Below are 72,089 nucleotides of genomic sequence, written 5' to 3' on the forward strand. Positions count from 1 at the left end.
CACTCACAGAACTAAGATGAAAAATGTGCGAGCATTTATCGAAGAAATAAATGATGACATTTAACAATTCAAAACAGAAAAAAATTATTAAATTTTCAAAAATTTTAGAAAAATTGAAAATTACGAATGAAAATATAATGTTGAATGGCGTATGAACATTCAAACGAAAGTAGATTTTGTTCTCTCCCTCATGCGAGGTACGCTTTTTGTCCAAGAATTGGAATATTAGCAGAAAGTTGGAAAAGAAGAGCTTTCTTCAAATATTAAAAAAAAAAAATTGCTTCGACAAAAAATAGAACATATCAGTAATGTATTGGCCCGATTTTCCGTTTACGATATCGGAAACAATTGCAAAACTATTACATTCTTGCTTGTTCTGGAACAGGGCATGGAACATAGTGCCTTTTGCAACATTTCAAATTTTGAATGGACAACGGGTTTTATCAGAATGTTTCATTTTGGCGATTATTTCGATCGTTTGCAAAGTTGACTACACTATTTCTGCAAATTCCTCCTCTTCAGTTATCGTTCTGTTTTTTTGGCGGCCGGACGCGACTCGCGAGTGAAGTTCATTATTGGCACATTTGCAATTTAAGATTAAAATAATTGTAAAAAAGATGAGAAATATTGATTTTCAATAACTCCCAGTGAAAAATAATTGAAAAATAATGATTTCTTTTTTCACTTTCCGATGAGAATACACTCTTGTTGTTCTCTTGCTTATGAGTTGTGCTGTTAACATAATTTGTGTGTGTGTTTTGAATAGAGTTAATCTGTTCTTAGTTCGTGCTCAGAATGTTGCCGTTCCGTAGATTTTTCGTGCGTTCGGATTCCAATTTTAATCTTTAGATCGGAAACGCAAATTAATAAATTAACTTATGTCGTTAATGTCATCGGTTCGGTAAGTGTCGTTTGAATTTTTTTGTGGACCAATGTCAAGGAGAAGGAGTTAGAAAACTGTTGACAAATGTGCAGATTTATTTTGCTTTGTAAAACCGACCATTGATGTTCTTCTAATTGGACAGCAGAAACGAGTTCTGACAACACCGTCGATTCCAATTAGGTGAGTTACCCACACAAATATTTTATATTGAATTTTATTATTGTATTGAATTAAAAAAAGTCGTTCTGTCAATTTTAAAGTTGTTCAACTTTTAAATCTTGTACGCTTGACGATGTGTAGACTAGCCGTAATCGCGAGGGTCATATTAAAAAGAAAATTATAAAATCGATGATTTCAAAATCGATTACAAAAGATCGACTTTGCGAGTTTAGCTTTTGGATTTTTCGATTAATCAAACAAAAGTCGACTTACGTATCCCTAGTCAGTCGTAAGAGTGTATACAACCGCCGAACAGGGAGGACGTGCGCCGTGCGATAGATTTTGTCTGGTGTTCAGAAGAAAAAATAAAAAAACAAATAAGACAAATAGAGTAATTGTAAATTCAGTTCTGTGATACAAATTCAAAGTCAAACTTGATCCTGTTCTATTCGGTGGAGTGGTGTTGTTGTAAAACAAAAAAAAAAAACAAAATAGAAACAGAGCAAGAAAATATTAATCGTCCAACAAAAAATAAATAATAATATTCGTGAGATTCGTCGATATTTACCAAAGTGTTGGGCGTTCGTGTGTGTGACATTTTAAGCCAAATCCATTACAATTGTGCAATTACAGTTCTCCTGGCCAAGAAAACATCCAGAAGATATCCTGGCAAATCAAAAAATTATCTCAGTTTTTTAACAGCTCTACACCTTGAGATTTTTAACGCAATGTCGAATCCAGCGAAACACAAAAAATATAAATAACTTCACACAAAAGAAAAACAAGTCAAACAAAAGCACCAGAAGAACGCTAACAGACCACTCGATTTAAGCCAACTTGATTTAGCAACAGAAACAACAAAAACAGCTGACAACTAAAACGGCTTTGGAGTTGTAGCAGCACTGCGATAAGCTTAAATTAACAATTCATTTTAAGAAAACGAAAAAGGTGAGCGTTGTATTTATTATTGTTGTTTTTCTTAGCACAAACACTTGGACTTTCCTTGATTTTCTTCACTGAGAAAATCAATACTCTCTCGACGCTTTTCGTAAATGTCAAACGGGAAGAGTGGAAACATGTATCGGTATTTATCTGCTCCAAATGTCCTTAACAACCCCTAATTTTCCATGGACATGTAGAGGAATAGCGACGTTCAAATGTGCACGTACTGAGCTTAACAGCTGATTAAAAGCTGGCCGCTTCTGAAACGTTTGCTTCGCCTTCGTCAAATCAAGGATTTACAACTAATGTGGATAACATGAAGTGGTTAGTAACAAAATAAGCAAGAAATTCATTTAAAACAAAACACCAGGACAGAACGTAATGCAACTTAAATTTAAACCTTTCCCCATTCTCACCCACAAAATATGGGGAAATCTATAAATGTTTCACTTGGACTGGACTATAATTGTTACCAAGGAAAATGTCATGCTGAGCGGTTCACAATTGTGGCATAGTTATAAAATTTTGTAGGCATTAGTCTTCTGGTCGCACTTACATCTCTCCAATTTGATGGTTCCTATCATACTTCCTAACCAAACTTTTAAATACTCTTTTAATACTAAACCCGTCAACACTTGGGACTAAAAAATTCATGTGATTTCTTCGCTTGTATGGGAACTGGGTATCTGTTGTTTGAATAAAGTCGACCGCATACCCCTCACCCTGTTGAAAGTCGGTCGTCATTGTATTCAGCTAATTCAACACATGGATAATAAAGCAAAAGTAATGACGAATATTTTCTTTTTCGTTTCCTTGAACCATGTACATAAGTATGAATGTATGAAATGTACATTCCCCATGCTGTTGGTACGTAAATCGCACGAAATGCTGAGGCATCTAAAATTCATAATAGGTCTTGCAAGTTAAGAATCCTGATCATGTACACATTTCCAATAACAGATCAGATGGTTTTTGGAACAAGTGTCAAATTGATTCCTAATAACGATTGTTTGATTGCTTTCGAAACATCAGTAATATACTTTGGCATTCTTCATCTTCGAACTCTTTAATATGGGGCTCGTTCACTCTAACCAGAATTCACCGGTTCATATTACTATCAAATGCAAGCGCTAACCCCTATTAACAATTCAATTAAATTAAATTGATAATTGTTGTATTATTTGTTATCGGTGTGATGGGTTCACACTTAAGTGTTGGCATAAAAATCAATTATTGCCGCATAGAAAATCAGATTTAATTTTCTTCTTTTGATTAATTGGCAATGCGTCGTACGCGATAACGAAATGAAATACACGGACATACACACAACACAACACTTATGTTGGAAAACATAGCGAGAAAGCGAATGTGAAGTCAAGCACCCATTTATTTTCAAGTAAAAGGTGCTGAATTCCGTCGTAGACTCGAATCTGCATAGACAATTTTCTGGTATAGGGTTGGTTGGCTATCTATTGCAAGTTTCAAATACCAAATTTAAATCACATTATTAAATCGACTTAGAATTTTACGCTGATCACGAATTAGATGTACTCTTCGTATATTAGATGTACTCTTTTTTGCATGGTGGAGGGTATAAACACACATAAGGACGGCAAATAAAAAACAGAATAAAACAAAAGCATTGGCGATGTCGAGACAATTAATATTACAACAACAACAACAACCACAAGAACTAAATTTTTATGAGTTTTCAGTTTGACAAAAATGTTCATGTAACTACATAATTATAAACAATTTGCATTGTCGCATTGTAGAGCTGGGAACAGCAGACAATGAATACGCAGTCAGCCACCCTTTGCCCCAGCTACTCCACTTGTGTAGATAAACAAACAGGGCGAGAATAAAGAAAACTCATGCAGAGACAGAGTTGAGCTAATTGAAATCTTGCAGCGTTGTAGTCCCACACGATATCTTGGCATGGTGTCAATCTCCCATCCGACATTGGTGTAGTTCTCGGCATGGGTACATCACACTACTCCCTCATGTTGCTGTTGTTGGGGATATGATTAAATCGAAAGAACAGAAGATCACCCCCTGAGAATATGAAAAGTGATGGGGGTGTGAGTGTCACACACATGCCAAGTTAGTGCGTGGAAGGGCGCTCATTTTGAAAACTGTCACACGAAAAATCATCGAACGTCTTGACGGGGGGGATAAAAAGGAAACATTTCAATAGTTTAATTGAAGCAATGTGCGTTCAACACAGATTAAACGAAGAATGTGCAGAGAAAGGATTTCTTCTGAACTGTAACAATTCAAATACATTGCGAGACCTGCTCAATCCACATCATTCCGGAATGAAACAAATATTGCAATCTTTTTCTAATCAATTGACATGTGGAAGATTAATTACATACATGTCTACATGAGCGATTTGTAGTAATCGAACTGTTTGGTCTTGGATCTCGATTTCCACGATCAAAGCATAACTTAATGTCCAATTTCACTATTTGATTTCGTTTGAAATAGTATTAGTAATAAAGCTGTTGCAAATAAGGGGAATCTTGACAGTTCAAAGGCCATGTGAAAAACAATCCATCCACATTGTGTTTGGATAACGCTTTGGTGCAAAATGCATCCCATTTGGACTTGTCTCTTTTAATGGTTTGTCTCAAATATCCCCCCAGCCCATATTTGTAGGACTTCCGATTTGTGAAATTGTAAACTGCATGACCCATTTGTCATTGAGCCTAGTGTCTTAACCACAAATAACTTAGTCACTTCATGTTTGTTTGCTTTGTTGTTATCATTCGATGTAAAGTGGATGCCACCCACCCGCTAACCTACATACAAATATACACACTTGCATGGCAATTGTTGATACGTATTGCCAAACACTTGATGGGAGCGCAGCAAAGAGTATTAATGTTACAAGTTCACTTTAAATCGCGGTGACCCAAATTTCCAACGGCATAACATCCGAATCGAAGTGAGTTAGTGAGTATGAAGATATTTGGGAATATCTCATTTAAAGCAGTGTCAGACAACAAACTATGCACCATCTTGTTGTAAAAGAAGTAGAGATAGAGATCTACAATAACCAAACGACAACATGAACAAATTTTGGAACGCGCACTAGGCCATGGCTTGAACTGCTTCCCGGTAGCGGAAGTCCTAACTTAAAACGTAATTTGCTTTTGATCATATGTGACGCTCTGCTCAGCCACAATCAACGGCACAGAGAGTTGACAGTAGAATGAAAACAACAACATTTCGATAGATGAAAAGAATAAATGAATGTCGGATACAACATATCCAGTTATTCAAACATGGTTAGCGATTGCATTGAAGTGACGTCAAATATGTAAATACGCATTCAGGCTTGAACATCGTAAAACAACAGCAACGGCATTAATTCGAAATATTAATTATTTGGTGTAACCCGGAAATGGTCACTGTCTTCAAGCGCATTGTATGAAGGCGATTAAAAGCGATTACTTCTTTTCCAATAAAATGAGGTTTTTTTAAATATTTTCCAGTATTTAACTCAAGCTCGCATTGCAGGTGATTAACTTAAAGACAATCACAATTTTCAGTTTTCCAACTTCTATACAATTATGTGCGGAGTAGTCCAGTTTCTAGTATTAATAATAAACGATTGTTATGACAAATAAATAAAGGGCTCTTGAAAACTTTGATAATGTCATCGAAACGTCTTGCTAAACAAGTTTGCTTTTCTTTCATATAACCTCACCAAAAAGCCCATCAGAAATCAACCACAAGAAAATGTGGGACTTTATGTCCACAAAGATGTCCCACAAACAACCCATGCGATCACTTATGAAAATCTTTTCCGCATAGTTCCAGAAAACAGGCGCAGAGCAATCAAGCGAGAGTATGAAATTCACATAAAAATATGCAAATTTTGCCACCTAATCACGTTTCTAGACACGCACCATTCAATAAGGAAAACACAAGCTGAACTTTAGACGAAGCCGTTGAAACCAATAATAATATCAAATTAATTTACAAATAAAAGTGATAAACAATACAAAGTGGAAACACATCAGCGTGTTAATGAATGGGGTCGAATGTGTTTTTTTTTTGTAAGCGATCCGCTTACCGGCAAATACGGACTTGATCACGTTCTTGGTGTAAATCATGTCGTTAAGATGGATTGTAGTGCGGCTTCTACGGTCGGCATGTGGCACCTCTAGTTGTCATTGTTTGCATTTAAAGTCAGATAATTAAGTATTTTTTACAACCAAACTGGCAAGCGTTCAGTTTATGTTTAAATCAAAAACATTAACCACCCCTATCTTCTCAGCCATATGCCCACACAATGTAAACTCAAACTCGAAACGGTACTATATTTGGTACTATCACATTGGCGCTAAAATGTTGGCATGCTCATTACCCAAGGTAACGGGACTTGTTTTTTCGCACTGTTCATTAAAAGTTTAAAATGTTTATTAGTTTAACTCATATTTATTACTTATTGATGAATAATAATGTCTGATCTATATGCCAATTAAAATTTCGTTCGGATTGTCCCTGTACCGACCAGATATAATGTGGCGTAAAGAGCATACATTTGTTTGATATAAATCTATTTGTCCTTTTTTAATTCAAGTACCTTTCACTTGAGTTCGGCTCATTCACTTATACCTAGGCAGTTTGTGACACGGCAGCGTCCAAAGGCCGTCTAATCCTATTATTTACCTCCCTCTTTCGGGTCGAGTTCTTGGTTGATTAACATTTATTTTTAACTAAAACACGTTTTCCGGCCCAAAACGAAAAAGAATCGAACAAATAAGTTTAAAATAACAACAAACACTCAGGTGGAATTAAAATCTCTATATGTGTACATACACTGGTGGCCAAAACTAAAGCAACTGAAATTACAAGGAGAATGAATGGCCTGTAACTTTTTCAAAAATTAAGAAAATGAGAAAGGTTTTCTTGTTTTAAATTAGGTACTTTATTCACTTTTTAAAACCCAAAAACATAAAACCAAAATTCATTTTTATATAAAAAATAATGTTTGGTAAAGTCAATTAACCCGATTTTGGCTTGGACAAAACAAAAGCAACTCTGTTGTACATTCATATAACCGCTGCAATTTCAGTTGTTTTTACTGTGATATTTATCGCTTTTTGCTTCCTTCGACAATTTCGCTTGTCATAAATCCTTTTTGAGAAGTTTTTTACAACAGTATGTGTTTTTCTTTTCGTTTTTTAAGTACTGCCCAAAAAATTTTTAAAAATGGCTAGAAGCAAATACAGTACCTGAATAAAAAACTTCAGCCCGTACTGATCCACAAATTGTGAGAGAAATAAAAAACAACTATTTAAGAGTTTAACTGGATTGGTGAGAGAGCAATCATTGGATATAAGCTCGAGATCAGTGCGTAGACGAGTAGTGGCAGCTGGTCTGCATGCCCGTAAGACATCAAAAAAAAAACCATTTATATCTGAAAAAATCAAGAAGGCTTTCGGAGACGATAATATTAAGTGGAATCAAGCTCAATGGAAAAAACATTATTTCTGGGATTAGTCTACGTTTAATATTAAAGGCTCAGACGTGAAAAATTTTACGGTGAGAAGACCAAAAAATGAAGGACTCAAGCCGCAGTGTTGCAAAGGTACAGTGAAGCATGAGCGAGGGTCAAAAATGGCATGGCGCTGTTTTTCTTTCTATGGACTTGGGCCTATCCATAAAATAAAGGAAGTTGTGGATCGGTTTGTTTACAAAGATGTGTTGGACATCACGTTGCTCCCTTACGTTGAGTAAAATATTCGGCTGATTTGGGTGTTTCAGCATGACAATGATCCCAAACTTGTATCAAAACTTGTCAAATATTGGTTGCGGGAGTCAAAAATTCATGTTTTGTTATGGCCGGCACAATCACCTGACCTAAACTCCTTAGAAAACCTTTGGAGTATCGTAGATAGGAAGATCAAGAGAGATTCGGAAATAAATAAGCACAACATTTTCTATAGAATTCGGGGTGCCTGGGAAAGCACACCCAAGGATCAAATTGAGCGTGTTATAGATTCAATGCCTCGTAGGTGTGCAGCTGCTATCTAAAATAATGGTTATGCTATCGACTATTAGCCAAAATTTAATTATTTTAAAATAAAAAATCAAAAGTTGGTTTAGTTTTGACCAAGCAAAAATTGGGTCATTTTAGTTTTCCACATATTATTTTTCGTTCAAAATTATTTTTGTATTTTTATTTTTAGTTTCTTAAAAGTGAATTAAACCCCCTAATTAAAACCTGGAAAAATAATTACGATTTGTTTATTTTTGTAAAAGTTACAGGACATTTATTGTCTTTGCGATTTAAGTTGCTTTAGTTTTGGCCACCAGTGTATGTAGGTGGGCCTCTACACCATATGCAGAACTGGTAAATTTTAAGGTGCCTTCAGGGTGACGTGCAAATAGAAATCACATTTGCGATGGCGACCAAATAAATAACTATCCCATCTGAACGTAGTATGAATGATGAACAAAACGGTAGAGGAGAGAACCCAACAATGGTTATTATTGTTTCAATTTATTTGTGACGGATGTATATTTTCATTTATATCAATGTTGGCCTTTTTGGACATATTTTGGAAATCAATGTTTTCGAATTAATTAAATTCACACATTTTGTATAAAAATATAAATAAATGGAAGTAAAATAATGTAAACAAAGCCTTATCTAATATCACACATTTGATTCTCAAATGACGGTTCCAATTTATTGTATAACTTTGCAAATAATTCTCTATAATTCTCAAAGAATCCGCCTCATGTAATGGCTGCTCTATAATAGCACCATAAGATTGCTTCAAAATTTCGAAAAACATTCGGCTGTGCAAGTAATTGTTTTTTATTTTATCCATTGCCGTCGTCAAACCGTTCTTGGAAATGTTTTTATCTGCACCAGTCGGGAATACATTTGACTTGAGATTGCTTCTCCGCCGAGCAGCGAGAGCGTTTCATTAGTTTATCGCCGTCGGGTCCAACGGATATGACCTAATTTCGATTTGTGCTATTATCACGAGGAATGTTTTTGTTATTGCAGCCAATGCCAATATTAATGTTCTTCATGAAATGTTATTTATGGGGTATTGTATGTTAAAAGCATAAGTTACTGCACGTATGTTTGTACACCATCTTCGCTGTCAATTGTAGTGAGAAGCGTTGTACAGATTTCGATTTTGCTAGTAATTTAATCGCATACTTCTAACAATTTTCTTCCATAGATCCATTATTTCGTTCGCTATCCATAGACTTAGTTTCTTGTAACAAGTACCTTATTATTCCGCGATAACAACGACTTTTGAGTCAACGTGTGCTTTGTCGAAAAACTTCGCACCAATGAGTCGCTCAAGATATTGCTACGTACTTTGGTTATAGCCTATACTCTAATGGACGCTGTTTTCCCCCAAATTCGAATTGCACAAAATAATACAAAGTTACGTTTAGATTACGAGCCTTATAATGGTTTATTTTATAATTCCCACACATCTTTACCTTAAACAGTTCAACAACAACTTTATGTGCAAAAGGTGAAACACGAACACTTGCCTTTACTTAACTAGGAAATCTCTTTATGCAAAAACGTGGTCCATGGCTGCATTACATAAGACAATGTTGAAACTAATCCATAGGTGCTGCAATGGATCACTTAGTCCAGAATTATTTGCAGGGTAAACAACAATAATAATAAGTCATCACCTGGCTTCGAAGAGGAACAAAGAAGTTTTAGGTTGACTTAGTTCGATTTTGTGCCTATGATCATTTGCTCTTTTCCGAAGAAGACTTAAGCCAGTCAAAAAAGCGTTTTATGCATTCTCACCTTTAGAAATGTAAATTTAAGTCTGATACACATACCTCAATACAAATGTAATAAATATAATTACGAAAAATAAAGAAACTGCAACATGGAACGATCGACAGAATGTCCCATATTAGGAAAAAAATTGGTTCAAATAATGCAAAATTATCGAATATTTGGCCACTACCTTTGAGGCTAGCGACTGAGCTTGTGAAATCATTGATTCCATGGAAGCACCTCCGTTGCACCCAATGGAAATAACTCTCTTGCCAAGCATCGGGCGCAATTCCTAGTTGCTGAATTGTGCAATTCAGCATTGTGTCGTATTTGTAATGTATCGCTTTGAATTGTTTAATTGTTTACGTCGAAGTTGCAGGTCTTCCGTGATGCTCCAATTTTCGCCACATTTCACCCACAGTGTTTGAAATTGCTTTGATGGCTGAAGGCCGAACAATTGTCCCTCATATTAAATGTCTTCAATATACAGGCTTCTTTTTATGATTATTTTGATGTCTCATTGCGCAATTTACTTCCATTATGGGGACGACTTTTGACATCTCCCACAGCGCCCCCGTGGCATATCACATTACGGTACTATTACTGATGTTGCAACAACCAAACACCAACGCATGATTTGGCCAGTATCCAAATCGAGAGTCCATAAATTAATGATTTCGGCACAGAAATTGGGGTAAATTTTGATGACCAAGAATACAGCAACAAAATCTTGCTATGACATTGACAATTTGTAGTTCATGTCGATTTCAAGAAAAGAAATAAATAACAAATTGGGCATATTCACTCACATACATGACCCCATCAAAGTACACGAGACTAGTTGAGGACCCAACACAAGAACCTATCCGAAAAAGGGTCCTTTTAACGACCTGCACGATTAGATGCAGGTTTCCATTAAAAGTTGGGAGTGTCTGTTTTATACGAATAAAAAATAATCAATTTCAAGACATAAATTGAATATAAATACAGAGGTTGAGGGGGTTTACAATTTGTCACCTAAAAGTCTTCACAAGCCACTGCTGCATATTGTCGTAAGCAGAAGTAAGAAAAATCGAAAAAATCAATGCTCATTACGTTTTTGACGGCATCGACACAAAACAATCGTTACCAGTATACATACATACATACACACGTTCATACATAGTATGCACTAAGGTATGTTTAAACTTAAACACAATGTTGAGTATTTTTATCCGACGAATATTGGCTTTTGTCCAACTAGCTTTGCCTCACACTTGATGTGTATGTTTACAAATATGCTTTGCAAGTGTTTACAAATACGTATGTATGGGTATAATACCCCATTATTTTACAAGCAAAACAAAGGATGATGCAGCAAGAGCCGATACATTCTCACCCGACACATTCATGCAGTCACCACAGCGAGGTGTAACTCATAATTGAGTTACACAATTACAAATTAAATTAGGAAACAAAAACTGTTCTGTAATTAAACGGAGTTCCGTCGGGAAAGTCGTTCTCAAGATTGGTGTAATGCATCGCGAATGTATAATCAATGTGTGATTTTCCATAAATTCTAATTCTCGGATGATGCAATCCCATTTTTCTAATTCAAATGCAGAAGAGGTTTCCTTATGCACTCCATTGCCTGACCCAAATATATAAATTGCCTAGTTTGGTTGCTTGAGTGCTGTCGATGAGCCCATGTTTGATATCGTTGGCAAGCTGGGTAAGGTACACATAAGATACATATGCTTGTGACCGCCCGCAATTAACTCTGTCAAATGTTCCCTTTATTGAACACCTCGGAATGTTTTTTATCTAGAATGTAATTCCCCAAAATATTGGAATCTTTCCATTTGATCTGTGTCAGAATCTTTGCGAAATATTCAAGCAATTCAATTCTCGTATATCTGTGTAAATGTGGCTCATGGAGCTACTACATAATCAAGCCAAAATCACGTAAATATTCCTTGTAAATATTTTCTGTCCATCTCCATCCATTCTGACCATTACACCAATCCAATGGAATGTTTCACAATGCTCCGGCCATAATTACGACTCATGGAGTGATAGACATTTTGTCAGATTGACCCAACTCGCCGGATTCAAATGGTGGGTCTTCCCCAAACAAACTCTCCACAGAGAATGCACAACGAGATAATATAATTGCACGCATGCCGGTTGTTCGGTATCTTATGCTCTGTTATGAGCATAACATCAAGTCAATATATCGGGAGTATATCGGCATTATCATTATCTTATCGACTAAGTATTAGCCCTGAACATTGAGCTCCCGATTTATTTGGTGTGCTACCATGGAGGAGAGCCACTAACACATTATTAAGGCTATTCTCCATAGATTCTTGCTCATTTGTGTTACAGCACGAAACGATCGACATATATTATTTACGTAGACTCGTTGAAATCGAAAGCGAAAGCATCAAGAAAACGATGAAGCACTCTTTCAACCATGGCAGTACACAGTATTTCAGCACAATTTCAGTCAGATGTGAATTCCTTTACTTGACCTCAACCAGACTTCTTTACATCAAAATAAATAAATTCACACGGCGTTGCACATCTGTGAAAACAAACGTTGTGTTCGGTTACAAATATTTGAACATCTGCTTCAAAGTTTTGTTTTTTCGATCCGAATTGAAACACACGATGTATATACATGTGTGCAGAAATATACATACACATGGATACATATATGTATATTCGGCAGAGTTCATTCAGCTGCGGCATTCGTGTTATTTTTGGCAAAAGGAACAAGTCCGAAACACTTTTGCCAGTGTGCATTGATTTGCTTTTGAGTTTTGAAATTGCTTTGAAATTCATGTACACAAGAGGTACGAAGCTGATCCTGGCGATAATCGCACAAATTTTTTTATAGGGAAGGATACTCCACTTTTATTGCAAGATGACGGACCAAACCGCTTAGTCCAGAGCAGTTGGCCCAGGAGTTGTTCCCTAATAGTTTCCGATGCCACAAAATAAGGACATTTGTTGACCAATGTAACGTGATAGACTGGCTATGCTGTTCTGTTGTGGTCCGTCAATGGTAACGTAACACATTTGAAGAGTGCCACTTTTGGAAACACAAAAGGGTGCCTTGTCAACGCTCTTGTTAAGGGGCGAGGGTTGTAACCCAGCTACAGATGCTATACTTGCTTTGTTGTTACAAGTACGTAGCCATCCTGATCACATCCTGGTAGATAGCTAAACCCCTTAACAGTCTAGAGGGAGATGTGCAGAAATGTAAGAGAGAGAGAGAGAGAGCTTCCAACACAACAGTCTATCCAGCAGGACTGAATGGTATTCACTCGATGGAGAGATACAGCAGAAAGAGCAGCTACCGCACAACCAAAACAACCATCAACGAGAATTCGCCCATGCCAAAAATATTAGTTTCGAATTGCGTCAAATTAAAAATGTCCAGCACGTTTCTGATAATCACGTTTTTCAGCATTTGATATTTTGTGCTTTAATTTATGAGTAGTGTTGTTATTTTGTGTAGATGTTTTCTTCGTTTCGCTTGACATCTTATGAACAGAGAGCACAACAACAACGTCCAAATAAAGAAAAACAACGTCGGAGTAACCGCGCTAATAACCATATTTTAGACAGTTTGTGGACTAGCAGCTAGGCGCGTTTGATTTCATAGCCCGTTTGCCCGCGCGTTCTTTGTGTGGCTGGCATTTTAAAGTGTTTCCTAAACTGAACCGGCTTCTTCGTTTTTCTCCCTCGTACATGGCCAGTATGTAGGGGTGTATATAAATATGCATGTTGTTTTCAAATTCCATCATTCTATAATATGGAACATGTCTAAAATAATAATTAAGCTTCGCAAATCGCTTTGTATTTTATTCGTAATTAATATCGCTTCTATATGCACATACACATACACACACCGCATACGAGTTCGTAGATTCGTGTGGAGGTAGCTATGTGTGTGCACGCTCTAAGATTGTTAATTTCATTTTATTTGGCGATTCTAAATCTGGAAACGCCAAATTGCCAAAGTCGACCGTTTATTCGGTCGAGAACATGTTCATTATACTCCCAGCCAAAGGGCTAGAGAGGAGGGTATATATCATTTGATACGGCCAAAACGTACCTAGTCGAAATAACGGTTTTAGACCCTAGGTCTCTTTGGACCAAATACGTTTCAGGACATTTGGAGTCGATTTAGCGATGTCCGTCCGTCCGTCAGTCTGTCTGGTTGGATGGCTGGTGCGCACGTTAACTCTCGAACATCAGACTAAGGTCAGTAACGAAATGGACAATATTGTTCTACTGCATCGGTAGCTCTCTTATCGAGGGTCAAAATATATTTGAATAAACGGATAAAGGCTGAGGGTATCAATATGTCGACAAAACCGTCTGATACTCTTTAACTTGTTTTAATTGATATCCGATATCTGGCAGTGAAATATTCTGGCACCTAATCCAAACAGGATGATGAAGTGTGTCGTCGCTGTAGTGGGTCAGTTAGTCGACTCCGTCTACCACAGCCCTGTTTCTCTACGTGCAGAACGTTGGCCGCGGAGAAATGATAAACAAAAAGTAATAATAAACAAACAATACACAAAGACGCATATTCTTGGCTAAACATTTCGACCGCAAATAAACACATCAGCCTCCTGTCGACACCCACTCCCCTGGTCACAGGGCTCTTGACAATGCCGTATGCAATACATACGGTTGGGGACAATTTTGGCTCTCGTCGCGATCGTTGCATGCCGTGCCGAAACGGGGCAGCAGCGGCAACTGCGAGTAAGGTGGGGCCGAGCAGCAAGTCGTGTGTTATGCAGTCTAGTCGTTTTTTCGTTTTCTGGCTAACAGAGTCCGAAATACACATTTGCGAACAAAAGGGACAATATTTGTGGCGTGTGTGTCTTCGTTGATGCGATTTCTATTCAGGTGGGAATTCTTGAAAAGCAGGACATGTCGAGAGCTGGTTGTAGGTACAGCTGAATTTGCACAGTCTCCCTCAATCACTTCCTACCGCAAAATGAAGCCAAGACCAAAATTACATTCATTATTTACGAACTCTTCAAATCTTATCAGTGCAGCATGAAGAAAACGGGTAGAATAAAAATACAATAAACCTTTACTGCCAAAGAGGCACTAAAAGAACTTTTGATAAGAAATCGAGAAAGACCCGGCCCGCCATGAATTAAAATATTTTTTTATTTACTGACTTTTTAGAACTCTGACGATATTTGAGGTGAAAAGTTGACGAAAATTCAACGCGGTGCTCAAGTTTTGGAAAGTCTTGCTGGTCAAAGACGCAGAGAAAAACAACAACAATTAAAAAACCGCAAAACAAAAGATCTCGGGAAAAGACCAATGATCGCCTGCATGCGCTTACGAAAGCAGCAAATGATTCCGACGCTTATCATTGTATAGGGAGCAGCGACAACTGGGTTGGCACACATATCACATCAAAATCATCAAAACAGTGAAAAAAGGAGGAAAGAGCCGAAAGTCGCTGGCAAATTGCACTACAACAGTTCGCTGAAAATGGATACACGCGAAGTGTTACTTCTACTGGTGTGTTTATCCTTGCAGAGTGACATACGTTCATCCTACACAGCAAGTAGGTCCCAAATGGTGTACGCAATGTCGACCGCTAACCAGGAACTGGAACGATATTTCCGATCAGTAAACACCACCCAAACTATGGCTGCCGAAGAACGCATAGCCGTAGACATCTACACATATGCCTTCCTCAACTACAGCTACGTAGATAGCCATGTCAAGTTCAGCGAGGAGAAAGCCCGCTACGGCGAAGGTAGGATCCTTAATGTGCACGGCAAGCTGGTGCATATCAGCGACGCTGAAGACATAAAAGACGACACTGCCTGCTCCAGCAATATTCTGGGCACCAATGGCCAGCCAACGCCAGCTGAGGGCATTTCGTGGATCGCCTTAGTCCGTCGCGGTCGTTGCACTTTCGAGGAGAAGGTGAAAAATGTCTACAACAAAAGGGCATCAGGGATCATCATTTACAACGACAAGCCCGTCATGAACTTGGAAAAGATGCAAATCAAGGACAAATCGCGTGAGTAGTATTCCGATCTGTTCTGTTCTCGTTGCACACGGTGCATGGGAAACTACGCATTTCGCAATGTCAATTAAATGTCAACCGTTTGTATTTTAGGTAATATAACCGCTGTGATAACTTATCAAGACATTGGCCAAGATATGGCCATGAGATTGGATCAGGGTCTGGATGTCACAGCTCACATTATTGAAGGCAGGAGCGGAATGAGACCCATAAACAGTCTCAACAGGTGAGTGATACATTTCAGACGCATTCTGGACAAATCTCAAAAGAAGGTGACTGGAGTTCCGTTGGGGGACCGCATGTTCCCAAAATTAGAAATATATTTACATGAAACGGCATGTCATCCACCAGACCACGCTGGTTGAATGTCCCATTTGGAACGATTGCGATTATAAATACAAAGCTAATGCGTCACAGGTCATTGAACTTGCTCGTATTCGACAATCACCATCAACAGGCCAGGCAGATGTTGCAGTTCTGTGCCGTTGATGAGAACAAATATATAAATGCTCATAAACATGCATTCCCACATTGCTGATATGAATGAAAACAAATTTTATTTTAAACAACAATTGCGATAAGGGAATTTTCGGACGTCTATCCCACTAGTCAATACTGGATGTACAGCCAGGGAGGGACGGAAGATTTGACACCGAAGATCATCACTGAATACAAAATTCGATAGCATTTAAGGCTGTCTAAAATTAGTAATTTGTCCGTGTATCCCACCAGTCAATATTGGATGTACGGCCAGAGAGGGACGGAAGATCTGACACCGAAGATCATCACTGAATACAAAATTCGATAGCATTTAAGGCTGTCTAAAATTAGTTAATGTCCATAATAATTGGTTATCGATCGCCGAGGGGGTTTTTACACACTATCCAAAAACCTACACCACTCCGGAGAAACGGATATTGTTATCGGCTTTGTGAAACCGGATGAGCTAAATAAATTCCGAGTCCTAAATACCGGACCGTTTTAAAATAATTTCTTCCGCACATTATTCTACTTGATCTCATGATAAAAAATCCATGGTAGTTAAAGTTATATATTGCAGCCACAGAAATTGAGATATGGTATTGGGTTTGATTGACTTTGGTTGAAACGAGCTACCGACATATTATTATGCACACAGAAAACTGCACACGAAAATGACTTTGATTAATGTCTGATTGTCGTCAATCAATGGCACTTAAATGCATTTGTATTTTCAGAACATCTGTCCTCTTCGTGGCGATATCCTTTATTATTCTCATGGTCATATCTCTGGTCTGGCTAATTTTTTATTATATACAAAAATTCAGATACATGCAGTCCAAAGATCAACAGTCCGTGAGTATTTATTAGACTGTATATGGAAAATGACATCTTGACCGATTTCTTCTGTTGTGCAGCGCCATCTTTGCTCCGTTACCAAGAAGGCCATTATGAAGATACCCACAAAGACTGGCAAGAGTACTGATGAAAAAGACGCCGAGTCAGACTGCTGTGCCATATGCATCGAGGCGTACAAAGCTTCGGATCTCATACGTGTCCTGCCCTGCAAGTATGCTGCGTGTATTTCACCTGTGTATTTAACAAACTTTTAATTTTCGTTGAACTATTTACTTTCAAGGCACGAATTCCACAAAAACTGCATTGATCCATGGCTAATAGAACATCGTACATGTCCAATGTGCAAACTAGACGTTCTCAAATTCTACGGTTATGTGGTGGGTGATGAAATTCATACGACACCCTCGGTACAACAATTGCCAGCTAACAATGCCACCCCCTTAGACGACACTGAAGTGCCGGTTGTAGTTCTAGGAGTAGTGCCCCGCCAAAGCAACAGCCTATCGCAGTCATCACAGCATTACTCAACCCACCAACATCACACCACATCTTCATCCGCATCCGCATCACCTCCGTCGCTGGCATCGTCGTTACCATCGGCGACAACAGTTCCACTTCCCCCCCTATCATCCTCATGTTTGCCCAATAGATTCAGTGCAAGTGTGGAGACCCAGACGACAGCGTCACTAGAACCGCACAGTAGTCACGAGTACGACCAGTCCTACTACCATCGGCAAGAGACAAGCGCCGCAATACCAGAAGCGGATGAAATCGATCATATAGCAAACTTTCAAGTGAGCACAGCCAGTCGCCAAGTGACCGATGTCTAACCCACCCAGCTGTGGAGCAGCAGAAACACTGAAGCGTCGGATGTCTGGGCCCATGCTAGTGCCAGAGCGCCATACGTATTTTTGTATTATTTGTAGTTGTCCCACTTCATTACAACAGCAACAACAACTTTATGTAAATAATTGTTCTTAATTTAATTGATTTTTCTTTTGTAGTTTAAACGCTTAAACTGATCCCAAAAATGAATACTTAAGAGTTCTAAGACTTGACATGAAAGTACTTATAAGTTTTATAGTTTTACGTTATTTTTAACTGATCCAACTGAAGACCAGAGAAAGCAAGAAAAAACTTTTGTACACCCTTCTCCCACCCCCTCCTCTAGTGCTAAGGCCATATTTTGTTAATCGCTTGGTTTAAGCTAGTGACGAGTATGACAATTTGTAGACTTTGTGCAAAAGCAGACGGTGACTTAAGGCTAGTCAAATTTTAAACAAACCTTCGAAATTGAATGTTGGAAGAAAACACTCAAAACCAACCTTGTATATAAACTTTAAACTAACACGATTTTAGGATAGATTCGAACATTGGTTAACAATTTTTCTATTACGACTAGTATTACAAATAAGCTAGTAATTATAACGATAAAGTCAATACTAAGTGAAAATCCCAAAATTAAATGTCAAAATTAAATGTTTTCAAAACCAAACTTGAATCAAAGTACCTTGCATTTATTTTATAACTTCAATGAATTTGGCATGGTAATGATGTCTCAATTTGAATGGATGTCGTTGCAATCCCGACAATTAGTACAGGAAACCCCATAATGCAATTCATTTTCAACTATAATTTAGATTCAGCGGATATACCATACCAATTAAAGTTCAGCGTATATTTATAAATTCACCCCCATTGTAACATTTTCCAATTGCAAACATTTACATTTTTTATTATTGACTTCTCTTTTCAACACACAAACAAAGAAAATGTTTTAGTTGTCAGAGTTGAAAATGTTCAACTTTTTAGGTAACTCTCATTTGAATAAATTTATTTTTCTTGTGTGGTGAAAAACGTCGACCGTCAATTCAGAAATTGTGTTTGTTATTTAGAAGTTATATTTGAAATTGAAATTTAAAATTTTTATTTAAAAAAATCCTGAAATTTGAAGCGTAAGTTCAGGAAAGTTTTAACTCGGTACTTATTTAGAAATTCTAAACATTTCAGGTAGGTCTGATTGATTAAATTAAAAAAAAACAAGTAAGCAAAGGCTACAGTCGAGCGGGGCCGACCGTTGAATACCCTACAACACTATAATAAACGATACAGTTTATACAGGCGAGATACTCGAAAGAATTCCACAAGATATTGTGACAAATAATAAAAGAAAACCATCAGGTTCCGTTCTCTAATTTTCGAATAATAGCAACTTAAACTAATTTGATCATTTCCAATTTATTGGTAGATGTTGCACGTAAATGGTCTTCCTAGATCTGGAACCAATATTTCCCAAAGACCAATAATCCTTCAGACGTGGCAAAAGATTAACATTTATTATTATTTTTTGACTGAAACGCAACGAAATCAGCGTTAACGAAATATTCAGAAGTGCGTCTTTCCTGTATTTGTGAATTCTCCAAAAAGTCAACGGAATGGACATTTTCGTATTTTGTCTACAAAAGTTGGCAACTATTTCACACATTGAATATTTTTGGGATGGCCATCCAAAACTGCTTGGCTTATGCAATGTCCGGTAACCCCCATTCAAATGTGCGTGAGGATCGGGCAATAATTACGACCTGCTGACAATTTTGCAGTTTTTTGGTCCATTTCAACCCCTAAATATATGGCGATCATCTCCAAAAAGAGTAGGCTTCTATTCTGACCCTCATCTTATCCCCATGCAAAATTTCGTAAGGATCGGGCCATAAATGCGATCTGTATATGATATCCTGAAGTCCTAACTACTTAGTTTTGTTAGCTGTAGAAATATTACCAAATGTTTAATTCAAAATGAAAATATGCCAAAAATATGACAAAATTGAAAAAATATGAGACAATTTTAAAAAATCAATATTTTCATCTTCATAGAGATATTTTTATGCGATTTTTTTAGACGTTTTTTCTTTCCTGCCAAGAGGCCATTCTGAATTAATGAGAACTGTCGAAATCAGTTCAGCCGTTCTCGACATATAAGAGATTTTTCAAGCATATCTTCTTTGATAAACATATATGTCGCACATATTTTGCTATATATCCGATTTGTTGGATGTTAACATCAATGTAAAGGTCAGAAGTAACCTTGTGATGGCTTTGTGACTTCGCCGGGATTTAAAATATTCACGGTTTAATGAAAAATTTTGAATTTTTTCAACACAAAAGATATGGTCTATTTTACCCGCTAAATATTATCCGATGACCACCCAAATTGGTAGGCTTCTTCCCTGTCCTAAACTCTAGCTACATGCCAAATTCCGCGTCGATTGGTCTATAATTGCGACCTGTATAGCTACTGCAAAATCCGACATTTTTTCAGTATTTGGTCCATTTCAACCCCTAAACATTTGGCGATCATCTCCAAAAGAAATAGGGTTCTATTCTGACCTCAACCCCACCTACATTCTAAATTTCGTGAAGATCGGGCCATAATTGCGAAATTAACATGGACAGACGGACAGACGGACGGACGGACATACATAGCTAGATCGACTCAGCTCGACGAGCTAGGAAGATCCATATATACTTTCCTATGTGGGAAACCAATATTTCGAGGTGTTACATAATTTTTGGCCCAATCAAACTTATAATACCCCCAACACATAGTGTTGTAGGGTATAAAAACAACACTGAAACTAGAGTTTTGTAAATTCAAGTTTACTAATTACAAATGCAACAAGTTTATTTGTTTATTTGATTCTATTCTCACAATATTTTAATTTAAGTTATCTTAATCGTGAAAAATGTATGGAACATCGCGGATTTTTCACACTTTCCAGTTGCTAATACGATTACAATTCTTTTTCCTCCCAAAACGCAAACAAAGCTTTAAATACGAATTAAATTTCAACAGCATTTGAAGATTTTCAAAATTATTTTGTTTATTTTTCAAAACAATACATACACATACAAAAACTGTATAAATGTTTTGACATTTTATTCAGCTGATTGCCAGGCTACTGTAAGGAAAAGAATACTTTTGTCAACGATTTGATAAAGTGTTTGCACCATTGTGATGTGACTCTCTCTGAATTTCAAATCACAATTGTGTTTTTGACTGCAATTGGTTGTCAGATGGGCATTCTGACCGACCTTTTGTACCGTGCTTCCTTTCATTTAGTATTCGTAATAACGCTTAATATTCAGATAAATTAATATACATTTTAGAACAACTTATTTACAAATTGAAAACTTCTGCAGTTGTCGACACTGACAGTTCCCACAATTTTCCGTAGTTCATGGTTCACATGTACGATAACAACTATAAGAAGGACATCGGGGTCTCTTTAAGTTGGATACATTTCCACAGCCATAGTACCAACGAGGTTACTTTTGCTAAACATATTAAATCTGTTTGCGTTCTTAAACACAATCTGATCCACCCATATAATGGCCTGTTTCAGTTTTTGCCACATGCAGACCACTAGTTTTGTTTGTTTTGCGGAATTATAACATCTTGTGGCCAGTAGACCTATTTAATAGAGAAAAGTTTTCGATAGATAATGTTGGAAATTCTTTTAGTTCACTCTAAGGTGACACATGTTCCTTCCCAATTTCCGTGTGACGTTAACTTTAATACGCACAGTGTTTAATTTATGACTGATGCCAAGCTGAAAGTGTTAAGATTGGAACTACATTGTCAACGACCTAATTGGTTAAATTGCAAAAATATGTTTCCAAATTCGTAAGATTTTTTTTTTAAATAATGCATTTTGAGTTAGAAATTAGAAACATAATAATTTTTTAAGTTGTAGAATACAAGAATAAATTACCTATCATTGTATTGTCGTCACATTTTGAACATACAAAAACCAAATGCACCCTTTGACGAAATAGCGACAGTCTTCTGAGAAAATATTTGAGGTCTGTACGTCGAATGAATATGAACGCAAACGAAACTCACCATTCCTATGTGTGTTTTCACAGATTTGACTTTTATTCAAGTAAAGAACAATTTAAAACACATAAAATTGGTGTTTTTTTAGTCAATCATATTTCGGCCTCTGCAACCAAACACTTCTTCAGTTAAACATCGAAGCTTTCATTCATTACTTTTTAGACAATGCATTTAATTTTAAGGTGCAGTAACTGTAGATTGAAATGTTGAAACATACACTTATACTCACTTTATTATTTAAAACAGAAGACACAAATGCTTCCTGTAGATTCTTGCTTCTGTGTACGCTACAAAAGGATATTTGGCAGAACCCTTAATATGCACATAAATCTTGAAACCTAACATTATCATTTGTGCGTTCCCTTAGTTTTTGGGCAGCGAGGAAAGCATTCTTGAATATGAACCAGATCCAATAGTGAATAACAACTCTAGCCTAAATGTTCCCGGCAACACGAACCAAAGGCAAAATGGGGCTTTGGCTGATTTAATCAGAAGCCGTGACTTTGTTATAGATTTCCCCAGAATATTCGTTTTAGAGGCTGGCAGCAGTACCGGCCGGAGAGATTCAATGTTAAACCAAGATCTGCCCGAAAGATCTCAGTCATCAATAGGGTTTCCTCAAGCCAAAGATTGGGTGTATTCTGTGGCCAACAAACTGGAGGAGCAGCATGGCTTGAGGAGAGCCCGCAAATCAAGCCAAAGAACAGAAATGCAAGAGGTTACTATCACCTTTCCATTTGAAATGCATATCCACTTGAATTGCTCGCATATCATTACAGAATCTGTTAATGGTGCGCTACGATTCGGTTCGAACTAGACGTTCTCGCTCGGCAGAAGGCCGCTATTTCTTGCGGCCGCAAGAAAGTGACAAGGTCACCGATTCCGAAGGAGCCTGTGGTGGCTGTGATGATATACCATCCCTGAGTACTAGCCGTCGCAATAGCAGCACTTCTACTATTATGGTACAACCTACCCCATCCCAACTAAAATCTGACCTACTCAATAGTCGCATCAAGTCGAGAATAAGTCGACGAGGAAGTGTCAACGTTGCAGACAGCATCAAACCACAGTCGACTTCTTTGCAGACAGGAAGCTGCCTGGACTCGCCATCAAACAACAATATCAAAATACAAATAAATGATGACGACAGTTCCACTATGGACCTGCAGTGAAAAACGGAGCTGTGGAAGGACGATGGAAAGATCTCGCGATGTATATTGAATTTGAAAATCGAAGAAATTGTGTGTTTATCAGTTGCAGTCTCTCATCTGAAGTTTGGCTGTTGAGTTTAGTCCTTATCAGCGTACATATTAAGAATATTAACCAATCCATACACGCCTATGTGCAATCAATAAATGAAGTATATGTTACCTGTTTTTAATTATGAAATTATTATGGTACTTATGTGTAATTTCTTCACTCCTCTCGCGTAAATATTTATGTTCCAAGGCGTGGATATTTAAGTTGCAACTATTGACAACGAGGCCAAGAAATCCTTAAATAAAATAAAAATGTCGATATTGATATTGAGTCCACTTCCATTTTTTCCTAGTGAAATTGGTTGCTGGAAAGTTTTCAAAATACCGTAAACTCGATGTTTTCTGGATGTGCCGAACGGCAATAGAAAAATGTGAACCTATATGTAGACAATGAATTGCCAAAGGAGGAGGTACTGTTCCGTTATAAAATTTGGCTAAAATCGTAAAAATACCGAATATGGGGACATGTTCCAACTTATCCTGCCCACTGACAATACAGGGTTGCCCATATTCGACGGACCCATCTGGCAACACCATAACTTTTGACAGAGATGTCACATCGCTTAATGACATACCGCGTTTAAAGCGCCAGTCCAAGCAGATCACCATGAACCAATACACGCCACGCGAACGCTCTGAAATAGTTAAAATTTACGTTCAACAGAAGAAGTCAATTGTGAAAACTCAACGTGCTTTTAAAATATTTAAAAATGTGAGAAGTGCGCCTTCTAAGAACACCATTATACGAAAAATTTTCGACTGGTAAGGCTCTTTCTAATCCGAAGAGGCCATATAAAAGTCGCCTTGGTCGATCAGCCGAGAATATCGCTGCCGTACGAGCCAGTGTTGAGAGGTCCCCAAGAACATCACAAAAACGCCGTTCTCAGCAGTTGGGCATGGCTCGGTCCACTTTACAACGGATTATTCGCATTGATTTGCATTTGTTCCCTGCTTACAAGCCTCGTCGATTGGAATGGGCCCAAAGAGTCATCGAAATGGCCGAAAAAAACATGGGTCCGTCGAATATGGGCAACCCTGTATACACATACATATATATATTCATGCCATTTCGAGGCGTAGGATATGCAACCGGACTCATATTAGAACGGAGATTCCAGGGTGGTGATTGGATATCGCATAAACGACCAATGAACTATCAAAATATTTCTGGAATTCAAACTTTAGAATGGGAAACAATTGGCAACCCTACTTTTCTTCAATCGTAAATATTTTACATTTTCGTTTTTGTACATTTCGTAAACCAATTCGCTTGAATGCCTTCCAAATGGCATTTTCTTCGTGTCGCATCTTAAATTCTTAGTTTTGGTCGTCCTATCTCTGACTCGTTCGTTCCCCCTAATTCTGCGTTTCGAACAAATTCTCTGATGTGTTCTCTTGATTTCCGTATTCTCTTCATATTCGCAGGCAAGTTTTCAGATTCTCTCACCCCTGGTTTGTGGCTGTACTATCAAATACAAATCTTTTAGTATTGGCAACACTTGCACACGGTTTGTCACAATTCTTTAGAGTTTGTGCCAACTTGTTTTGGGGGTGAAAACGGTATATTAACAGCAGATTAAAAAGCATAGGTGAACGGCTTGAGTGAATTTTCGCACAAGTTGTTAAAAGTGTCCTACCCTATTTGGTATTGGCGTTTTTGATAACCGTTTATTTCATTTTAGTAAAAAACTTTGGTCATATACATATGTAAAATCCTAACTAGATTTAACGATGTTCGATCCCGACACTGCCCACATTATGTGCTTCAAAATTTGGCACAACATTTATGTCTAGGATGGATTGATGTATCGCTCCACGTTTTCGTATAACGGTACCTCCCGACATTCGGTATTTTCTTGATTTTGCCCCATTTTTGTCTAAACATTGGGATTTGTTGTTCATAATGGGGTCTAGCTCCGGCGGTAGAACATCGAATATCTAGGTACCTACGATTTTTTTTTCAAATTTGGTATTTATGACTCGCATAAGATAACAATCCTTGTGGTATAAAACTGTCTATAGAGGTACCCGTTATGGTATGACCCCACTTCATGGTTCTTTGAAAAGATTAACTGTATTATCCAACAGTCTTACTGGTATTTGTTTTTGAAAGGAGAACACGTTTGAATCGTAATGTTGTTTTACTTGTTATTGGTAAAAGAGGTAATTGCCAAAATCTCAAAGGAATCGGCACTCCTTCACAATAAACATTTCAGCCAATCGGAGGATACCAATCATGCTGTTACCACTTTTTCTTGAAAAGTCTTTAAGGATAATGTCATTCCGTCCTACTTTTGCCGGGTTTCTCATTTATTTGGTGGGAACTTTCTTGCCGTTAAAGGAAACATAAGTAAATAATGTGTTTAACAGGTTTTTACGAACGCCAGATATAACGAAAATTCTAATCCAAACGACCGCGATTATACGAACAAATCGCGACAATAATAATGTAGTTGTAATCTCCGATTAGGACGAATTACGATTATAAGAACAAATAAATGTTGTATTGCTTCATTCACCGCCACTTGTGTGGACCAACATGAAATGAAATGTTGCATAATCATATCAGAAAGTGATGAGCCATGTCTCGATAGTCTCACGAATTCCGGCGTTGAGGTATTGATCCGACGCAGATCGTTTGACGTAGATCCTCTTCCACGAGGCCCCAAGGGAGGACGTGGCAATGGGTTAAATCGAAAGATCTCGGCAATTGTGATCACCTCTTCGAGAGATAAAACGGTACGGAAACTTTCCATAAAAGAGCAATGGAATTGATACCTTTACATTCTTATATATACTTTTTTTTAAATGCTCATAAGAAAGTTTTAGAAGAACCTGTGTATTCAATAGAAGTTTTTTTTTCGATTTCGAATATCGGTTGAACTGCCGATGGCATTGGTTAAATTAAATAAATAACAATGAAAGTTGCATAACAGGTGTGTTTAGAGCATTCCTGGCCAGGTATACTTCAATTTAATATATAGAGCTCAGTAACAGTGTGGCATAGTTCAACAGAACGAGGAGCAAAAGGCCGGATGAAAATATCTGATACCATTTTTCAGTTCCTAGTCTGCTTCGGAAGCAGAATAAATGTACCAATTCTATGCAATTCACGTTGAAAATTGATATGCGATCGCTGAAGTTCCAATTTAAGGCTGAATGCTGATAAATTTGGGCGGTGGAATTGGAAATGAGCCCTTAAATGTTCCTCCTAGGAACACCCGAAATTATCCCATGCTAGGTATGATTTTCCATGTACCGACGGCTAATACTTACATTCATACATCGTAACTAAGTTTGTCGATCTTTTTAAATATCCCGGTTGGACTCTCCTTTCGGCATGGGATGCGGCCCTCGTTGGGCTGTTGGGCATGGGCGACGACAAGCAAATACATCCAAAATAAAAGCAATCAAAAAAGTAATAATGACAATAATAATAGTTTGAACATAGCGAATACCACAACTTTTCAAATCTCTGAAGCTTCATACAGATTTGGATTGAAATCGGGATGCGACAATGGCAGCAAGATGCGAGTAAAAGGGAACGAGGTATTTACTGTCAAGTAATTGTGGGAAATCGATTCGAATACATTCAATATATGTATGAGTATGGGTGTGTTGTTTGTATGGCCGGTAGGACTATTAATGGACTGTCGGGCCAATGAAGAAAAACTCGCTTATTATCAGAAGATAAATGTCATCTTAGGAGATTGCAGTACGTTAGATTAGGAATCCAATTCTTTGACGGCACATGTCATACTTGAAAGGCATACACTCTCCTTCATTCTCAAATTTGAGAATCAATGGTCAGAGAATGGGGCAATTTTGGCGTGACATTTCATTGACACATGCCTGCGGCCTAGTTGTGTTAATGTGGGACTAGAATGCCTAGCCATCTTCGGGTCCAACTCCAGCCCGGCCAGGCCAGGTTCGTATCAACTAGGCACTACCTCAAATGCCAATAGTTTGTGCAAAGATGTGCGTTTGTTCGTTTGTGTGTAAAATGTGTCAATCTTAGGAAATGACACTGATTAAATTTAAACTCCGTAACGAAATCAAATTGGGATGAGGAAGAACAAGAAGAGAGATAAAGGAGATAGATGAGCAATTGTTTGCTGTGAATTTACAAAAAGAAATGTGCCGTGCCGCCTAACACCGCAACAAATTCGGAAACAGCGAAGAGAACGAAGAGCAAAACAGAGGCCAAGTCTCGTTTGCCAAGCGTAAATGCTGCCGCTAATGCTGCGCCCAAACGGCAGCCACCACCAGCTGGACACACCGATGCTAATCTCTTGTAAATGGTTGCACAATACCAGAATGATCACCACACAAGGACAATAGACAGATCATGTGCCACAACCCAGGAGTATACATATGTGAATGGCTGTGTGTTTGCCAAGCATATGCTGCCGATCGTCATGATCACTTTCATTTCGAACCAAACTAAGCGTTGTCTTCAGATCTCGGCTCACACGGACGTAACTAATTGCCAAAACAATGAAGAGGATCTCTCATCTCATTATCGAAATCAAAAGTGTGAAGTTTAGTTCAAGCCACCAACAAAGTCCTCCAAACACATGGCATGATCGTCATCAGCGGGGAAAGGTCCTTTGACCCGCTAAGTGTCCTGTTAAATGTGGGTGAATCCATAAAATGTGTTTAATAAAATAATTGTCGTAGCAAAACTAAAACGTACGTTAGTGGTTATTTCTTCCAGTGGTGGAGGGAGAGGCTTCACTCTTCCTCTCCATCTGATTGTCACTTTGTCACCCCGTAAATAGGGGAAATGGTTATAAAAATGTGTGCAACATCGAAATGTAGGACAATAATATGTCTGCAACAAAAAGATGGCGATTCGTCAGACTTCCCTGTGTGTGCGTGTGTGTCTGTGTGATGTTTCTTCTCACTGTGAGAAACCCGATCCTCTGACACTTCTGTTTTATTACAGCCTCACTCTCGTATTCCACACAGACCACAACCCCATTCTTGCTCATGTCACACATATGTGGTTACGTGGATGGCCAATGATTGTGCAGACGGATATGGAGTTTTCTCTTGCTTTCGGATTTAGTTCCATGGCACAGAAAGACACTTCATTGCCCTCCATTGACTCGTATCCATATCATTATGCGCCGGAACCACTTAAGTCTTAAATGTTGCTATGACAATCACATAGTTCCATGCAATAGAAAAGCCGAATTGTTTATAGGCTGGATAAAATGGAATTATTTATTAGAATTAGTAAATCAGGACGAATTTGATTAAGTGGGATACGCATGTCCTTTTTAGACACGTAACAATGAATGATGACATCAATAATAACAAGGACTACCAAGTTCAAGTTTTATAATTTCCCCCAAATTCCAGATTCTGCTCCAAATCAAGCCTCTCTTTTTCTTTATCCAACTTAAGTTACAAGTTTTAGATCGTAAAACCCTCTGCAAAAATGATCATTTAGTGCGAGAATCGCGAATCGAACTAGTTAACGGCAGAATTAACCACATCTATCATTTATTATATATTTTGTTATACCTATTATACATTTACCTCTACTTTAGACACAAGCGGCGGCAATTTTTCATTTTGCTATTTAAGTTTTCGGATCTCGAAAGTTGTCCTGCAAAAGCATGGTTGCGTGAAATTGTATAGTTTCCTCATGCGTCATTTAAACAGTGCGTTGCCAAATTAAAAACTTACTTCAAGTATTTTTACGTTTTAATCATATTTTCCAATTAATATCGCCAAGTAGTGGTAACGGTATTATGTCTATGTGCATTTGTTTGTAACATGGAGAAGGAAGCGAGATGGACCCATAGTTTCTTTTGAGGATTTTCATAGAATCACTTTCTGAGTCGATTGAGGCGAAATTTTCCAAACAATATTTATTTGGCTCTAGGACGAACCCTATTGAAATTGGCGAGAATCGGAATTTAGAATTTAGATCTCTAGCTCTCATATATCTTCTTGATGCACCTTCGAGCGAGATGGACCTAGAGTTTCTTTTGCGGATCTTCATAGAATCACTTTCCGAGTCGATTTAGGTATGTCAGTCTGTTGCCCATCCGTCTGTCATGTATTTTTGTGAACAAAATCCAGGTCGCATTTATTACCCGATTGAGACGAAATTTTCCAAACAACATTTATTCAAACATCTTCGATTTAACGGTTATTGATCACCATATATGTAATATCAGCCCAAATGGGATAGATTTTTTTCGCTCCGTTACATTTGTTGTTCCATTAAATATTCTTTAATATAATCATGGACTATACAGCAATGATATTTGGTACCAGACTCCGACGAATTTGTTGAAAATCGATTCAGAGTTGGATATAGTTCCCAAATTGTGACTACTCTAAAACCATGATACACATTCAAATATGGCTCACAGTTGGCATGATCTAGTTCACTTAAATTCCCAATAAAAATCTTTTTTGTTACGGGAGCTCTACTAAATACACATAGTGGTGTAGGGTACCATATAGACGGCCCCGCTCGGCTTTGGACCTTCCCTTACCGGTTTTAATTTATGTTATGTAGAAACGCTACCAGCAAGTAATTATCAATATAGGTCCACGTTTTGCTAGGTCCACGCTTGGCTTCCAAAATGTTTTCACAAGATACGACTTTTACTATAAATTGTGTTATTTTTATGATTTTGTGACATTTTCGAATTGTACGAGGATCGCAATGGGCACAAATCCCATTTGTAGAGAATAATGTAATACATCGACATTTTCGTATTGACCCCAGCCCATTTTACTTGATAACTTTGGAAGGATTTTTGTGATGCATCTTTGGAGCACTCGATTTTGAGAGAGTTCCTATTTGTCATTCCGCATCCTTTGGGTATAAGACCACATCACACCATTTTATTTATTTATTTCTATTTGTTAACATTATGGACTTCTGTGTTATTGAGTCCTTACCAAATTACGCGTATGATATCATTGGCACTTAACATAAATTCTGTATCCGGAGAAAGAGAGAGTCCTTACTGCTGTTGTTATTCTTTCCAGAAATCACATGGAATCGCTCTGGTGAAAAACAATAACCTGAATATCAACAACATTTCTTTTATTAAGATTAATATGCCTCAAACAACAGCAGAGATTAACGCCCGTAACTAAATTCGATTTCAACTGGAACCGCCTTCAAATCCACAAAACACAACCAAGTTCGCAAAAACACACAGCGCAAACACACACTGAACAAGAACCTATTGGGGAAACAAAGGTGCCCAAAGGAGCATCCCATGTGCTTTCCGTCACAATCATCTGGCCAACATCAACATCAGAATGGTGATCAAAGTTGTCGACGAAAGACGGGCGAGCATTAAGTGGTAGCGAAGTTCTTCCCTTCATGTCATGAAATCACTTCAAAGATAGCGTCGGAGTCCAGCATCAGTTTTGATTTCGAGCTAAGCCACGGCACCGGTCACAAAGTGAGGGAGAGTAAAGGTACGACCTGGTTATTGAGCGGCCATGCTTCGGGCCAAAAATTGTCAAGAGCTTAAACGACCAAACTTGAGGTGGGATGTGAACGTGAGTGTGTAAAGGCAAACTACAAAATATTTGAATAAAATTCCACAAGAGATTAAATGGCCATGTCAGGCCTTTTCTTGTATTGCAAATTTCAAATCAAAACTATCATTCAATGCATATGTTGTATGTATGTCAGTGTGTTTTTGCAAGAAAAGCTAAGGAACTTCTCTACAGACATTTCACTATCAATTGCTCTTTCAATGATTGGGATTACACACAAGACGGCATCGGTACGACACGCCAGCTTTCCAGCAACATCAAAAGTTAAACAAAGCACAGGAACGAATGTGCTCTCCTCAGCTCTTGCCACTCCTCTTCAGCCTCCAGACGACAGAGCAAACACCTAAATAGAGTAATAGTCGGCGGCGGCCGGTTGATGTTCGCCGCTTTGATTTTCACAAACTTTTAGCTAAAAACGATCACAAAAAGAACAACAACAACAGGAACAAGATTAGCTTCAGGTGAGATGATAGCATTCGGCAAATGCACAGAAAGTTATGACAGCAACAAATGCCGAAAGTGTTGCTGCGACTGCTGGTGGTAAAGTAATTGCAAGCACCACAGGAGGGGGCAGCCATCTTTTTTGGGCGACCACAAAGGGAACAAGGAAATCTTCCAATGGTTCGAACAGCGTTTGAGCACACTTCAAACTGCTCCTCTGGCATCAGTGCTTCAGCCTGTATGCCCTTGCGTTGCTCCCCCGTTCGTAACTTATGGGCAGCAGTGATGTTTATAATCTTAAAGGCTGTAATCACATTAGTACCAGATCCTTTAGTTATCACCTGCGATGCCGACCTACGAAATACTCCACAAATCATCTGATGCTTGGTGTAGCTGCATGTAGTGAATGCCCTACTACGCGTGTTTGGGCAATCGCCTTCGTCCAAGCATTGAAACTTTGGGGCAGAAGCTGTTGCGGATTGGGTGCGATGTCTCATCGGGGATTTTGAATTTACGGGTTAGGGCATTTGCATTTCTACTGATTTGTTGTGTCATGTTGGTACCCATATCCTTACTTCTCACATTCTGGCAGTCTCGGTCGTGTTGTAAGATGCAGTTGACCCATCTGCCAAAGTTGTCATGAAAAACAGATTTCAATGCGGGAGAGTTGTCCGATTGTGAAACTACATTGAACAAATGCAACATTTATCGGTGAACATGCCGTTCGGGTTCGCTGAAAGCTTTATGTTTTAGTTTAAAGTTACCACCAATCCATCAAAGCAGGGCTTCTTTTATCAATAATTTTCATGGCAACTCTGCCGACAATGCGAACTAAACCATTTGACTCTGGAAACGAATGAACATTTTTGGAAGGTTTAGCGCCATCTTTGGAGAATATGTAACACAGAACTGAAAATATAACGCGACATCCTCCTTTCATATGAGGCATAAACCTACGTTCCGGTAGGCATAAACCTACGCTCCGGTAGCGCCAGTTGACAGTTGACCAATACCGCGGTTCGGACACGCAAACACCATCCACCATTCAGTATTAACTGTATTCACCCAGATGCTGCTTCATTCATGCCCTGCCATATATGTGGTAGCGTAATGGTATGAGGATAAAGTATCCCACGATCAAAGGAGCACGTACGCTCTGCTGTGTTTCTTCTGCCGCACTAGTAACGAATGTGTGCCGCAGAAATTGGCCGATGTTGATCTTGGTTCGATGCTTTTGCCTTGCTGGCGAGGGGGATCTGTGCGGCGTTGTGCGCGCTCATTTCGAAGTACGCGATCTGGAATTGCATCCGAAGGGAGCCCAAATAACTACAGAAACAAGCCAGCCATCAAGCAGTTCTCAATACCAAGAGTGGGTATTTTGGAAACGTGTTGATGTCTATTAAGGCGTATAAATGTGATTTTGTATGAACAAATTACTGTCCGCGCTGCAGAAGTTGGTTGCACGAGCCAATTGAATAAAATCCATCATGTCCGGTGTAAACCAAATTGATTACTTAAGTGCTGGGTGGGACGAGCAGAGAGGGAGGATATCGAAAGCACATATTAAAGTTTGTTGTACACTAATTACGCTGTCCGACAAGCGGGGAGAAAAGAAAATGCTGCTGATAGAGAAGAAAATCACGCAGGACATTACCATTTTTATTTTCAGTTGGCCGAATTGTTCGCACCCCATTTCTGTTTATTTTTAACTTTTACTCAAACTTAAATTACCAATAAAAATTAGGAAACGGGAGACAGGAGTTAGAGAAATGTGCTGCCTTCGACCGGAATACTATTGCCTAGGAAGACCCATGGTGCTACAAGAGTTCAGTCTACCGAGAATCATTCCTTTCCTTAACTTTTCATTCCAGTGGTAAGGGCTGTTGCACAGTGCCATTTAACCGATCGTATGCGGATGCAACTAGAAATCAATCGACCTTGGTGGTCTTGGAACGCAAGAGAGATATCATTTGTAAGCCACTCTGCTCCTCAATGGCCTAGCTGGTGGTTAACTCAAATGTAAGTATGTAATTGGTGTCCCTTCATTCTAACTAGGCTAATTTAGCACAGTGGCTTATATCAGTTGGAAGCGGATGAGCTGAGCTACTCCCACAAACGGTTCCCGGTGGTATTGTGTCCCAATCGCTTGCAAGTCGAGTTGTGTCGATGGACCAGGAGTATGGATGTGCGTGTGTGTGAAATAAAGTTACGTGAACTCAGCTCAGGATCGTTGATCACTCTTTGAGCCAAGTTAAGCCGATAATCCAATAACTCTGATAAATGTTAGTAAACTCAAGCACGGCTAAGCTTGTTAAGATCTCAACTATGAAAGTCGATAGCAACACGCAATCACACTTGTGCGTGTGCGTGTGTGCATGTGTGTGAGCTAATAATTGTGTCAGTGGTAATCACCAATCACCAGGGCAAAAAGGGATTTGTCCTGCGTCTGTTTTTAATCCATTGCACAACATGACTTTTGGCAACATTTGCTCTGGCATTGTCACTGCGGTGATGCTTCACTGGCCTGGTATAACATTGTAGGCGTTTACCGGTCTTACCAGCGGATTTTACTTGTAATCCAAATTAAATCGGATCAAAATCAAAAACGTCGCATGACAGCAGCACACACTGCCGCCGACAACAGGAGTGTAGAATACCTCAAAGATCGGCCCAAAGGAGATCAGTGTCAAGTTGCATGATAGGTGACGAGTTTATTTCGTCGTTGACGTCAGTCCAACCACAAAGTGCCGAGGAACGAAAGGATGGCCAAGCAACCACACTTTACTTAGCCATGCACTTGCCTTGCGAGTGCTCTCATGATCGCCTTTAAATGTTGTTACTTTTGTCGCCTTCTTCCACTCAAAACAAAAGAGGCAAATAACAGAGCAGAGTCGAAGTGACCTGTATGGGGAGTGGAAACGTCATAGCCTTCGGCCGAATGTGAAGCAAGTGTTTCCTGTGTACGGGACATGCTTGTGTTCAATTGCACTATGCATCCGAAGCCTTAATCCACTTGCAACAAGTGGATCGGTGTGAGTCGTGCGTGTGCCGACCTTAAAAATGGCATCTCTATTCAGTCTGACGACGAGAGGTGGATCAAGAGCAGAACAGGCAGCTATATTGTACAAATGCAATTCTTTAACGCCTCCTTGTTGCGGGGAAGCAACCCTTGGAAAATCCTTGCAGCGCATCGTGCCGCACCGCACCGCGTCTGTCTGCATGTCTTTATTAATCCCGAAGATAGCAATCTTGAGCTGGAGGCGTTTTTATCGGATCAATCTTTTCTACGAGGCGACGTTTATTCTTCGTTGCTCTTTGAGCGCTGAGATTAGTCAAGATTTGGATTTGTCCTAACTTTTGGAATCGCAGTTTGCCAACACAGTGTCATCGCTTTTTGTTCGAGGTGTGCGTAAGCCGATTTTTGATTTCAACAGAAATTCTAGACTCCTGGTCCGCACTCATTGTTCGCATCACTTTTATAGAACATGTTTGGTGACTTTTGCAAGACTAAAACTGTTGTGAAAAAATATTTTGATGGATTTAGTTTTAGACAATTTCTTGTCACACAATTTCCGAGTGACTTTATGATACCCTTACGCTTAGGTATGTGCCTCGACCAGCGACAGTAAGTGTCTCTGCTATATTTTATGAATGGCTGCTAAAATTCATTCATTGGTGACAATTTCCATATCCCTAGATATGGGGTGTCGCTTTGCAGTTGTGTTTGATGAGGTCAGTAGTAAACAAGTAAGAAGACATTAATGTCGGCCGGGTCGAACTTCTAATACCCCCCACCATTGGGTAAAGAAAACATTTTTATGCAAAAGCATCTGGATTCAAACGTGTCCTACTTTAAACTATGAACTCTAGTAAAAAAGGTAGGAGAATGGTTGCAGACGTTATATGGGGGTCACACTACAACGGGAGCCTGTATAGACAATTTTATGCTACAACGATTGTAATCTACTGCCAGTCTTAAATTCCAAATTTTACATAAATGGGTAAATGAGACTAGGATGACTAGGACCAATATGGACAATGTTTTGACGCCGGTTGTAGTACCCATTATAAAGAACAAATACTAAATTTTACACAAATCTATTAGAATATGTTTAAGCCAAATCGTCAAAATGCCGAATATCCGATGGAACCGTTGTATGTGCGCTATAGGAAAACGTGGACCTATATATTCAATTTTCCGCCACCGGAAATAGAACCCATTACGAGCTACAAATACCAATTTTTAGACACATCCTTAGAAAAATGTGGGTAAACCCAGCAATATATCGAATATCGGGAGGTTATTCATCGGCTGGCTTCTTTGTAGAGGAACAACGGAGTTTCAGGATGAGTTAGTTCGAATTTGGCCCTAGGCTCCTTTGTGCTTTTCCGAAGAAATCAGCCGATGATTTAAGCCAGTCAAATAAGCGTTTTATGTATTCTCACCCTTAGTTCTCGCCCAAATCAAAATTTCAATTTCAATGCACTTTTCGATTGGTTCTTCTATTCATGCGATGGACTGGTCAACATTTGATTCATTTTTCATCCTCTACCACATTTTGGAACGTTTGGACGGGATACAAAATGTCTTGAGAACTATAATAAGCCCACGGCCACAAGTCTAATTGTGAAAAAGATGGTTTGTGAAATGCCGGAGCAACAACTAGGGGACAATCGAAGCGTGTTCTTGTAATAGCAGAATAAACTTACGAAACCAAAATAAATTCTGTTGTTGCAAAATGGTCAGGCTTTATCCCTTTATTGTTGTTTTTATAAAAACAACGTTTGTTTATTAGTGGAGAACGATGGTAATGTTTACCAGGGGGTAAGGCAGGGAATACCTAGGTTTCGGAAAGAGCCACCAATCCTCATCAGTTCCCTTGTTTTTTGTCTGGGATATTCTCCCCAGAAGTTATTTTAAAAAATAACAAAACAAAAAACATTTTTTACCCAAGTGACGAGATCGTAAGCTCAATAGAAGAGGAACCAAAGAATTAAATAAAACTAAAATTCTTTTGGAAAGTCTTCTAAATCTTACAACCGCACTTACAAACATTTACATCTTTCTCCACTTGTTATGCTTTCGTTCAACCTGAACGAAGTAGGATAACCATGTAAGTTGGTTTTGTCTGTTACAACAAAAACCCCTTCGTCGACCGTGCCTTGTCTATTAATAGAACAGTGTGGCTTGTTTGTTCGGGATACCGTAGTATTTTGTTGTTGCATAATATTCAGATTTCAACTAGCTCAGATTTAATTTATTGAATTGGATGTTAATTATGAATATGTTGGTACTTGGCGACGCTCCCTAATGGACTTACGCTCCATTCGTCAGCCAGATGAACGTTTGGGGAGTTCCTACAACTGCTGTGAGATAATATTATTTTATGACATTGTTCTCAAGGTAGTTGTCGTTTCCTTTATTTTAGGTAGTTTTGGTATGTTGGATTACTTTCAGGATGCAATTATTCCAATGTTCTGATTTTGCAAGTTTCCGGTAGCAAAAAAAAAAAAAAAATTAATAAAAACAAAGATCAATGCCAGAAATATAAACCATTTTTAAACAAAATAATTGTCACTTTCAATAAGCCATCAATAAACAATTTGAGATGGCTGTCATTTGTTTTTGCTTTTCCACACAAATCTCTGTAGGAATGGAGTTCCCACCAACTACCACCACCACCACCGCCGCCATCATCATCATTTATTTCCATATCCCCTTGCTCACCTCCACCACCAACCTCGCCCGACAAACTGCAATGGCAGTTTGCAGTTGCAAACAATTGTGAAAAAGGGATCTCCGGAGCGTTGTTCACGCCAATGCTGTGAATCTGAAAAGTCAAATATTTCCACGATAACACCAAACTGTGGCATAGCCCTGACAATCTTCACAACCTATTCGGCTGTCATACACTACATACATACATACATATGCATCCTCAAATACAGTGGGTGTCAAAACTAGAAACATTTATCCAACGCAGGAAGGTAACTTCCATCATAGATTACAAGGTAGCCCTATCAGGCCAGCTGTAGGCAACTTGATATGCCAATCAGATTGTTGTAATTTCAATTCGCCCTACACTTGCATAAAGTGAAAAAAGAACGAAAACAATTATTAAAATGGAAAAAATTGGAAAAAGTGTGTGTTGCATACTTTGCAATCGAACGTATGTATATTGGACGACATGCTAAGTCCAATACATTCCTCAAGGTAGAATTTGCATGAATGCATTCAGCAAACCCATTTATTCTATTTATCAGCATCTAGCGGCAGTTAGTACATATCTAGATCATGTAGATGTCTACTTGCCACTATTCACCATTATAAGATTTCTTCCCTATCCCTCGTTTTCTATATGATCCTAATCAGATCATATTTGGACAACATTAGACCTGAGACCAGACCTGAGCCTAAAGTAGATCCCATGTTAGATTCTTGTTATACTCTCCCCCATAATAATGTAACGATAAATCCATTTTAGACTCCATAAAGCAGCATACAATTCTGTGTGGATTTAGACATGTCCGTCTAGCTTCCGAACGGAATGATAAATCATACTTAGATGTATTTTAGATCCGTAGAATTGTTGCTATTACAAATGGTATACCACGTTTTGTTATAGCCCTCAAGTCGCTGTACTGGCAGATTAAAGGTGTTTTAGTCACAATTCTAAAGAGAATTTGCTGCCAGTCATATGCCGTGACTTCAAACCTGAATGAATCGCACACACATATTGTTCTTTTTTTGGCGCTCACTGTATAATAAGTTCTTGTAACGGATTTATGTTTGTTTTTGGTTTGAAAGTGCTCGCATGTATCGCTCAGCGTATGAATGAACACACATCCATACGTATATATATATATCACTGATAAGGCGGCGACAATGGAAACTCAGCCGGCCCGTTACTTTGTGTGTGATACATTTTCATCTTTGAATCGCTTGATGAGCGAATAAATTAGCGTGAAGCGTGCAAAAATCGTCGCTGACAAAAGGGTCTTTCACTCTCGCTCTCACATTGTGTCTACGCAGCCGAAATACACGTTGACGGCAGTTGAGGTCGCAACGGCTGGGCCATACACATCCGTCCCAGCTCAACTATCGCCCAACCCCGATGCCTAGTTCGGTCCAATGAGTGACTGACTCTTTCCCAATGTCTTCCCCATAAACGCGTGTGTGTGTGTGCGTTCGCCGATTTCTATTGTTCTAATCTGAAATTGAAATGATATTTTCAGATACTTTATGGAATACGGTTGTCGTTTGGCAGCTGCTTGAGAGCTGCGACACAAGCTTTGATTCCATGCTGCAGCCGCCATGTGCTGAGCTAGCTATATGCTACATGGTTGCTTAGCAGGAAGATGGATGGGCGATTTCTCCCTTGGCTCGATATTTAATGGCGGCTCATTTTTGGATTTCCATGACACGGTTACTTAGCTTTGCTCGGTGGATGTTTGTTTTAGTGCGTTTTAGGAACGGTTGGTGTGTCAGAAGCTGATGGCTGTTGATTTTCATTCGGATTTGCGTTGAGAAGGCTGCACGCTGGATGCCGAACGTTGTTGGTCAGGGATATTCAATTTGGCTGCATTCAAATTGAATTGGGGGTAGCTGAGTAAGATCAATTTAAAGGGGAACATTTTGGGAAAAGGGCGTTAATATCGTCAGTTAATGAAAGAACAAATCCCCATTAGTTGGCAAGGCCACGGCAAGCTCGACTGTGCTCCGAGATAATCGAGACAACGTCATTCATATGGACCCAACAAGTAAAGTAAAACGATTACCTTCTCATTTTCATCATTACTGGGTTGCGCAAAACAAGCCATGGGTACGATCGATCGATCGATCAATCGAGCGATCAATAACGAAGCAAACCAATTGGCTGGCGAACATCGAAAAGCGACGGCACTACTACATCCACAAGGCAATAAGTTCAATAAAGTTACAATGGGGACGGCGAGAATGCCATGTTCGCAACGACTTGGAGGAAAGCCATCCAGGCAAAGGGGCTGACAGAAGAGAACTTCGACTTTGGCAGACTTGGAGGCATTTCGTATCGACTTGGTGATCGTGAGCGTATTGTTGTTGATGTTGTTAAAGCTTAACGTATGGATAGTGTGTTTGTGTGTGCAATTCGGTTCCTATTATTGGGAGATAGCGCGCGAATCGGCTTTGATCATTTCACGGTTGTTTAAAGATTTCTTTTGTGCCTCGTCGACATAGGAACAAGAAACATTCCACATTCGTATGAGAACGTGAACGTGAACGAACAAGCAAGTGAACGAACAGTAGACGATGACTATTTCAACAGCAATCACAGCCAAAGTGGCGGCATCTAAGTATAACCATAACTAGGAGCTTTTACGAAGCGCATCTACTCAGTCTTGTCCATGACACAACCAGAAGGGCAGTTTAACTTTAAAGAGCCTAGGAACAATGCAACTACGGCATGCAATGCTTGGTTTTGCAGGTATTTCTGGAATAGTCGAAGAATCCGAAGAAAATGTTCCAACATACAAATATGTTTTCTTCACCTCGAACGACATGTTCTTTGTTACAATAACATGCAATCCAGGTCAATCTTCGTCATCATTTTTTTTTGTCATATTTTTCTAGGCGTTGTCTAGATTCTATAAAACACAAAAGTTTGCTTTTCCGCGAATAAAAATCATATATTAATCATATTATGCGGATGTGAATAACCTGTGCCAAATAACGAGGTTTTTAATACCAATGGCTCTTGGGCGCCGTATCAAATTTTGTGAACGCGAGCAGTAAAATTTAATGAAATATAAACAATAAAGGTATTCCTAAATTAAAGGAATATATTCCTGATTGTCATACTCGGTGGAAGCTATGCTGGTAGTTGAAACCAGTAAAGAAAGACCAAAGTCGGGCTGGGCCGACTTTATGATAGACTACACCACTTTGCATATATAGTTGGCACCAAATATCGTTGTTGTGGAAAGTATTTTACGGGTGTAAGGGAGTAAAATACAAAATCGGATGAAACATATATATTGGAACTATAGCTAGTGAAGATATATATGGGAGCTCTATCCAAATCTGAACTGATCTCGATAAATTTTGACATAGATATTTCCGCGCTGTATTTGATATATATCGCTGTTCCGCAGTGCATATTATGGCTGTGAAGGAGAAATTTAACAAATCGGATGAAGAATATATATGGGAGCTATAGCTGAACCGATTTCCACCAAATTTGACACACTTTTAACTAGGCTCAATTTTTGTGTGCCAAACTCCATCCTAATTGGACTTTGAATTGCAAATTTGTTGCAGAATAAAAGGCAAATTGGGCGAAGATATGTATGGGAGCTATAACTTAATTTTGACCGATTATCCTTTGACCAAACAAATGTTTTGTGCAAAGTTTCGTCTTGATCGGGTAATAAGTACAACCTGTACTATGTTTACAAAAATACAAGGACAGACGGACATGCATATGAAGGGTTCTGGCAACGAGGAGGCGGTTGTGAATGTTGGGTTGTACATATGTATTAAGATTGATTTAGGTGCCAAAGCAGTTTCTGGTGTGTTTTTTGATCTATCTAGAGCATTTGACTTGGTAGATCATGATATCTTGGTAAGAAAAGTGCAAAACATTGGCGTATGCGGTACGACTTTTTAGCGATTATTTGCGCAATAGATTTCAATATGTTGAAATTGGTCCTCACCAAAGTCCAGTTCTTTCAGTAATGTATGGTGTCCCCCAAAGCAGCGTATTAGGATCTCTTTTGTTCAAGATACATCATAATGATCTTAAAAATTTATATTTGCTAATGGCATATGTCTAGTGACATATGTTGCTAATGACATAACATACAGTTACAAATACGAAAAAGTCCTACAAACGCTAATAGAATATGATGCTGCGATTTTAGCAGAATTTGCGAGGATCAACAAGTTAGCCATCAATCCGAATAAAACTAAGTTCGAACGTTTTCAACCTCATAATTACAAACCTGCTAACAAAATGACAATTTGCTTTGAAGGTGTAAGAATTTCGGAGTTGCTTAGTGTAAAACATGCGGAGTCGCTTAGTGTAATTTGTCATGGGATACTCATATTGCCGACATAAGAAATAAGGTGTCATCAGCTACATGCATTTTATGTGAATTTAAATCCAAACTCAACACGGAAACTAAGGAGTTGATTTATCACTCCCTTGTGCATTCGCATCCAACAAACCTTCCGATTATATATGCTTTTAAAAATAGCAATTCGTTGAAAATGTTGCAGAGTGCTCAAAATAAAGTCCTTAAAGTTGTATACAATCTCCCGATTAGATATCCAACTCTTGACCTTTATAAACATAGAGCAAGAAATGTTTTGCCCATCAAAGGTTTATTTAAACATCAACTTTTAACGACAATGTTCAAAAGTATTAAGAGAATGGGACTTACTTCGAGATCATTTCGACAAAATTGAATAATGACTGGCAGGGACACTAGGCATGTATCAGATATAGAGATTGCTAGATGTCGCGTGGATTTAACAAGGCAGCGAATTAGACATGCTGGACCAAGTGAATTTAATCAATTACCAGATAATTTAAAACAAAATGTTGAAGTACTTCTAGAGTAAACGTATAATTGTTACTTTTTTTAATCTAATCATTTCTAATTTGAAATTAAATGCATGTTGAAATAATGAATATGTTTGTTGCCATTAAGCCTCTCCTATTTATATAAAATATTTAAATAAATAATAATAAAAAGAAAAAATCGACTCAGAACGTGATTCTATGCAGATTATGAAAAGGAACTAACTCGCCTCCTTCTCTGTGATACAAACAAATGCACAAAGACATAATACCCCTGACCACAGTGTGGTGTAGGGTATAAACATTTGGTGGATTTCATCTGATTGTTGTTTCAAATTGTTGTACAACAACACTTACTGTTACCGTATATTCTTATACCACGGACACTAATATATATATATATATATATATATATATATATATATATATATATATATATATATATATATATATATATATATATATATATATATAGAAAATATGTATTAAGGGGTAGCTTTATTCTATCTCCTTTTATTTGACCATGGATTGACAAGTTCTCCGCTCGCGTCACGGAACTGTCGCGGTGAATTTCTATACCGCCTCCTTAAATCGCTCATCTTGGAAACATTGTTATCTTGGTAGGATCCAAGCTGTCGATACTGACGATGTTGTTGATGATGATGATGGCGATGATGACTCACTTGGTCTTTGAGTTGTGGCCAACAGCTCCACTTGAATTTAAAAGCAAACCAGCATTGCTGAAGTCATTTGAAGCTGCGAATCGGCCGAAGACGCCGAAGATGATTGTGATAGCCATATTTCGTTGGGGCTTCGGTGGATTTTGGGTTGTTGCTTTTTTCGTGATACGAGTTAGTGTATGTGTGTGTGTGTGTGTGAGTGAGTGCTCTTGAGCACGTCGTAAGCTTGACAAATTCAAATAGCGGTTGGTCTCCAATGGCTAATGGACATAGTTTCTGAGTTGACTTGCTGGTCGGTTGGCTGACTGACGTGCACATAAATACAAACAAAGTACATTCGGTGGATTGTTCTGCGTTTGCAGATGAATTTTGAGCATTTTTCTGTAATTGTCCATTTGGCAGCATTTGCACCATATTTTCTCTTCAAGCCTTTGATCTTCTGCCGCCTCAGCGGTACGTTTAAGATTTTATTAATTTTATTTTTTACGTTGCAATTGCAATTGCTGTTGTTGTTGATGTTGCTAACATTGTAATTTTGTGAGGATTTTTCTATTTATTTTGTCTTTGGCGTTCAACGCTTACTATATATAATCCGATATGACATCAGGCATAGCATTTTTGGAAGTCCTCGCAATTTAAAGTTACTCCAAAATCAAACTACTGTCTCATGTACGAGGCTGCTGTGCCATCCGACTTGTTTCTGTGACGAACGCCACAGTGCGTCTGATTCCATCATGTGTGGTCTCCCACTCATCCAATGTCTGTGGATGAAGGCCTAAATGACCATGATTTGTATTAATAAGTCATCAATGACACCACTAAAGACAATTACCAACAATTGTCCATTGTGAGTCACACGTTTTGTCCCCCGTTCTGAACAATCGCACAAAAAAAGGAATGCTCTCCGACACAGGAGTTCCCCACGTCGTTCACTACATAATAACAATAATAGTACTAATAATGAACCAATGAGACAATAGATGCCTTTCCAATATCATAGCCTAACACCACTCAATAATTCGAAAATGATTTTCTTTAATGCACTCGTATTGTGGGATGCTTACAGGGCCGGGAGCAGTGATCACTGAAGACCACCAACACACCGCATCAAAGACCCGGTGCCGACACACTATCAGAGCATAGGAGGTTGTCTGTGAAGACTTGAAATGTCACTGCAAAGTGTCACTCCATTGACAAATAGGATATTTCAAAGGACAATCTGAGAGGAGGGAGGATCTCACCTTCGTGCAAGTGCAGGGCCAACACAGAACAACTACCGAATGGGCACTGCACAAACAAGAAAGCGGAGCAATTTAATTATGTGTGCCCAGCGGGTGTCGCTATTGCCACCTACAGTTCGTACACATTCACACATCCAGGCTAGCAGCCAATCTAAGCAGGGAGAGAAAATGAGAGAACTCGTCAGGTCGGATCCTGCTGCTGCTGCAGTGTGATTGTCTCCGCGACAAGAGTGTTAACACATAACAACCCTCCCCAGAGCCATCATCGAGCGGACACAATATCCCTAATTGATTGTCGTCTACGACTTTATTGTCTCTCCCAACGCTGTCACAAAAGATTGTGTTGTGTTTCACATGTCCTTCTGAGTGTGTGAGAATGTGTGTGTGTGTGCGAGGATACGTCCTCCTTCTTCTCAGTCCATCCGGCGGCATTTTCCTCTTCAGATAGGTGTCTAGTTCCTCGGACTTTGTCAATTAATTGCTCGATTGTCACACACAGTAGCAAAGACGTTGTCGCTGAGACCACTGACAGCAGGAACAACTTCTTGTGTGGGCCACTAAGTAGTAGCCAAATATGAGGCTAGTGGTGATCGTACAATAATGGCAGGAGAACCAAGCACAGTGACGACATACTTTGTGTGGGCCTCACTGCCAGAGGCACTTTATCATCATCACGGAACTATTAACAAGTGACGTGTTGAAATGCCATTGCGCCGCCCCACTTAGGAAATGTGAGTGATTTATGAGTTGACCACCAAGGAGTTAGGAGGGAAAATAAATGCAAATATTCCCTTAGATGCTAACACATTGTCACACCGTCCCAGAAAGCTAGATACTCCAAATTTAATTGGAAATGTTGTTGGTACAATAATATAAGGACATTTGATGTTGGTACTTGCCACTTGTACTTATACAGGAGTTACATTATTATTAATTATTTTTACTAAAAGAAAAATTAAACCATTGAAGAGATAAGAACGGTCTTACACATTCGAAAGAATTTACTAAGTAAATATGACCGGAAAAGTATGCGGACAAAGCTCATTTACCTTTGATAGCACAGGTGTTAAAATTGTAAATGAATATATCGTGATTTGCATTGGAAGTGTATACCCTCAGCCATATGGCTACGGGTCTCATCCACACTACGATTGGAGTCGATCCAAAAAGTCAACATTTTCATAGAAAATCCTAACATTCGTATCAGTGCTAGATCGGGTTCGAAAATAGGCAATATCGGTTCATTCTATCCAGTACCAGCCCCACAAAAGGTCAAAAATTGGAATAACTATAACGCTTGTAAAATGTAAAATAAGAGCCATATGGTCTTCAATTTCACGCTTCTTGATATTTTCATTTACACAAGATCTGGTGAGAAGATGGGGTATATCGGTCCACTCCATTTGGTATCTCCCCCACAACGACTAAAAAATTAGAGAAGCCATGGACGCGAAATGAGCATCCGATTCTTTTCAAACTCGGCACACCCCAATATAGTTGCCCACACAAGATCTGCTGCGAAGATTGTAGATATGTAAATTGTATATAAAATGCGAATTGAGCATTTAATTCTCCTAATGTTACACACCCCCCAATATTTCTACTAGAACAAGATCTGGTGTGAAGGTGGGATATTCGGATCACTCTTTTTGGTACCTCCCATAAAGGCGCGAATGTTTTGAATAATCAAACGCTCACGAAATGCGAAACAAGCATCCAGATCTCTTCAAATTTCCCACATCCAAATGTGTTTTATTAACATAAATCCTATTATGAAGATGCGATACATCGGCCCTCTTCTCTAAGCACCTCCGCGACAAAAGAGATCGAAACTTTGAATAACCAAAACGATCATAGACACAGATCTGGTGTTAAGATGACGGGTATTGGTCCACCCCCTCTTGGACCTCTCCCACAAAGGGTTACAATTTTCAATGCTCTCTAACCCATATTTCCCATCTTTGCTAAACAATTCAGTAATTCTTTCTAACTTCGTATATCGAAATACTTCTCTCTGATGTGAATATGGAATATATCGGCCCACTCCTTCTGGTAACTCCCCCACAAGGGCTAACAGTTTCATTAGCATACTCGTACATTCGCCAAAATGAAATCGATTTTCATCAAATTTCCTTGACAATTTTATTATATTTTTAAATAATCATCATATCTCGATATAATCCAAATCTGACACGTTGTAATATGCATATCAGACTTAGATAAGATACGAAATGCACAATATTAGACCACTCCTTCGGAATCTCTCCCAGTTTGAATAAACATAACGCAAGCTAAATATATTAAAGAAAGTTGACTGAGGGTGATATACATATGTCGGCAAAGCGATTGAAACTTTTCACCCAGCTCCCATATTGATGTCTGTAGAACTCCAGGAGTTACAGCTTTATAACATGGAGTTCGACATAAAATCAGAAAACGGTATTGAGTTTATTAAGCATTGATCTTGTACAAAAATTTGGCAATGCCACCTGGTGACCCAATTGCGAATAGTAACTTTTTGCTTCGGCAAGTCAACATTTTAATCTCAAACTGAATTTCTTAAGATGTGACCTTCTTTGATTAAAGGAACGATATGTATTTAGGTTACGCGAACCGCTTGCTCGTTGTGGATCTTCGCTATTTTCTGTTGCGCAAGCTATAACTTGGGAATACTTGTATTGGTTTAGTTCCCAGTACCGATCAGTGATGTTCCCCTGTTGTAGATGTGTGGACCTGTTAATTTATTGAAAATAAGAATCGAATAACGTTGAGTTGGCAATTGGATTGACTAGTTTCTTTATTTTTCTGATCTGGCACGAAACTTTGACAGCACATGATGGAATGTGGATTGGATTCGTATGCATTTCAGTTGTTCGAAATTTTCTTCCACAGTTTTATAGAAATTAAAAAAAAAATCAAGACAAATGAATAGCAAACACGGAAAACTAGAGAAATGTGAATCCACTAGGATGCCAGGAGCTATTATGGCACTATTATATTTGTTTGTGTCAGCGTACGAAAACTAAAGAAACGATTAAAATACAGCTCTCACAAGTCAACAACTTTTCATTTCTTCCAATCGTTTTGTACTCCACTCCAAAAAAAAAAGAAAGTAAAGAAAGTCTTAAAGTCGGGCGGGGCTGACTTTATGATACCCTACACCACTTTGCTAATTTAGTAGAGCTCCGCATAACAATTCAAAGTTTTTATGGGAGAATTCAATCATACACGCTATGATTATAATTATAATTTAAAGTTCTAAGGGCTAAATATGCCGAAGCATTTGTATCTTTTAAATTCGGACTTGTATTGCCCATTTCGAGCACAATTAATTTGAAATCGGATAAAATATATATGGGAGCTATATCTAAATCGGAACCGATCTCGATAAAATTTGGCAAAGATATTTCTGAGCTGTATTTGATGTATTTCCCTGAATATCGTTGTTACGGAGTGCATATTACGGCTGTGGGTAACAAATATGACAAATCGGATGAACAGTATATATGGGAGCTATAGCTATATCTGGACCGACCTTCACCAAATTTAACATACTAGCTTCTAGACTCAATGCGGTCGTAAGTGCAAATATTAGACGTTTGGTCCACAATCAAAGGTAAATCGGACGAAGTTATATCCAGATCTGAACCGATCTCGATAAAATTTAGCAAATGTATTTCTGAGCTGTATTTGATATATTTCCCCAAATATTGTTGTTACAGAGTGCATATTACGGCTGCGGAGGACAAAAATAACAAATCGGATGAACAATATATATGGGAGCTATAGCTATATCTGAACCGATTTCGATCAAATTTGGCATACTTATTTTCAGGTCCAATCTGGTCGTACGTGCAAAATTCCATACTATTCGGACTGATGTTACACGTTTGGTGCACAATAAAAGGCAAATCGGACGAAGATATATGGGAGCTATATCTAAATTATGACCGATTATCTCCAATAGGGTTCGTCCTTGGACCAAACAAATGATTTGTGCAAAATTTCATTTGGATAGAGCAATAAATACGAAGTGTACTTTGTTTACAAAAATACATGGACAGACGGACGGACGGACATGCATAACTCAACTCAGAATGTGATTCTATGCAGATCATCAAAAAAGAACTATGGGTCTATCTCGTTTCCTTTTGCCTGTTTTAAACAAATGCACAAAGACATAATACCCTGACCGCCTTGTGGTGTAGGGTATAAAAAAACACAAACATTTCAATGCCAGGAGTACACTAACAATACGATTGCCTTGATGCACTTCGGTTGCGAGTTGCCGAGCTGAATCGTTCGCGATCGAATCGCCAGGAAGCGTTTCCAAACGTTTGATGTGTGAATTGATGACTGGTTCATTTAGATTTGTTAGCCAAAATGTGTTTGTTTTTTTGTGGTTTGGATGGATAATGGATGTATTTAACAATGCGAAATAAAAAACAAGTTCCGTTATCTTAATATCGGGTTGGTTTTGTTTTGGTTCCGTTTGCAAACAAAAGTCTATTGAAAATCAAGAGCTTCCTGAAAATATGAAATGAAAAATATTTTCTTTCCAAAAGTTTTCATTGAACAGACATTGAGGTTCAGGAATGTTTAACACGAGAATTTCCGAAATAAGATAGATAGAAAATAAATGTAAATGCATGGAATGTTGGCCCAATCCTAATTTGGAAATATTTCCGTTTTAGAACTTCAGAATTGGCAGGTTTAGAGCATTTGGATAATACGACCGTGCAAAGTGATTTCCCACCGATTCGAAAACCTAAAACTTCTCACAATTTTTGTAAAATACAAACAAATGCCACATAATTTTTTGATACCTTGATTTTTAATACCATTTATTTTTATAATTGAACAAAAAACGCTTACACTATTCTATAGAAGTACACACTTAAGCTTAAGCAACTAAAACAGTCTCAAATTCCAGGTTATTATCTGGGCAACCATATTAGGAAAAGTACAACGTTAACATAAATATATACACATATGAATCTTATAAACTAATCAATTAATAGAATTGCAGAACATGTAGCACTGAATCGCTAATCAGGTGTACTTTTAGAATCCAAAGTAAGGATAGGCACTTGAGGAGGCAGCTGCTGGTTTGGAGTCGACCATCGATGTGTGGTACGAGCTCATGGGGTTTGCGGCTGAGCTGAAGAATGGCCCGGAGAAGTTGTAGGAGTCCCAGGAAGAAGGGTGGGGGTGGGTCGCAGTTGCAGCCGCGGAGGCAAATTGGGAGCGCAATTGATCGGCCGAAGAAGCCGCAAAGGATGCGGCTCCTGGCACTGCGGGATAAGTGGACGATGAAGTGTAAGCTGACGATGATTGACCGGGGGCTGGTTGGCCATAGCTAGCGGAGGAATTAATATAATTGCTGCTGTCGGCACTCGAAGTAGCATGGTTTTGGGTTTGATGGCTGGGCGACAAGGAGGCTGAGCTGTAGCCTGACGAGCTGTGGGGCGACATGGAGGCTGTTGATCCGGTAGAGTGGGCATAGGTATGATTCTGTTCAAAGTTTGAGTTGGACTGCTGTGCTCCGATGGTTGGCCAGGTTGGAGGTTGTGTGTACAGGCCCATATTATGGGAGTGACTAATGGCAGCAGCCGAAGGCATATGGTGGGCAGCAGCAGGGTACTGGGACGCAGAAGTCGCAGCAAAGGTGGGGGTGGTGGCTGCGAAAGATCCGACTTGTTGGGTGTTCAATTGTTTGCGCAATCGAGCACGTCTGTTGGAGAACCACACCTGAACACGAGCTTCAGTCAGTCCTGTGGACTGAGCCAGTTCCTCTCTGGTGTAGACGTCGGGATACTGAGTGCGGGCAAAGACGCGTTCCAAGGCGTCGACCTGTTCATTGTTGAATGTGGTACGGGATCGGCGTTGTTTGCGCTTTAGTTCTACACCGGGCTCAGTGTCGTCATCGGTGTCGTCGGCAGAGTGCCCCGACAAGGGTCCTAAAATGCCGTCAATGGAGTGACCATTGGGACCGGATTCACTGCCAGAACCACCACGCAATAGACGGCTTATAGAACTGACCGAAGGAGCTGAGTTCTTGTCGCAGACCCCCGACTCGATCAGTTTGGCACGAATTTCCCAGCTGAAGATTCCAGGATTCTCCTGCTTCATTTCTTCAATTTTGGCCTCAATATCTGGAGTGGCCACACGCGGCTTGCTGCCACCAATAACACCGGGGCGAATTGACCCCGTCTCCTGGTAGCGATTGAGGATCTTTGAAACGCAGCCGTGCGAGACACGCAGTTGGCGCGAAATAACACAGGGACGTACTCCAGCCGCAGCCATTTCCACGATCTGCCTGCGAATGTGGTTGGGCAAGGGACGTCCGTTAATGAAGACACCGCCTAATTGATTGACACGGCCCTGTCCTGCAAAAGATAAAAATAGAATATGAATTAATAAACATTTCCATTGGGATTAGCCAATTGAATAAACAATTTCCTAAGACGGATTAGCCGACAACACAAGACATGATTGCTCTATTTTCCTAATCGCACTGCCGCACAAAAGCCGAAGCAATTGACCAAACAAACAAAAGACAATGCCGAAGAGGTCCATTGTCCGATCGGGACACACACGCACTCGCCTTCTCGACGCCGGCCACAACACAGCAACCAGCCCGGGCCTATTTGAAAGCGTTTAACAACAATTAACATTTGTCTGAACTCCAAACAGGGCTCTATTCAAATGCTGCGCTAATCTGGGCATGCAAATTTGTGCAATTTGGGAATTGCTCCTTTTTCTGTTTTCATTACTTTACGGCTGAAGAAGATTTGAGGGCATTACGTTTTCGTGCCGAGGCGAACCACAGCCGGCACTTTTTTAATTTATTTCAATTCTATGAGGTGTCGTCGGCGAACAACCTTCGGAGATGAAGAGTATCTCTCCAGCTGTGCCAGTTAATCAGGCAAGAAAAGAAACGCATGCATGCCCGAAAGAGAACATCAAGCGAAGAAAGTTTAGTGATCCTCTGTCGAAGATCAAAGCTTTGTGCCGAACGCGCCACTCCGTCTGGCACAACCAAGTCGGCAGAGTGAATAACGTGAGTGTGTTGTTGCTGGTGCGAAGAAACACAAAGAGGAAACGACGAAACTGGCTGGCCCGGTCTGGGCCGGTCGTTTGCGGACTGAAGATGTGATGCTGTGTGAGGCAACAGCAAATTATTGATCATGATCAGCTTAATGTGAGGTGTTTTGAAGACTGTTTTTTGTGGTTGTTGTTGTAATATGATGAGGTTTGTTGTTCATTTCGCCTTCCCTTCCTCCCCCATACCTGTCCTTAACTGCCTACTCACAATTGGAATGCGGCCGATGGTGTCTATTGCGTTTGGAATGTCTCGTATGTGTGTCGGCCTAAACAAGAAGATGTGCCCCTAGATATTTCTGATATTTACCTTGAAAGGGGTATCCAGCAAAATATGGAGTCATGGTTAAAGCTGACACTGCCATTTAGCGACAATACTGGTTGGCGATTGGTATTTTGTTCTTTGTATATCCACAGTGTAGTTGTAAACCGAAAACTTTTCTCAATGCACTGTTGCGTTTTTTTTTCTTTGTCTGCGCTTCTTTCAACAATTTTCGTAAATAAATAATTGGTGTTTATTTTGTTTGGTGTTTTGTCAAATGTTATGCTTTTGGGATTGGACACTTTCCGTTGGATGTGACTTGTTCGGATGGCTGGTTGAAACTGATTTTGAAACGGTCAATGCTGTCCATAAAACCAAACTCTGAGATTCTCTCTTAACTCTCGCACACACAATGACCACTTTGTAGCAAAGTCAAGTAAGGCAGCCAGCTTCAGTGGAACAACAACATAGCGGCCTGGCTATCAGACCTCGACTGTTTTTCTCTCTCTCTCTCATATGGGCCGACCTAGTGGGAAAGAGATGGCAAATGTCGCGGTGACGATCGGTGCAAGGAACACCCACAGAGCTCGCTCTCTCCCATCATATGCCTTCATAAGGGGTGAAAGAGACGTCGTCGATAGAAAACAATGGCTGCCATTGTAGTTATCCATCTCGCTTTTGCCTGTGGCCCGAATGGTTCGTCACAGCAGAATGTACCATCCCCTTGTTTGCACCTCGTTGTTGTTGCATGATGCAGCCAGTATCCCATATGGAGACCGCACTCATGGATTCCTTACTATGTGTGAATGTGTGTGAGTGTGTGTGGCGTATGCCCAAGTTGGTTCGTTGGTTGGTGGTATCTTGTTGGCGAAAATGGCTCTTTCATTAATTTTTCATAGTTATTTAACATTTCGTTTTGAAGTTGTGACCCTTGCCGACAATTGCTACGATTCAATTTCCCACCATATCTAACTGGTTATCTGTTTCGTTTTCTACTCTGCCTCATTTGTACCTAAGGGTCTTCCTTACACGAGTCTGTTGATGGAGTCAACAGTAATTTCTAGAAGCTTATGAAGCATTAGAGAAAACTTGGCACCAGGTTTGCCGGGTTAGATGGATCCATTTTGAATTGCAACTATTTCTGGCATTGTTATGTGTTTTACCTCCAATGTATTTTTATTGGACCCGTGCAGTCTCAAGTACCCACGGTTTCTTGATGAAGAATATCTACACATATATTATGGGTCATGGGTATAAATATCAATCTTGAACATTGTTACGTCGATAGCAAAATATTGGGTAGCCATCGTATTTGGTTGGGGTTATGCCTATAAAACGGGCTATAGGAGTGATTGGTCTGAATATTGTACTGAATTTTGGAGTAAGCGGTAACTCTGTGATCTCTCCTATTGTTCCTATTCGATATGTACATGGATATACATGGATTTTTTGTGAAATATTATTGAAATAAAAGTTTTTAATTAGCCCCACGTTGTTATGTCTCCCTTTGCAAGAAATCAGTATCCTTTCAAGAAAATCCAAAGAATGAAAACAGCAACATGTGGTCCTTGGTCAAATAGAATCGAAAATAACAATGAAAATGACAGGCACACCGAATGTTCTGTGGGAGCATTCAAATATTTCTATTGGTCCGGGGACAAACTATGCTAATTTTTCGCTGCACTTCTCATTTGTGGTAAACGCGATCCGATAATCCGTCCCATGAACTTATTCACTACAATATCTCTGACAACGTCTTAATTGGCACAGCCATTAGTCGGAGTAGATTTTATTGCCGGTGATAGCAAAAAATGATTGCAACTTTGGCAATATAGCCAGCCTACCTAAGCTGCCGTGTTATTTTGGAAGATGCATTGCAGTCCATCGTTTGCCATCAAAGAGTCTTTCACACAAGTATTTAATACCACATGTCATTCCAGCAGGGTGGGCATAATCATCAACTAAACACACAGTCAATTCAATTGTTGTGTTAATAGCTCCGCCAACCCAACGCCTGTGCACAAGGGAAATTTCTTTTTTTTTAACCGACTACGATCGAGCCACCAACGACGATCTGAACATAAATGGACCACACTCTCCCCCTTTGTACGTTGCTCCGCATTCATCTCATTCTCACTTCAGACAATAGAATATGATCCTGTTTTGGTGGTTTTTGCGTGATTGCTGTGTGGTGTTAAACGTTAATGCGCGTGCCCAGTCCGCATCACATGAAAAGAGTGCCGACAATTATCTAAACTCTGGAGCTGTAACATCACAGGGAATATGCCGACCTTCACAAACAATTAGTTGCGGTAGGCTCTTCATTAGAGCCGTAAAGGACTTCAGTTGTCAATGCGGAGGAAACACTGCTTAGACCATCTGACGTTTTTTCCCAACGGCTACTTAGCAGAGAGGGAGCGAGATTCCTTTTTCATTCCGAAAATTAGGTTAATGTGGGCGTCGAAAGTTTTACACTTCATCGAAAGACCAATGGTGCAACAATCTGTTGCATGATTAAGCAACATTTACAGCAAGGACCCCACACTAATTCCCGCTAAAAGGTCATCATGAAATCATGGCAGTTTGAGTAACATCCGGCCGTAGTACTCGACATGTCTCAAAACGCGCCAGCAGCCAGAGATTCGATCGGAATGTGAAAAACAAATCGGAAGCCTTTGCAAGGAATTCATTGCTCTTGGTGATCAGAGAGTATTCTTGTTCCAATATGCCACTAATATCGCCTCTTTGGAGTGTCATGGACACCTTAAGCATTAATTAGGCATAGAAATGCCTCCCGTCCTAACCTGTTTTAGTGGTCCGTCCGCCATCCATTAAACACAATTAATTGTAGTCGATTTTTCAAAGCGGTTGTAATTCTCCTCTTCTTTGAGATGTTTGTTTTTCGGTTTTGATAAACACAATACCCCGATATCAGAACTGCTATCATTATTTTTCAGATTGGAGGGTGCTGGGGGCATTCAAAGAAAGCCGGAAAGCCTGTTCAGTAGTCGGTGTAAAGAAGCTTAACATGTTTGTATTTGGCCTTTTACAAAGTACTTAACGCAGGTTATTAATGAAAACATTTTAATCTCTGGATGGGAAAATTCGAATAGATCGAACACCATAGCCATATCATTGTGAGCAAAATAAGCAGTAGATGGCATTGGGATAGTATTAATCACACCGATAGCCGAGCAGTGCCAATGATCAGACTTTTAAAAAACGATGAACTCGCGAATCCAACCCAAAAATTCTACGTATGTCAATTTAAGTAATTGCCGCGACAGTATGGATAAAATACAATATACAGTACGAATACAATGTAGGAGAGGTAGGCCAGGTTTGATAAAAGAAAGCGTTCAAGTGCCACGGCAACAGAAGGCAGTGGCTGCAAAGCAAGTCATGGACATTACCAATGAAATACAATTCGGAATTTTATCGAAACAATAATTCAGTGAAAACTTAAAAGTAACAATAATTTACTGACAAACTTGAGATGAAATTAATCTGAACTTAGATGCATGGGTAACTACTGTTGGTCTGTAGGATTGAGATATAGCGGATATTTCACTGTTTTAACTACAAGAGAAAAAATGCTAAATTGTTTGCTGGTGTTGCGAATTCTGAAATTAGAGTGTCTTAACGCTAAATTATGTAACACTGGCATGGCTAGTGTTGTACCACTGTTAGTCAGTCCCAGATGCTGTAGGACAAGTTACTGAGATTTAGCTTCTCTATGACGGCTGGAAAGTGAATGCAAAGGCCATTCCACCAGCCATTCCATAAATGTCTCAAAATGTTTTGATTTTTTGAAATTGGAAATGAAATACCCTTTTTCGCATCCACTTTTGAATTTCGTCGCAAAAAAAAACACATTCATTTTGTACCGCTGGTGTACCGCTTTATTCAAATTCAAAATAAAGGATTTCGAGGACGTACCATTTAGTGCGAAGTGGCCAACAGATATTTTGATAGTGCAACTAATGTTCTATAAAAATGCAAATCGAATGCCTTTTTGAGAGTTCTTCAGAATTGTTAATGAAAACGTCATCAAGGTTTCTGTCTCTATGAAATCGATATAGTGATAGGATTAATGTCATGTTTATGTTCGAGCTTTTTGTACACGCAGAAAAATACACGTTCGAAATATGTTTGGATCCAATTATGTATATATTTGGGGCTGTTTGCAAGCAAATATATATTTGGATATATATGTGTTTGTAACATTTTGTAACATATTTAAATTTTAATTGTTTGGGTTCAAACATATTTTTTATGTTAGAACATAATTTTTAACGGGTGAGAGACAATTTTTGTCATAAAGAGCGTAACAATAGCGCTCTCACACATCTTATAACAAAGGGCTGTTGGTATAGTGCGGCAGAAGACACAAAAGCGAAGACAAGGGGGGTGAAAACTTTGTTTTTGCTGCGCGGCTATTTGTTGATGCTGTTGCGGGGAGAATGATGACAATTTTTATAAGTTCGGTTGTAAGATTTAGAAGATTTTCTAAAAGAATTTTGGTTTTATTTAATTTTTTGGTTCCTCTTCTATTGAGCTTGCGATCTCGTTACTTGAGTAAAAAATGTTTTTTTTTTGTCATAGAAGTTATTTTTAAAATAACTTCTGGGGAGAATATCCCAGACAAAAAACAAGGAACTGATGAGGATTGGTGGCTATTTCCGAAATCTAGGTATTCCCTGCCTTACCCCATGGTAAACATTACCATCGTTATCCACTAACAAACAAACGTTGTTTTTATAAAAACAACAATAAAGGGATTAAGCCTGACTATTTTGCAACAGCAAAATACTATGGTATCCCGAACAAACAGGCCAACACTGTTCCATATATATTAAATATATATACTTCGATACAAACATATATATACTTATTTCGAAGCATATACATATACTTGCATCTAAGCATATATTTACTTGTAGTACCCAAACACATTATATTTTTGAGACTGTAGCAAACATATATATGTTTGCTGAAAACTATGTTTGGAGACATATGTTAGAGAGGCAATTTTTTTCCTCCGTGTACGGTTAACCTACTTTAAGGAGATTTATTTGAAGTATAGGCAATGGATACGTCAATTAATCGAAGTCCAGTGGTTTAACCCGTTTATATGTAAACGTACTGTTACATTTCATTTCTTCGCAAAACTCAAAAGTTGTTTCCCTACAAATGTTGAGTGTATTCACATTTAGTTTAATAATTAATAATATTCGAAATAAGTTTAAATATTTTATTTAAAAACAATTAATGCAAATAAAAAGGTAAAATTTTTCTTGAGCTCAGATGAGCCTCAATGGAAAAATTGTATTTGGGTAGTTTCTATCATGGTACAATGAAATCAAGGTAGGGCTCTGCTACCAATCGATTTTAATTTAATTTGTCAAACTAATTTGTCCATGTGTGTGCTCTTTTCACTCATGTGAAATTGTTGAGAAAATATTCAAATTTAGTTTTACTCAAAATAAAATGTTGACCTTTCATTCAATCTTCGCGTTTTGGTTTTTGGTTATTTATTCAAAAGCATTTCAAGAAGTTGTTTTGTTTATTTGATAATAAACAAATTGTCGCATTCGCTTTGATTGTTACTCTGACATTACAATCCATACAGGTTGACCTCTTTACCTGTAAATTTTTCCAACTTAGTCTACCTTTTTCTTCATTGTGCCATAGCTTCTGTGGCCATGCGCAGAAACACTTATTAAATATGAAAATTAAAATTATTTCAAATGAGAATAAAATCCGTGAAAAGGAATTGCAATTACATATCTGATTATTATTATTTATTTATTTTTGATGATGGAGTGGCGCAATAAAATTGATCGTGTCTCCATGCGCGAACATAAATGTTACTATTCTGACTTTTTGTACTCAATTTAGGTTTTCTTTGGCCCTCCCCGAAAGGGCTTCGGAAGGTATTTCGGCATACGTTTTGGATCCTTGGATTGACTGTTGTATTCAACATCGGTGCTGGCACCCGAGACATCAAAAGTTTTTCTTCTTCACGATCGACTTTTTCCTCATGCCATAGCACGCTAGTCATAGCCGACCAAGTCCAACTGCTGGACGCTGGCGGCAAGTGGACCAAATTTGTAAATTAGGTTTCACACTTCATTTCACGTCTAAACGGTTCCACTAGGCGATTTAATGTGATTGATATCAAATCGATTATTAGTATTGTTCGAGCCGAGGGCGTGAAGTGTAAAGCGCCGGTCTAACACTTTCGTGTTAATTTCCCAGAATCTTGATATCCTTTTGGACACACATCGCATCACATCGTATCGGAGCGAAATATCAACATTTGTGTTGACATGCGTGCGGCAGACCGTTGCGACCATTTAAACGTTAATCGTTAAACAATCAATCGGAATTCGAATTAGCATCTTCATGGCCTTGCACCTGCAGCCGCACAAAGGTCAGTTGTTTTACTTTGATGATCGATTCCAGATGACATGTCGAGATATCGAACAGTCGAACAGGGATTAGCGCCTCTTGCACCGTGATGTTTGCACAGATAACTCGAGCGTTTAGGGTCGATAGCGCCGACATTCACATCCCCATCTTTGGAGTATGGTTGTGCTTCCAAAAAAAATTTAAATCTCTTTGGCCATTCGAAGTCCCAAAACATCAATAGAACGGCATTTCACACATATCTGTGAAGCCCACAATGTTCAGGTGTGTTTCTGATGTTCTGAAACCACATGGGTATCTTCCATGAAAACAGTTTGTCCTTGGGATGGATTTCGATACATCCTTCGTACAAATGAGTCATTATAGTTTCCAAATAATAGGAACAGAAAATGATGGTCAAGTTAATTTGAAAGACATGAAAAAGCGTTTCGAAATAACAAAAGTTTCAATATTAACCCTTACTTTTTTACATTACCTAACAACACCAACAACTGGAAGAGTTACATTTTGGCTTGACCATCGATTTTTGGGATACCTTCAATGGACTGTTCCACCGTTTATCTTCGAATGATATCGTTTCAGAGGTTTGAGTGAAATGCTCAGAAGTGTAGGTAAATGTTTTGAAGCTGAGAACTTACAGATAAGATCGAGGTTTACATTTTTATGTGTTTCGTTTGCTTGAGACATTTTTTGACAAATAAATGCATTCTGAGAGGACTGTTCAATTTTGGCTAGGACTAGATGTGCCTAGGATTTGCTATTGAATAGCTGAAAACAGAATTTCTTTTTGACTAACTGCCTGATTGGGGGGTAGCATATCTAAGGACCAATAAGTTTTTTATTTTGTTTGTGGTTCTCTCTGGGTATCAAAGCATCTAAACGGAAGTGCTCAATAGTAGACCCTTATAAACTTTTGGGTATTTTGAAGTTCCAGGCTTCTATTGTGGTGCCAGCGATTTGACAAATCTCCAAGGCATGATGTTACCCTTGGAATGAAGGTTGTCTTTATCCAGATCTTGTGTAGGTTTCTTAACACATCAGAACGGCAAAAGTCCATATCAGGCATTAAAAATTGATTTATAAATACATTCCTACGCACACACACACATGTACACATTTTTAAATGTTGGTGTATACACGTTGCCCCAAAAACAACAGCGATTTTTATTATAATTTGACATTGAGTAATGTAATGCCATTACGACTAAGAGAAGCAAGGAAACTCACACATCCATTCTGGGAACTGTTCAATTTCGATATTTGAATTAGAGTGATGAACGTTGCCGAGGCTTCCCCAAGACTTTTGCCGCTACCGAAAGAGGTTTCAGCTGATCTGGATGTGATTTATTTACCAAATCAAATTCCTTTTGTAATGGCTCTTAGTTATGCCTTCACTGCGAGTGAATGAGGCCGGGATGCATTGGGGGCGATAAGATGTTATCGCGCACCGCTAGCGCTCCTGATATCAATTGGTCAGAGACTTGTTGATTCGAAAACTGATGTGTAGGTTCGTGCAAACAAGTCTGCCCTGCGCAAATATGTTCTGAAATACTATTTGGATAGCCGACATCCACAGACAGGCGGCCTTGGTGGCACCAGCGAGTTTTGAGTTGTTCAATCGCCTTGCAGCAGTTTCTTTTTTGATGACAATAACGGATGCAATGACTTGATGACAGTCGCTGTGAGCAGTGACACAGGTGCACCTGGACTTAGTGCCGTGGATTTTCTTTCCGATCTTTTGTTTTGTTTGTGTTGTGTTTACGGTGGCATCGCGTGCCATCGGAAGCTAAGCTGGTTCCGTTGCGTTCGGTAATTGATGGCGGCATTTCAAATGAAAATCAAAGCGCAAAGTGAAAGTCATTTTCTGTAACAATGCCGTTAAAGCCGTCAACTTTTCCGCTGTTAAGAAGCTTCCGATTCAACTGCGGCTGTGATAAAAATGTTAAGCTGCTTGTAATCTCGTCTAATTAAATTATTTCACCATTTGTAACAACTTTTACTAATACTCTGTGCCATCTAAGTCAAGGGACACACAATTCGGACAATTTGTTCAAAACGAACTGTCTTGGAATATCATCGCATCTTAACCGACTGATCATCCGATAAAGGAGCCATGGCTCCAATTTCCCCACGACTGTGAATCTGTATTGTATCCTAGAGATGTGAGATATCTGATTGTCCGAACCCTCTATCACATGATTACAAGTTTGCATAGCATTTCCTTGCGACGTTGAAAAGTGTGTTTCCGTGCGAAAAAAAGACTTGAAAAAGTTTTCACATTTATGAAGTAAAGAATGGCAAAAGTAGTACGTTCATATATACTTTTATACAGTTGCCAGTGGGATCCATATGGTTCCCGGCATCTGTGAAATATAGCTACAAATACTGAAGTTGAAGTGAGGTCCAAACAAAATAAAACTACCTCCAGTGTTTGGTCAATTCCTATGCATCGGCGTCCAACTAGTTAAGGATAGAGTCACCGACAATTATCGATAACAGCTCAGACCCACTGATGGAAACATTTTTGATATCTGTTGGAGAGTCCCACTTCTGGTCTGTTGAAACTATTTTGGTGAACGAATAGTCCTTCTTGAGGCCAATTATAGGCCCAAACACATCACACAGACACATGTCAAACCTATACGCCTCCATACACACACACACACACTTGTTGTTGGGAGCTTGTATCTGTATGGTTGTTCATCTCTTCATCTTCTCCCACTTCTTCGACCAATCTACATACATATTAAGCACATAATTAGAGCCATTAAGGGCCATTTAGCCCAGAGTGAGACGTCAGCAGTTAACCAAGTGTTGATTCGCAATCCCACAAATCGAATAAATAAGTATCTCTAATGAATTGTTTATGGCGCATTATCGTTTCGAGATAGACACGGCGGCAACTGGTCTTTGATTCGGTTTCGCCGGTTAGCGAAGCCAACAACAGTGGTTCCACCTACAAAAACGCACGGCGAATGGCGAGTCTTAATAATAGGTTCGTTGCGTTCGTTGGGATGCGAACAAGTGGCGGACACAGTGCTGACGTAGATATGACCAGCACCACTGCATGAATGAAACAAATCCACTCACACATTCGTCTCCCCAGAGATGGGCGAGTGGTTGATTGAATCCTGGTGATGAATGTCTAATGATGTGAGATGTGAGCACTTGTGCGACATGGCCGGTTTTCCAATAATTTCATTGAATTAACTCTTGTAATCCGAGCTTATCGTCTCTGGCTGCCAGTGGAAGGCAAACACAACGAAGTGAGCAACTACAAGCCATGAGCGCTGCTAACGCAATTGGCAACGCCTTGGCAGGATATCCGAATAACAAAACCGATAATGGCACATTTTTTGGAAAATATGCGTTGATAATCGATCACGGCATTGGTATGATGTCTTCATTTAGCCGAGCCATAATCGTATTCAGCCGTGTCGTGCACCAGGAGCAACCAACAAACCAGAAACGAATCGAAACGAGCAGAGGTGACAATGCCAGAGATATGTCGAAACACATGTCTGGACAGTGTCAAGATCTAAGACAAACAGTTCGCCCACTAGGTGGGCCAAAATTGCACCGAACAGCAATGAGTGTTGTAGGTGGCAAGCAGGGAGAGACGGGCGAAACGCCGTCAACAATGTCTCCTGTCCGTTGGCTACTCGACCAAAGTGATGACAAACAATCGCCGGGAACAAAGGTACATGTGTGCGTTCAGCGTTCAGTTAGCAATGGCATAATCGGGCGACAGAATGTGTGAACTACTGACTCGTCGAGGGTGTCGCAAATAATGGGGGAAATTAAACAGGGGTCAGATTACACTTGCTTCAGGGACCGCTTGGGAAAGATGCCACATTTTTGTTGCACTGGGCGCGTTATTGCATCCAGACGTTGCTACTCCCCGCCTCCTCACAATTTCGCATGTGGACGATTGGCAGGTGGGAATGTTTAACAAAGTCACCTCGCCACTTTCGCCAGCCAGTAAATTATTACGCTGGCCTCGTAATGGACCCGTTCTTTTGCAACACTTTGCTGTTGAGCTCACGTGGTGGACAAGTTAAAACATCAACTACTGGCTCATCTCGTCCGTGTCCGTGTCCGTGGCTGTGTGCGAGTGCGAGTGCAAACAGGACCAGGTAGCCATGCAATTGTCCTCGCACATTCGAGGAGAAAGGATGCCCAGCAATGTTTTGCGGTTCTGGTGTTAATTGTTTGTTCCTCTTAGCTGAACTTCTTACGCCTTAACGCGCTCTGTGTATGTCTCAACTCCCAGTGCAGACGGACAATCGCCGCCCACGGCGCAACACCTACGTATGCGTGTCCTTTCACATTTTAAGCAGAAATAATTAACAATTTTACGGCCGCATTATTAGCAGCAAAATTGACGAGGATTATTCGTTGGTGTGGTCGCTGTGGTTTTAATTTTCGTCCTTTTCTGGTGACAGATTCTGAGCTCTGTCTCCTTTTCCCACTTGCACTAACTCAGAGGTGGATTATTAAATTCGCTACGGCATGCTTGGGGACCGCAATCATGACTGCGGTCTGCCATATATTTGTGGTAATTTCGCACTCAATCCTAGCAGTCCAACAGTTTAGCATCCTGGCGAAGCACCATCAATGCCGGCCCTGACACAATGTGTGATCGCCGCCGCTGTGGTTTCAGCATAGAATAGAAAGGGCGAAGTCGCAGTGACCACAACAGGATCGACCTCTTAATTGTCCTCTTGTGGACAGATGTTGCGAAGGTTCCGCCTCATGCTAAACGGAAATTTGTCCACATCGAAAGCTGATGCTGGAGAACTACCTCTCCCGTTATACAGAATCCAAAATTCACATTCGAACGGTGTAATTGTTATGCAAGATGGATTATTTGGTGACAATTAAGCACTCAATACTTGAGATAAAGCAACCGCTTCATACTCCAATAATCGGAATCTTCTGTGTCGCATTGACATGGACCAAGCTTGAGTGAACCCCGATAGGTGTCCACACCTCTAGACCGATATATATTCCAAATGTATCTTTCATTAACTTGGAAAAGGTGGGGTCAGTAATACAAACTCCATTATTTTCGACTTCGATCCGCAATTCTAGTTATGTTGGTTGTTGTATTCCAATTAATTACACATTAATTATGGCAGTTGTTTCTGCCGATGGCAACCAGCTCTTGGCTTGGATAACAAAAGATTTCGAAAAATGAAAATATTCCCAGAGTTGTTCATTTTGACTCCTCTGGTCAATTCCAGTAGCTTTGAACAGATTAAAGAATGGCGTTGGAGTGTTATTGTTGCAAAAACAAAACAACAACAAAAAACGCCAAACGCCACATTTGACAGGCCACAACATCGTTTGAATTGCCGCAAAAGCGTCAATAACAGAGAATGATCGATTGATTTTGGCTACTTGCTGCAGATCCCATTGTAGGCCACCATCAAGCCAACGAACGGAACGGGTGTAGCCAAGAGGTCGAGTGTAAAGGTACGAAGTGTACGAACGATCGCCGATACATTCGGGCTCAGTAAATATGTACGTATGTAATTGGTGTGTGTGTGCGTGTGTGTGTGTTCGTACGTATGTACGTACGTACATGAGTACATGTGTGTAGTTAAATTAACATTTTCTATTCACTACCAGTTTTTGATTTGGCAATGGGAATGCGGACAACAGGCAGAGTTGTCATTTTTGAATGATTGCCTTGGCGGGTTCGAGCCAATGGAGAACACCCACAGCGCTGTTTAGCTGCTGTTTGCCCCAACCTAATAATCGTTTAGTTATGATTCGAGCTGTAGACGATCGAAAGGGCACGTTTGGTGGTCCGCCTTCAGAGCGGGGGGACTGAGTCGTACAAGTCGGACCCAAACAATGGTGCTTTTTGAATAACAAAGGCAAAGACACTCAAGTCTGTCTTTGTCCAACATCGTACCTTTGGCATAGAAGACGAATGCGTCTTTGATGATTTGCCGCCATCATCTGGCAGAAAAGTGTTTGGTCATGATTATCGATCGACTTCGACTTCGTGTCGTTGTTGTGAATGATTGTTTACAATGGGCAATGGGCAATGGATAGGGTATTTTTTTTCATCCACGCCTAGCAATTCCAATCAATAACTGTTCGATTAACTTATTCGAGATTCTCAATCCACACAAAATGGAATACCTGTATCCTATACCGCAATAGTTCCTCATTTCAGGAGAGGGCTTGACTCATGTCGTTCCCAGATCGACTAATCTTCAATCATTTAGGGCGATATAGTGAACTTTGCTCAAGATTCCTGACTTGACATAAATAAACTTTTTTACAAATGATTGCATGACGTTACCATCTAATGAAAATTTTAGAAATCATTTGCCCGGTTCCTGAACCTGCAAGAATCTACTAGTTTTGCATTTTAATCCATATCATTGAGGAAAACTAGCATATCGTCGCAGAATTTGTACAATCGGGCCGGTTCTGGAACAGAACAATTACTTTATATATTTTTTATGCGTTTTGATATGGACACTGTTGCACGTCTCGAGTAATTAAGCTGTAGGTATTCGATCTATGCTTTTCTGAAAAAAAAAAAAAAAACACATGAATCCGAAATCAATAGAGCAAAACAATATATTTTGCAAAGGATTATCTATATCTATAAAAGAGGAAAATGTTTGTACGTTTGTTTGTTTGTTTGTTTGTTTGTTTGTTTGTAATTTATGGACTCGAAAACTGCTGAATAGATTTTTCTGAAAATTTCCATATATACTGCAACATCGCCTGAAAGTAACATAGGCTATATACATTTTTGAATTTCCACTTGGAACTGGAGATATAGCATCAGAATCGGAGGTACCTCCCAAAAATTTAGATTTTATATGCACATATCTATTGATCGGTTAAAGATACAGTCTCCAAATTTGGAATGTGTAACGGAATTTGGAACAAAAATAAGTTTGGAAAATTATATTGTAATCGGTTCAGATTTGGATATAGCTCCCATATATATTTTCGACCGATTTCGTTCATTTGATGCCTCAAACACAATATGAATGTTCGATTCCAATGAAATTTGGAATATGGGACGGGATTTGATCCGAGAATAAATTTGTCAAATTATATTGAAATCGGTTCAGATTTGGATATAGCTCCCATATATATTTTCGGCCGATTTCAAGCATTTGATGCACCAAACACGCTATGTATCCCCAATTTCAATGAAATTTGAAACGTGTGATAGATTTTATCTAAAAAAAATTATTTCCCAAATTATATTGAAATCGGTTCAGATTTGGATATAGCTCCCATATACATTTTCGGCCGATTTCATGTATTTGGTGGACCAAACAAGATATGTATGTCCAAATTTAATGAAATTTAAAATAAGTAACGGAATCGGGAGCAAAAATGAATTTTTCAAATTATATTGAAATCGGTTCAGATTTGGATATAGCTCCCATATATATTTTCGACCGATTTCATGTATTTGATGCACCAAACACGCTATGTATCTCTAATTTCAATGAAATTTGATATGTGTAGCGGAAATTAAAACAAATATACATTTGTCAAATTATATTAAAATCGGTTCAGATTTGGATATAGCTCTCATATATATTTTCGACCGATTTATGCACCATACACGATATGTATGTTCGATTCCAAAGAAATTTGGAATATGTAACGGGATTTTGATTAGAAAATAAATTAGTCGAATTATATTAAAATCGGTTCAGATTTGGATATAGCTCCCATATATATTATCCGCCGATTTCACATATTTGATGCACAAAACACGATACGTATTTCCGATTCTAACGAAATTCGGCATGAGTGGCTAAATTTGGTACAAAAATAAATTTGACAAATTATATTCAAATACGCTCAGATGTGATTATAGCTCCATATATATACTCAGCCAAAGCGAGAGAGACAAAATCTGGCACCAGCAAAAATTGCCAAATTATATTGAAATCAGTTGAGGTTTGGATATAGCTAACATATATATTTCGGCCGATTTCATACATATTATGCACCAAACACGATATATATGACCGATTCCAATGAAATTCAGAATGTGTGGCGGAATTTGGTTATAATAATAAATGTGATAAATTAATTGGAAATTAGTTAAGATTTGGATATAGCTCCCATATATATATTCTCGGCCGATTTCACATATTTGACGCACCAATTTCAATTAAATATGAAAGGTGTGGCGGAGTTTGGTGTAAAAGTAATTTTTTTTAAATTATATTTAAATCGGATCAGATTGGGATATGATTTTAATAAGAACCATTGACCCACAACGCCTTAGGCTAACACTAAAAAACAACACAACAATTTATTTGAAATACGCTTATTACGGCGAAGTATGTTGCTATCTCGAATTCACTACTTGCAATAGAAATGCCACTCTACTTAAAAAAATTGCAGTTTCCTGCACGCTTGGTATTTGCTATGAAATAAATAAATTCAAAGGACAAACCCTTCGTGTATGTATGTCATGTTACTGCTTTTCTAATGGTTTTGGTTATTTACGCATTAAATTAGTGCAATATTTTTTTTAATATTTAAATTTATTTTTCTTTATCCAACATATATTCGTAAATAAAATTTTGAATGCATATAAAATCAAAAGGGGTAGCGAAGCGCACCGGGTTCAGCTAGTAAATTATAAATCTTTTTGTATAGCTTTTTATTTTGAACTTAAACCATGACCCGTTGTCGTTCGATAAATGCATACGCGAATTAACCTGAGACCTTTTTTCATTTCATGTGGGTCTTTGTAGGTTATTATATAAATCTTACTGGACGCATTATGTGTCCATGGATTGATAGTTACAAATTGTGGTCCGGTACCATTGTAATGGTTAAACTAGTCAAAGAGAGAATTGTTAAATTCGAAAAATATGGGAACGTAAAACTGGCAAAAGCGTCAAATCCTCATGGCAGTACTTCAATATCACCGTAACCCCAATCAGAAAGTGTAAATCATGCCACCCAAAATTTGTCCAGAAAAGAGTAGTAGAGCACTGAAAGTGGTGTTAAGTGAAAAATTGTAAAAATAGTACTGTATTGCAGGCAGAAAAAACTGCAAATTGTATAACTCGACGATTCTTGTAGATTGGTATAAAATTCTAGATTTGATATTTAGATAACTGTTGGCATCTGAGGTTGAGATTTGGAGATGGGTTTGGAAATGCGCCCTATATTTGTACGAAAAGTACTAAATGATACACATTTTGTGTCACTGTTGGTGTCTAGGTTGGAGAGATGTAAAGAGTTTTGGATATGCGTACCAAATGTTATTAAATCTGGTATTGGTTGAGGGACTATAGCTGAAATTCGGAAATTCGTTGTTGAGATCACTGTTGGTTTCTGGCGTTTACATATGGAGACGTTGAAATAGTTTTGCACAAGAAAAATGGATCTGGGTCCATGGTTTTACTAATTCCTCCTCGGTAAACTTCAAAATGAAATGGATGTCTGAATATTTGGAACGATGTATGAAATTTTGATTTAACATTTTTTGTCAAAATTAACAAATTGTGAACTTTGCCCTAACACGAGCTTTTGGAACGAATCAAAAAAAATTTCATCTGTAGATTATGAGGACGAGTACATTGAAAATACCAGATTCAGATACGGAGCGGATAAGTGGTCAATTAATACATATTCAGAGAAACATAGGAATCGCTGATAACAAGAGTTTAGTTCTGGCCCTTATCGGGTACAACGCGCTTATGCCCATATCCTGTTTAGCAGCCAACAAGCACAAACGTGAAATCTGAGCGTTAAAACACCACGATTTCATTTTTGTTGCACCACGGTGAAAAACACGGCTAGCATGGCTATGCGTCTAGGAAAGGACGAAGAGCCTTAAATGCAGACTTCGATCTGAACACTCTTTCACACACTTACACAAACACACACTTAAAAGGTACACGTGTGTGCGTAGCATGATAACGCATAGCTGCTGGCTGGCTTGCCAGGATCACAGGGCGAGAACGGTTGGCAGAAGTGGTGAGTTAGTGGCAGTCATGAGGGACGATTGTCGGCTAGGTATACATCCTTGCTGACTGGTCGTGTTCCAAAGCCGAACGGTTTCGTTTTGCCATTTGAGTTCGTTAATATGCGTAAACTTCACGCTTAATTCGCCACACTGTGATGATCGTGTTGAATGGCATTTGGTGTGTTCGTTGTTCTTTTCAATACTCATTTCGAACAAATGGAATTTCCCTACTTTTAGAAATAAAAATAGCTTGCTTTCTTCTCCGGCGACCAGGTGTTGAACACTTCCCTCCCTTTGGCCCGGAGGAGCAATAACATTTGAGGGTAGTATAGCTAATGCCACCATTGACGATATGTCGAATGTATGTATTGTTGACCCAAATGTTGTTATTTATGAAAATGTTGAAAAATTATCGAAACTTTGTCCAAATGTGATTAATAGAATTTGGCAATCATTGCGGCCCAAGACAAACGATGTGGCCGGACTGCTGAAACATCACACAAAATGGCAATTATCAGCAACCCCATAAAACGGTAGGACTGGCATTGCATCAGTGTCAGCTGCCTGTCAAAGAGTTGGACTGAAACCGCTTCTCCACCCAATTTCGACGAGTACTCTTGTAATCAAAGTGCTGGTCTAATTATGCAGCACTTGCAATAAGCTATCTGGATTGTGGGGTTCTCCATCATTTGTAATAAAACTGAAAATGCTTGAATGGGCTTGGATCGGCAAAACGTCAGTATCAACTGAATATATCGAATGAGACGTCGTCAGGATGGTAACAAAGAAAATCTAAATCACTTTTGTGTATCCTTGGAGGATATCTTTTAGGCACTTAACGATTTGCTTTTATGTGCATTTGTGCGACTGCGAATCACCTCACGTTGGCCTCTCTTCTTTGGCCATGGAGAAGAAACACATTAATGCCAAATTGGCAACTCTACCTTGCAGAGACATGCTGTCTGCATCCGTTTTGCTCATAGGGGTGTCCCTCTAGAACATAAAATACTCGATGAGAGATTAGAAAAGATTGCCGGCACAAGCACATGCGAACAGCGAACAGCGAACTTTTATAGCTTTAAAGTCCATAAAAATCACCCAGAAATTAAAATTGCATTTAAGTTAATTTATGACTAGAGGGAATGCCGCATGTGCCACGGACTGGAAGAGGCTGCAACGAAGGTCGAATTTCTGTAGGACAAAAGCAGTTTAATGTATGGCCAGAAATCGCTGTTGGATAGAATGAAGAACCGATTCAGATCATTGTCAGTCAGTGGCAAATGACACTTGGCTTTTGTTGGAAATGAAAATGTTTTAGCAGCAAACCCAATATCGATATCATTGAATGTCTCATGTCCGATCATATGGGAGCTATATAAATCGAAATCGACGAATCTTGATTGGCCATTTCCGGCAAATTTAGCATCCTGAATATAATCCAGAATATTTACTTGGAGGAGTTACAAGGCCAATGTGAGCTCCAAAATTCGGTGGAGGCAAAAATATGTGCCAAACAATCCCTCCTCCATATTTTTCGAATAATTTGACTTTACTTTTTTGTCGTAAAAACAAAAAGACCAGCGATGTTCGAGTCCATCAAAGAGAGCAATTAAAATGAAATGATCACCACTGTCAAGTTGCAATGACACATGCACGGCCATCCAATGCCTAGGGAGAGACACAGTTCGATGTGAAATGGAGGAGAGTTGAGCTTAACAAAACAATAACGCAACGCAAACAACAATAAGCTTCGTGTCCGGCCAAACAAAGATCAAACGATCCGCACCGCCTTCCAGTGCAAAGCGAAAAACAGCAATCGTCCGTTGCCGAACCTTGGACAGGGCTCATTAACTGTTTAGCATGCTGTTGGTCTCTCACAGTCGATCGCCTCAACATCTCATCGGCCTGCACAGATCAACATACCCAAAAACGTATGGATGGCCAATACATCACGCCGGCGATGGGTGATGGTATGTACATACAGCCAGTGCGGCAGAAGTTTTCTATCATTCCAGTCCGCCTGGACGTCATAACAATAATGAGATTTGCAACTTCGGCGATCGCTACGAATGTGTGGAGATATCATTCAAATACGCGGTTCTGCTTTCAGAGGGGCAGGGAACGCTTTTTGCCATTTGTGGCAAATAAATTGAGTTTTTGGTACTCAATTTAAGCGAAGCAATCATTACTTTTGTTTCCCAAAATAAATACAAACTATAGATTCCCTTTTAAAGCATGGCGGAATTTTTCACATGGCATAGTTGGGAGTTAGCAACACCGAAATGATATGAAACGAAACAGGGCGGTGTCATCAAAGTTGACGGCATAACATTTATGGCCAATAAATGCGAGGAAACTGCTTTTTAACGCCGTCTACGCTTTGTATTCAAATCGAGTTCGTCTTCAGGCTGTTAAGGCAGACACACTTTTCAGCTGTATTCTAGTGAAGGTATATTTGATGCTTGCCCGCTGGCGATGGTTCTGGATTTCTATTGCACCTATTGTGTCAATGATTGTCACGTTAGTATGGGGGAGATAAGAGGGCACCTCTGAACATTTTCATGACAATTTTTTAATTTCAAGGAAATGGCTAACAAGGACATGCAACTAGCTACAGGAAATAACAAAAACGTTATTCAAAACGGCGGGATGGGACCTTTTCCATTTTTCGCCATGAAATTAACAGAATTTCAATTGGAAAAGTTAACCATTCTGCTTCCTGAGAACCCGAAGTGCCAAATTATACAAAACTTTGTGGTGAGGGTATAAGACCTCGCCGAAATAATGGTCAATGTCCTGTGTTTGCATCTTGCACAAGTTCTGAGTCCGCCTATCGCTCAACCTCAATTGAAAATTATTAATATCGGTTCACTCCTTTTGGTAACTCCCAAACAAAATTTTAATTTATTTAAACCCTATTGGGCCAGTGATGTATCCGCAAATGTAGTTCAAACTCATTCCTAGAGCCCCAAGTAGAAAAAACCTCTTCGTCTAAAATGTACAAAGAATGAGCGAAAAATAACCACAGACCACTGCCAACAAAGGACGAAATGTTGAATACTAATAGCTCTCAATAATTGTGAGATTAGTGTTCCATTTACTGCCCACTTTGCGGATTTCAATTAAATAAAATTCAATCTCCTCTCAGGATGCGTCCGTCCACTGACTTTTTATGATTGTTTCTTCCTCAAATAGGGTCATAACTCTCATAAAATGATAAATTAGATGTATATAATATCTCTACTTACACTAAGTATAGATAGAGATAGAGGTTAGACATAGGTTCTACATGATGGGGGTAAATGAATACCGACTAAAACCTCTCTTTTTTTATAATATCATTAGAGTTTTGTGTCTTTCCCACATACTTTGTAAGCAAGCATTTTTATCCAACTGATTCCTACTTCAGTCTCAACACACACATGCACTAACTGCGATCTTCGCGAGCCTACAGAGGCACCAACCAAAAATGCAATTGGGAGGCGTCTAGGTCCTACGAGCAGCTTTTCGCATTGTATTGCATAAAATAGACACTGACTGCGCAGTGACCCTAGTTTTAACGGGAAAATCCACTTCCTTCGTAGAAACCGAGGTCCGTTAATACCATCAGTTAAATGTCAACAAGTAGCCAGGTTCCCATAACTGTCACTAGGCTCAAAATCAAAACAATCGCCCTTCGTTCAACGAAAACTAGTAGCAGGAATTAGCAATTCCCTAACAAAGATGTTTATTCAAAATACTTGTCGTTTAACAATCCCTACCGGTCATTTCGCTTTAAATGTAACCCCTGGACCACAGTCGTCAGGGGACAAATGAATGGCCGAAGGAGTGAAGCAACAATGCTCTGACACATGACCGATGGGTCTCTTAAGATTCGAATTTAACTTGAATGCCAAATAAAATATTTTCACTCCTTCATGGTAAAACATTTTAATCAGCCCAAGAGGAAGTCCCAAAGGACCTGTGACCGCACTGAAAGAATGAATCAACACCTAACAATGACAACGACTGACCGCAGGGGTGCTGAGGACAATCAAAGGACACTGGTTGCAGCAGTCAGCTACAACACCAACGCGCCCATCAACTACCAGCGATGGCAACGTCGTTGCGTTGTCTCAGCGCTTCGCCTAACCATTCGGTAGTCATAAACATAACACTTTACTCGCAACACGAACAGCCAGATCTCTTTACATGACAATAAACCCCCAGATGTCTGTTTGAAGGATCGACGCGAGTATTGACAACAGACATTTCGCACTCCGATCATCTTCCTGCCAAGTCTTCCGAGAAATGTTTGTCAAAGTGTCGACGTAGCTGATGGCTTTATGATGGTGCTAAAGAGTCCCTCCATGCTTACCCCGAAATGTAACATTTCGTCAATGATTTTACGACTGTCCCTTGCAACGACAAAAAGGTTTCGTCTCCAATTACACAGCTTTATTCCATAAAATTTATCACCGCCCTAAATCACTGGCACGTCCCGGCGGAAGATTGGACTTTTTTGTG

General features: G+C 39.2%; 2 protein-coding genes across 6 annotated transcripts; one reads left to right on the top strand and one right to left on the bottom strand.

Annotated features, from left to right (window-relative positions):
* Positions 1–1,330: 1,330 nt before the first annotated feature.
* Positions 1,331–24,039, top strand: LOC131802855 (E3 ubiquitin-protein ligase goliath-like). Of its 5 annotated transcripts, none has more exons than XM_059123550.1 (8): positions 1,331–1,990; positions 14,973–15,828; positions 15,928–16,060; positions 17,052–17,169; positions 17,232–17,383; positions 17,453–17,549; positions 22,437–22,787; positions 22,849–24,039. In XM_059123550.1, the coding sequence occupies exons 2-8, from the start codon at positions 15,288–15,290 to the stop codon at positions 23,239–23,241; spliced, it is 1,785 nt and encodes a 594-aa protein (XP_058979533.1). In that variant the 5' UTR covers positions 1,331–1,990; positions 14,973–15,287; the 3' UTR covers positions 23,242–24,039. The 5 variants fall into 5 exon arrangements, with proteins under 5 accessions (XP_058979533.1, XP_058979537.1, XP_058979536.1 ...); XM_059123553.1 differs by lacking the exon at positions 1,331–1,990 and adding an exon at positions 2,035–2,308; XM_059123552.1 differs by lacking the exon at positions 1,331–1,990 and adding an exon at positions 14,587–14,684.
* A 24,570-nt stretch (positions 24,040–48,609) lies between these two features.
* Positions 48,610–51,518, bottom strand: LOC101888702 (protein gooseberry). Its single transcript, XM_005182004.4, has 2 exons — positions 51,212–51,518; positions 48,610–50,186 (listed from the first exon to the last, which is right to left on the bottom strand). The coding sequence occupies exons 1-2, from the start codon at positions 51,264–51,266 to the stop codon at positions 48,862–48,864; spliced, it is 1,380 nt and encodes a 459-aa protein (XP_005182061.2). The 5' UTR covers positions 51,267–51,518; the 3' UTR covers positions 48,610–48,861.
* Positions 51,519–72,089: the final 20,571 nt, after the last annotated feature.

This window comes from Musca domestica, unplaced genomic scaffold (genome assembly GCF_030504385.1).
Source record: "Musca domestica strain aabys unplaced genomic scaffold, Musca_domestica.polishedcontigs.V.1.1 25, whole genome shotgun sequence".
NCBI lineage: Eukaryota > Metazoa > Arthropoda > Insecta > Diptera > Muscidae > Musca > Musca domestica.

Excerpts from the sequence above, each read along its gene's own strand:
- LOC131802855 (XM_059123550.1), top strand. The coding sequence starts at position 15,288 with ATGGATACACGCGAAGTGTTACTTCTACTGGTGTGTTTATCCTTGCAG. Across the intron at positions 16,061-17,051 it reads CCCATAAACAGTCTCAACAG|AACATCTGTCCTCTTCGTGG; the intron begins GTGAGTGATACA and ends TTGTATTTTCAG. Across the intron at positions 17,550-22,436 it reads TCAAATTCTACGGTTATGTG|TTTTTGGGCAGCGAGGAAAG; the intron begins GTGGGTGATGAA and ends GCGTTCCCTTAG.
- LOC101888702 (XM_005182004.4), bottom strand. The coding sequence starts at position 51,266 with ATGGCAGTGTCAGCTTTAACCATGACTCCATATTTTGCTGGATACCCC. Across the intron at positions 50,187-51,211 it reads TGCTGGATACCCCTTTCAAG|GACAGGGCCGTGTCAATCAA; the intron begins GTAAATATCAGA and ends TATCTTTTGCAG.